Source organism: Nanorana parkeri, unplaced genomic scaffold, assembly GCF_000935625.1.
Source record: "Nanorana parkeri isolate BGI_ZX_2015 unplaced genomic scaffold, ASM93562v1 scaffold19, whole genome shotgun sequence".
In the NCBI taxonomy this organism is placed as follows: Eukaryota; Metazoa; Chordata; class Amphibia; order Anura; family Dicroglossidae; genus Nanorana; species Nanorana parkeri.
In genome coordinates, this window is record NW_017306287.1 from 935,507 (window position 1) to 988,037 (window position 52,531).

The 52,531-nt window shown below is 45.2% G+C and overlaps 3 protein-coding genes across 4 annotated transcripts; 1 reads left to right on the forward strand and 2 right to left on the reverse strand.

Annotated features, from left to right (window-relative positions):
* Positions 1-2,367: 2,367 nt before the first annotated feature.
* Positions 2,368-5,208, reverse strand: PGP (phosphoglycolate phosphatase). The gene is given in 3 exon segments (XM_018561745.1): positions 2,368-2,849; positions 4,879-5,080; positions 5,083-5,208. Coding segments are annotated over 3 exon segments (654 nt in total). The 3' UTR covers positions 2,368-2,523.
* A 922-nt stretch (positions 5,209-6,130) lies between these two features.
* Positions 6,131-25,002, forward strand: E4F1 (E4F transcription factor 1). Its single transcript, XM_018561678.1, has 13 exons — positions 6,131-6,352; positions 11,999-12,144; positions 12,330-12,426; positions 13,190-13,392; positions 13,477-13,597; positions 15,247-15,399; positions 16,271-16,407; positions 18,490-18,592; positions 19,950-20,167; positions 20,914-21,112; positions 22,897-23,036; positions 23,725-23,805; positions 24,565-25,002. Exons 1-13 carry the CDS (start codon positions 6,247-6,249, stop codon positions 24,949-24,951), a joined length of 2,091 nt encoding a protein of 696 aa, XP_018417180.1. The 5' UTR covers positions 6,131-6,246; the 3' UTR covers positions 24,952-25,002.
* An 11,910-nt stretch (positions 25,003-36,912) lies between these two features.
* On the reverse strand, positions 36,913-46,771 carry ZDHHC4 (zinc finger DHHC-type containing 4). Of its 2 annotated transcripts, none has more exons than XM_018561724.1 (7): positions 46,761-46,771; positions 45,362-45,491; positions 44,564-44,625; positions 43,453-43,631; positions 40,820-40,945; positions 38,599-38,843; positions 36,913-37,179 (listed from the first exon to the last, which is right to left on the reverse strand). In XM_018561724.1, the coding sequence occupies exons 2-7, from the start codon at positions 45,482-45,484 to the stop codon at positions 36,934-36,936; spliced, it is 981 nt and encodes a 326-aa protein (XP_018417226.1). In that variant the 5' UTR covers positions 45,485-45,491; positions 46,761-46,771; the 3' UTR covers positions 36,913-36,933. The 2 variants fall into 2 exon arrangements, with proteins under 2 accessions (XP_018417226.1, XP_018417217.1); XM_018561715.1 differs by having other exon boundaries at positions 38,599-38,840; positions 40,817-40,945.
* Between the last annotated feature and the right edge of the window lie 5,760 nt (positions 46,772-52,531).

Below are 52,531 nucleotides of genomic sequence, written 5' to 3' on the forward strand. Positions count from 1 at the left end.
TGTCCGGTTATGTCTCGGTGCAAAAATAACAAAGTTATACTTACCCGAAGCTCCAAGCCGGCTTCTTCTAAGGGCCCCGTTCACACCAGACAGTGCATTCCGGCCCGAACGTACTGGATCGCATTGCGGCCAGCTCACAATGTTGTGGGGCGGTCCATTGAAGTGAGTGGCACCATAGCCACGCCCTCCGGTCGCACGGAAGCGCAAAGCACATCAATGATTGTGGTCTGGTCAGAATAAAATGCTGCAAGCACTTTTTTTTCTGACTGGACCAGAACAGGCACACACAACAAAGTGAGCCGGCCGACATGAGATCCAGTGCGTTCTGGCCAGAATTGGGCTGGAACGAACTGACTGATGAGAATGGAAAACTTCCAACGTCTCTCCCCCTCCTCTGCAGTGGTCCAAGGTCCTGTAAATTGTCACATAGACAGTGCACAGACATGAGGAAGATGCCAATGCTGCAGGGAGGTGGAGACAGGCTGGAGGGCGCACTGTGACAGCTAGGCACTTCAGATGAGGATAACTGACACAACTGAGCACTTAACCCTTGCAGTGCTCCCTCCAGCCTCTCCTCCTAAGCTGCAACAATGGTATCTCCCTCAGGGTCCTCACATCCTATACACAGTAGATAGAATGTGATGACTCGCAGGGAAGACAGGCTCCAGGGACCGGTCTAAGAGCCAGCCGGCTCCGAGCACAGGTAAAAATGTTATTTTTGCACCTAGACAAAAACAAACACTTAATCCTTGCAGTGCGAGGTCTCCCCCTCCACTACCGTGGTCTAAGGTCCTGTGATCCATTACATTCTATATACAGGACGTGAGGACTCAGAGGGAGTTTGCTCAGAGTTCTGCTTTAAGCATCAATATAGAACATGATAAAACCTTTATAATGCCCTTCCATAGCGAGACAAGCAGCTTCTCACCCAACCCGTCTCAGCTATGCAGAGCGTGCTGCGTACAAAAGATGCTTACAGTTTGTATGCTATGGACATTCTGAACTACAATTGTGTGTCCACTGTGGGGTGTGGTAGCCGCATGCCTCTCCCCATGAGGGCAGGTAAGTTACCCAACACCCCCACATGGGCACTGAGTACAAGGCCGAGACCCCTCTTCTTGAAGTACTTTCCCGCTGCAAGGAGCACAGACTGAAGTCAGTACTCGGCCTTTTGGCTAAGATCAAGTGTAGTATCTGTTATCAGTTTCCGTTGGGGAAAAGAACCGTCTTTTCAGGGGGATGGTTACTTAGTACTCGCTGGAGTGAAGGTTCGTGCTGGGCTGCTTCCTGTGAGAGGGGGGACAGCCTGGTATACGGCCTCCTGATGGAGCAGGTGCTTGCTTGGTCTGGAGCGGCAGAGGCCCGTGGTGCTGTGCCCTCTGGAGGTGGCAGAGAATTACACTGGGTGTGGAACCCCAGCACTAATTCACTGACACAAGGTCACGGCACCTATTGCATTTTCTGCACAACGCCTCTTAGACAGGCCTTCTGACTAGTCTGGGGCAATATTTTTGCACTCCGGCCCCTAAGGCCTGTCAGCGTGGTGCACTGGCACTTTAGATTTATTTAAGCACTACATGCACGATTGGCATGCTTTTTTTGATTGAAATTTGACCCACAGATGCTGAGGGTGCGGGTACCTTCGGGGCCCATTCCTGACATAGGGAGGAGATTCGGTGCCCTCATATAGGGTTCTCTGTCTCCTCCCACCTGTGGGGGTCTCTCTTCGGAAGATCCCCCCAACCTAGTACTGTGAGGGACCTGTTTCGGCAGGTATCACGGGCTTTCAAAAAACAAAAAAAACTGAAGTCAGTACTGTTGAGATACATACACTCGGCCCTCTTGGGGTAAGGCAGGGATGTCTAAACTGCGGCCCTCCAGCTGTGGAACTACAAATCCCATGAGGCTTTGCAAGATTCTCAAAGCCACAGACATGACTCCCGGAGAGAGATGCATCATCGGATTTGTTTCACCACAGCTGGAGAGCCAGAGTTTGGACATCCCTGGGGTTAGGGGTCGTTTGTAAACAAAAACCACACACGGCACAGACTTGGGAGATATTTTAGGATAGGTTTGTCCTGTGCTCAAAATACACATCTGGAGACGTCCAGTTTTATAAATGTGTATGCAGATCTTGCATGCAATGCCTGTACTGCATTACAGTACATAAGTGCTCAGCAGTATATGATTATTGGATATTCCCAACATAAGAAAAATAATTTAAGATAATACAGAACCGTTTCTGTATAAATTACTATATTCCATAATAAAATAGGTTATATATTTAGTTTCCGCCTATCCTGCCTCTAGCCTATCATCTGTACAAGAGGTTAGCTTTTAATGGTAACTCTTCCTAAAACCATTCAATCGGACCCTGGGACAAGCCCTGTGTTTGTATTGCCCACAATCCAGAGAACGATTGAACTGGGGGACGGGCAGTGCAGGTCAGAAACCCCATTCGTTGCATAAATTAGATAAAATTTGGTTATTTTTGTGTCTCCGCTTCTCCTGTGCAAAATCACGTCAATGAGCATTCTCAGTCAGTGCCGGTAGCAGGTCAGCGACCGAGTCTACATAGAAGTCGGGGACCATGGAGAGCGAGCCGTTGTTTTGGTAGGCCTTCGCATCTTCCAGACTGGAGAAGCCTGTGAGGGTCAGGAGTGTGCGGATGCCACATGTAGAACCCATCTGAATGTCCGTGTCCAGGCGATCTCCCACCATGACAGTCCTGGAGGGATCCAGGCCACATTCTTTCACCACGCAGTCGTAGAGGAACGAGCTGGGCTTTCCAATAATGTGGGCTTTGCGATGAGCGGCAATCTCCACCGCTCTTACCAGACAACCGGTTCCTAAAAAGACGACACAAGAAAAATCACACAAAAGGCTCTTGAAGCAGAAATGAAGACTAAACTTGTACTTTTGCATAGCGTAAAAGGAGGATTATAAACCCTGTTGGCGTCTTTTTCCCCTCTGTATTCCTTTGGGGGAAATTTTCCTTTACTTCCTGTCCAATCGCTACAACAGGAAGTGAGAGGGAATCCCTCCAAAGAGGGAAATCCCTGGTGGTCAGTATCCACTTTGGAAGATTTCTCACCTATTCCTGTACTGGTGACAAAGCAAATTTGGGATTATCTTTCAGTGATAACGATGCAATGTCCATAATCTTTCTAATCAAACAAAAATTAACTTTCATACCCCAATAAGCAGGGCTTGAAAATTCACATCCTCTCGTCTGTGACGAGAGGATGCCGGAGCCGGATGAGTAGCTTCACGGCCGGTGGAATTAAACAGCCGGCCAGGAGCTTCTTGAATGGCGGTTTACATTCAAGCGACTGGGCGTCTGGAGACGCCCGATCGCTTGTATTTGCTGCAGTTTTACCCCCTCCTCCCCCGCTGTCTCTGCCGTTGCTGGTCCCAAGATCCGCTGTGCCCGGTGTGGCTGCTCTGTCACAGGAGATCAATACACGATCTCTCTCTGACCTACTCTCCGTCCCTGAATGCAGGAAGTGATGCATATTAAATCACTTCCGAGACGGGCTGCATCTTAATGGGAAAGGTGCAGCATTCCTGGGAGGGAAAATGGTAGAAAGACTGGAGGAGCTTTTAAACTAGAAAGTGGGGGGGAATACTGTCACTCTCCAGCTTCAGAAGCTGGTGAAGTAGATCTCTGCTTCATCAGCTTCTCTGGGGGTCCTTAGGTGACATTAGGAGTCTTGGAGACCCCTGATGTCTCCATAAAGAGGACCTGTCATGTAAATTGGCTATCACATAGGGAGCTTCTTAGCCCCCCATGTGATAGCAATAAAGTTAAGTATTACAATTTGTGTTTTTTTTTTTAAAGTTCCCCACCCTCGACATACACACGCAAATATGCGTTGGGTGCACCCACGTGCGAAAACGACGATTGTGCCTCTGGGAGTCTTGCCTGTAACTGCCAGTCTTGCAATGCCTCATGGGACCTGTAGTTCCACAACAGCTGGAGTACCGAAGTTGCCCACCCCTGATCTAGCAGCACTAGAATATCCCTAAGGGTATCATAATCTTACTTTCCAATGCAGTAATTTTTTTACGGTTTTAATCTTTGTGCCTTTTATAAAGCATAGGACGCTTAGGATTTGGAAAAGTGCATTTAAAAAAAAAACAAACAAAAAAAAAACTTTTATGAGATCACTTTATAAAGTAATTGAGTAATGACATATTGCCCACACGATTAGTCCACAGACCCCGGCCCTGCATGCTAGAAGTACAAATTGCATCCTCTGCAACCTGCCTATTGTTCAAACGGATACCAACTGTGTTGCAAATGAGGACGTTTGGTAACATGGCGTTGGCTAATGCCTAGCTACTGAACAAATAAGACTCGTGTGACCCATTACCTCTGAGGGAAGGCTGTGAGGACAGAAATAAAACCACTTCCCCTGTCATAGTGACTTTGCAGAGCTGACCTTTCCTGATTATGACTTGGCAGTCACCAGCTTCCTTGCGCTGGAATCACCTTGTATAGTCATGTGCTGGGTCCTCCACACACCCAAAGCACATGAGATCACCTACAATGAAATTCTGGGAGACAACTGTACTGTGTATTCTCCATGTCAGCCAATAGTACAATGCCAGACAGGACTTCTGCCTTGCAGCAGTGGGGGGGTTAATGGGTCATTATCTGCATGGAGTTTGCATGATCTCCCTCTGCTTGTGGGTTTCCTCTGGGTACTCCAACCACATGGCCGCCACAGGGGTGCTGACGACCTGTCAGCACCTGTGACCTCCTTCTACAACCTATGGCCGGTATACAGGTACCTATGACCATAGAGATGACCTCCACCCATGGGCCCAGCATGTTATCCCCGGCCAACCGTAGCAATGAAGAGGCCTATGTACCCGGGATGGTTCGGCCCCCCTCCAGGGGAAGCCTGGTGTCCGTGTTGGTGGCGATGAACAGGCAGTCGGGGTCCTGCAGGTAACGGAGAGCCCGGGTCAGCTTCATGTAATTGAAGTGCTCGTCGAACCCGACTACCACGGCCTTGACCTCGGGGTCCGGGCTCAGTGCCGCCCAGTCCTTCATCCCGCCGGTACCAGCTCCGGGGCCCCCGGGACTGCCTCGTCTCCCCGCCACAGCACGCCGTCGCAGTCGAAGAGCACGGTGTCCACCGAGGCAAGGAAGCTGCGGGAGAGGTCCCCACTCAGGCGGCTGCACTTGGAGGCGGCCATCATTCCAGTGAGGACAGCGTGTCCTCGTGCGCCTTCTTTCCCGCACGCCCATTGGATGCGGGACGTCTGACAGCCGTAGCTGATTGGTTCAGGCGTGACACTAGCGTGCTCTGCTGTAGATGGGCCGAGCTAACTTGATAGGTTGCCCTTGGCAACCGGCTGTAAGTGAAGAAACATGGGCGCGGCCATTATTGATATTGGCCTCTCTCTTAGTAGTCTCTCATCTGAGGCTGAAATAAGCATAAAGCCAGTGAACTCTGAACTTCCATCCCGAGTGCTTGTTCCAGGACAGTGATTACTAGAGAAAGTAAGAATTAAGATGACAACCCTTAGGACCCATGCGCATGGGATACAAGACCTCTGACCAATCACACAGCACAAGGAGAGAGAGCGCAGCAGTGGCTGGTCTTTATTACAGGAGGATCCTGCACAGATGCAAATTGCAGAAAATGATTCATGATAAATTACTGCATCTGGAATAAATACATAAAGCACAACAAGATTCAAGAATCCACATGGCTCTTGTATTTAGACCAGGTGGGGGGCAAACTCCGGCCCTCCAGCTGTGGTGAGACTACAAATCCCTTGATGCATCTGCCTCTAGGAGTCATGCCTGTGGCTGTGAGAATCTTGCAATGCCTCATGGGATTTGTAGTTTCACAGCAACTAGAGGGCTGGAGTTTGCCCACCTCTGATTTAGACAATATCAGCTTATCACAGAGTTAAGCTGAAATGTTTTGGTCCTTGGAGTTCAGCTAGCAGCTTTCATCAGAGAACGTTCCACTGAGCAAAGGAGCAGCACCTTGTACACACAGAAAGTGACTTCTGCCATCTATAGGCTCTTCTGCCCATATCAAAAATGGCCGCCACGTCTTCCAGGGCGTCTCCTGCGTGCCACCGCTCACCTCACTCTACGGGCAGCCGTTCGCCCCCGTTGTTATGACGACACGGTCGTAAAAACCGCCATTTTGCGCTGTGCCTCAGCCGCTGTGCGCTCGTTTCGTTACGACAGAGGAGGAGAAGTGAGCCCTGGCTGGGATGAGCTCGGAGCCGGGGGTGGGGGAGACGGAGGAGGCAGCTCCCAGCAGTCCGCTCAGCCTAGCCGAGCCCGCGGCGGCCCTCATCTGCCACTACAGGGAGGAAGGTGAGCGTGGCCCTGACACCCGGGCACGGGGGACCTTATTGAAGCTGCACATGTGGGCGGCGCGCCCAGTGTTGTGTGTTTGTTATGACAGCTCTCCATCACCAACTTCACTTTATTATTATTATCACTTTTTTTTTTTAACCTTAAATTCGTAGCCGCAAATTTCATCAAAATCATTTTTATAAAATAAACTTTATTATTTGTAATAATACCAGCATCAGCTGATATATAGGAGGCATTGCACTCCATATATTAAAGGGTACATTCACTGTGAATGGGTACATTTTCACTGGGAAAATGGAATTGCCCGCTCAGATCTGGCCTCCCCTCTCTCCCCAAACCACCCCCCGTGCGCTCCCTACTTTTGGCGATCGCTCTTCCCCCGCCGGTATGGGTGTACTATCCGTACGCTATGCTGATCCATAGCGCAGGGATTTGGAATTTTGCTCGCCAATTGCAAGCACTCATTGGTCATCGTGGTCACCTGACCGTGCGGACCAATAAGAAGCGCTTCTCGTTGCTCAACACAAAGCATGACAGCAATGCACGTTCCCGCTACACTCAAGCTGAATGGGGCCTTAGAGTTGGCAGCCGGTGTACTGCCGAGTTTTCCAACTTGTTACGTCCTTTGGAGATTTCGACAAACTGACGTTAGTGCGCATGCGCCAGCCATGGCATTTTTACCATCCTCGTCGACCTCTCCAATTGCCTTTGGGTGCCCGCGCAGGCGCACTGACGCAAACTGGAGAACTTGATATTGCACTTGAGTGGCGGCGCAGGTGCACTGATGGCAGTTGGAGATCTCGACAAGTTGGACATTTCGATAGAACACAGGTAGGACAGGCTCATGATCACTGTGGCAGGCGATCACCTGAGCGGGAGGGGTTGTGGTGGTGCCATTCAAGTCAATGGCACGTCAACCACGCCTCCTGCCTGCACCAGAACGCATGGCAGAGCAGTGCCACGGGCGACAATTCCTTTTCCACGTTCTTACTTTGGTCATTAATTCCCCAAATCCTTTTCTCTTTGTGGAACTTTGTGTTCATGGCTTTCTTCCTGTTCATACATTGTTCCCAGTGTCTTAGATTGCTGCCCAGGGATTCTCGGCCGATGCATTGTACCTGAGGGGCGGCCTTGGCCAGACTAATAGAAGAAATTAGACTTTTGGGGTGTGTGCGGTTTTACAACAACAAAGCATAATGACCTCGGAACCTGCGAAGAGCCAAATATTCCACACGTAGATTCCAACGTTGTAAAATTCCCCCCCCTCCAGTGATATATTTTATGCCAGGCTTTGGAGAAAATGGAAATGATTTTCCTCTATGCCAGATGAGGCGTGGCAATGGGTGGCAGTGATTCCCGGCATTGTGGGTGTAGATGGGGACAACGTCCCCATTGAGGTTTCCTCTCTGTAGTCACTCTTGGCAGATTGCATACAGAGCCGCCCCCTGAGGGTCATTATGTATTCCAGTCCTCACAATGCTTGTTTACCAACCTGGGATTGAAATAATATTCTTTACTAGCACATAGTGTGATCGCTGGGCATGGTCTTGCTAAACGCTGGGGGTGACAAATCTATTACGGAATTCAGGAGCAAGTCTAACCAATCCAGGAGCCGGCAGGATTTTTTTTTTTTTTAGGAGTCGGCTCTATTGATAAGAATTAGAAAAAAAAACTCAAACGTTGGGCGCCAGCTGTCATTTGAGGAGCATCGGCGACCTGGCTCCTGGGATTGTCCAACCTTGCGCTAAACTATTGTCTGAATGGCCAATGATTACAGTCCTAGGATCATTCAGCTAAGTTAAAGAAGAACTCCAGACAAAACTTTTATTAACCCATAAAGTGGGGCTACCCCTGCCCCCCCACCTGCTTTGTTTTGTCTAGGTAGTGATAAAAAAAAAGTTGTACTCACCCGAAGCTGGCTTGCTCCTAGACCTGTCCCTGGAGCCTCTCTTCCCCCTCCTCTGCAACGGTCTAAGGTCATGTAAATCATCCTGTTCTGTACACAGTGTATAGATGTGAGGAGGCCGAGGAACATTCCAGTGCTGTAGCGCAGGCTTCAGTGATTGGAGAAGTAAGGCGCCAGCTCAGCAGTTCGGGTGAATTTTTTTTTTTCTAGAATCTAGACAAAAACTAGCAGTTAACCCTTGCCTGCGGGAAGGGGGGATGTTTCGGGGGCACCTGTAAGGGTTATTAGAGGTTTTGCCCGGAGTTCTTTTTTAACGTTTAATTCTGGGGAAAACAAAAAACTCCACTTGCAGATGGGCTGCCTCAGCACTGCAAGGGTTCAATGCTCATTTAGGTGTAGGGTACCTGGGAAAAGCTCTATACTTGTCTGATCCTTGCTCAAGGAGGCTCCCTCCAGGCTATGAGACGTACCCCCAGCCCCCCAATAAGAGTATAAAGGATGTAGGTTTTGAATGCTATCTTTCTGCTGTAATATTTCCTAATAAGGGCATGATTGTTGGAATGATCATTACATTATGTACAATTACATTAGTATATGTAATGTTGTTTGATTCAGAGGATAGATATAAGAATGCATTAAACTTGGTTAGATTTTCTTTTATAGAAGGGTGGAACATTCCTTCTCCCAAACGCTCTTCTGCTGGTCAGTTAGGTAGGCTATACGCACATCAAATTTCAGCTGGTTCTTGATGAGCTGTCCGATATTTGATGCGTGGGTGCCACTCTCAGCACCCTTCCAACAGGCATCCCTCAATCAGCTGATTGCAGGAGCATATTGGTAAATTCTCGGCCAAACAACAATCTATCACATCATGCTTCTGAGAGCTGATTGGGGAATCTTCTGCTGTTTCAGGTATTCTGATGCTGGCCGCTGTCAGAATACCTGAACAGAGCCTACAGTTGATTGGCTGCTAGCTCTGTTTGGCTATTTTGACAGCGGCCACCATCCAAATATCCGAAACAGCAGAAGATTCCTCAATCAGCTCTCGGAAGCATGATGTGATAGTTTATTTGTTCATCTGGCAGGTTGAACAAAGAAAATGTATGTATACCTGACTTTAGGCTGGTCAAGTTCTTCTCTGTACTGGGGTTGTGTGGCACTACTGATCTCACTAAAGCGTAACAGTACCTTGTTTTTACAATCTTATTTTATGTACTAATGTCTCTGGATGATATTGGACAAATATAAAAGAAATCTATTTCCCCTTGCACAGGAAGACCGGTTTATCTGCACCCTGTGCTGGCAACCTTTCCTGTCAGTGGTATGAAGAATAGATCCAGGTGCTGCCTGCTGATAACACCCTCCTTACAGACCAGTCAGGGGATTCATTATTCTTCTCGCCATCTACTGATAAGCTCAATCACAACCTCCCTTTGTGTGTAGTGCTAGACTGACAGCTCCATTGAGACCGGGGCTGGGGAATTGTACAGCTCCCACCCTGACAGATGTACAATAAAAATGAGCTTTCCTCTTATAATGGAAAGCAATGAACCCGGAGAATCCGTTGGCATAAGATTGCTGTGCCCTGGCTTGGCTCACAACCCTTCTGTTAATTGGAGGCAGCACATACCATCGGCTTGTCACATTAGGAGTGAGTTGTGTTATTATTATTATACAGGATTTATATAGTGCCAACAGTTTGCGCAGCGCTTTACAACATAGGGAAGATATAATTACAATACAATTCAAGAATAAATGGTAAGGAGGACCCTGCCCGTGAGGGTTTACAATCTAGAAGGAGGGGCAAGTGATAAATGAGGAGGTAGCTGTGTGGGGATGAATTGTTTGAGAACGTGATGGTTGAGCGGTTAGTTTGAGGTGGGATAAGCTTCCCTGAAGAGATGAGTCTTAAAGGATCGTCTAAAGGCAGTCATAGTGGGAGATAGACGGACAGGTTGGGGTAAAGAGTTCCAGAGGATGGGGGAGACTCTAGTGAAGTCCTGGAGGTGAACATGGGAGGAGTTGACGAGGGAGCTGGAAAGCAGGAGGCCTTGGGAAGAGCGGAGGGGACGGTTAGAGTGATACTTTGAGATGAGGTTGGAGATATAGCCGGGGGCAGAGTTGTGGATGGCTTTGTAAATGATTGTTATTATTTAGAATTGTATCCTTTGTGGTTTCATTGGTGAGGATTCTTTTCGGCGACTGCTATAGTTTTCCTAACATGAGAGCACAAGTCTTTGCTGACTTCATCCTGAAAATGCCCTTTGTTGCAATAAACAGTTACAACAAATACATGTTCACAACAGTTTGTGTTGTTGTACAAAGTATCGGTTATGGGAAAATTATTTGTGTTTATATACAATTTACTGTATGATCCAGTTCAGTCTACAAAGGCAAAACAAGAAACCCCAAATCGGGATCTGAAGTTAGTGACACTGTTGTGGCATTGGAAAGAAAATCAGGCAAAATGGCATCTGTGGGTGGCCCTGCTGGCACCACCCGGCTCAAAAAAAGAAATGTGTTCAATCTGCATTTGTTGAAGGAGCTAGGTGGTAATTTATCAGACGTGCAGGGATTGCATCCAATCAGCTGCAGGTGTTATTCATTTATTCTGACAGCTATGGGCACCAGCTGTCAGAATACTATAGCCGGCAGTGGAGATGACCTCATCCACGTTGTTTAGCATGCTGAGCGTTGTGGCAGGAGAGCGCTGCGAGTGGCCGGCACCGCTCAGCCTCCTGTCACAGATCAGAGAGCGGCGGAGACAGCCATCGCTGTCACAGGAGGCTGAGCTCACCGCTCGCTCAGCGTCCTGTGACGGCTGTCAGGATGAAGAGCGAGGTACAAACACTCAGTGATCAGTGATTGCTGAGTGTTTGTAAATAATTAAGGACAGAGAATGTTTACTGTATTCTAGAGCTGCAGCTAACGATTATTTTCAAAATCGATTAGTTAGCCGATTATTAAGTTCGATTAATCGGATAAACAATAAAATACATTTTAAAAAATGACTCCAGTGATGGACTACTAGTTTGTATTGAGATTGTAGTCCATCACAGGAGCAAGCTTGGAGCGATGGAAGTTAAAAAAAAAGTGTGGTGTGCAATATAGTGAAATGGAAAGTTTAAAATTATACAGCAATGAATGCAGAATGGCATCGGCTATAGAGGACTACAAATCCCAGCAATAGTACATTATACAGCGCAATGCAGAGTATCACCAGCTATAGAGGAGCACAACAAATCCCAGCAATAGTGTACATCACCTCCTGTCCATTCATGATTGTGGTTATAGTAAACATACTCTGTCCTCAAGTTATAAATAAACGGGAACACTCAGTATAGAGGATTCCTGTTCATTTATAACAGGGGATGCAGAAAAAGAGATTGAGCCCTCAATCTCTTTTTTTTTTTTTTCTATTTTAAAAGGGAAATATCAGGGGCCTGTTTAGACCCCTAATATTTCGCCGGAGCCCCTAGAAGTAAAGTAAAAAATAAAAATCTTTAATAAAAATGAATATAATGAATATAAAAAAAATGAAAAAGTTTATAAAAAATAACATGTTAACATTTTTTTGGAAAAAGTTAGAATAAAAAACATTTTTGGTTTTGAAATTTTCATTCCAGTGCGCCTCCTAGTATAGACCATATGTATGCATTGCTATTCAAATGTGCAGCCAGCAGATTGGTATAACGTGCCGCACTAAAAAGAATAAAACATCAGCTCCTTTGTTGCAGATGAAGACGACGTGCATAAATGTGGCCGCTGTCAAACGGAATTCACGAGCCTGGAAGAGTTTGTCCAGCACAAGGTACAAAAGGTGTGTCAGAAGGTGGTGGAGCCGTCCCTGGAGCCTTCCATACCAGTCCTCAGCACCCAGGAGGTACAAGTCTTCTCTTCTCCCCCACAGAAGTAGATTGAATACTGGCCAGATGACTGATAACCAGATTTTGTGTGTGTAGTAATTCTTAGAATTTTTTTTTTTGTTCAGTTTGGTATATGCGAGTAAGGATTACATTTTGATAGATTTTTCCTAATATTATCTCCTCTTATAATTCTGTGTCGCAGCAGGTGGTTCCTTGTGTGGAAGATCCGGTGAGCATTACCCATGTTGTTGTGGAGGCCTCATCGTTATCAGAGGAGATCATCACTGCAGACGGTGAAGGTAATGCTGAAGATCCTGCAAAATGCTCTCACCTTGTGATTCTTTCTAATAGTAAAATGTTTGTATGTGCCCATCCTATTGGCCTCATGGTGCTTGCCCTTCCTTGTGTGTTTTAAGTATGGATACACCAGTTTTACAGTACCGAGTACCGATTTATTTATATTTCGGTACTCGCCGATACTGGATACCGATGCCTGTACTTCCGGTAGCATAGAGCCGGCTTCCCCGGCAATCAGGGAGCCAGGCGGCGTGTCATTACCCACCGCCCGGCTTCTAGATTGCCCGGGAAGTTGACTCCATTCTGTTTGGCCGGCTCGATGCCAATTGGCCGGGAAGCCGGCTTCCCAGCCAATCGGCATTGAGGCCGGCCAAACAGATCTGACAATATGGTGACACGACCCCCACCCTGCAGACAAATCATTCCCCTCACATAGATCCTTTTAACAGCAGTCATTACCGTACCAGTCCCTCGGCCAGCTGGGCAGACACCGCTCTCCCGGATCTGCCCACTTCTTCTGTGTGTACAGCGCCCATGTGATCAGCCCTCAGCCTGCTACTGCGCATGTGCAGACTGCCCAGCGCTCTCATTCAGACATCCTGTGCATGCATCAGAGGAAATCTCCCTCTGACCAGAAGTTCCAGTATCTGGAAAGGTATCGGAGCATTTGGGCGAGTACGGGTACTCGCCCAAATACTCTGTATCGGCACCGATACTAGTATCGGTGCATCCCTAGTTTCAAGTGAGGTTTCTTCTGTTACCCAGCAGCCTCTGAAGAGTTAAAAGAAGCTATCCCCACCGAGGAGACTGTTGAGGATGAGCAGAGAAGCGATACCCAGGAATATGAATTGGATTGGCATGGTAGCTCGGAGGAGGCCCCTTCACAAGAGGAGACCCCGGTGATGAAAATGGTGGTGGACGAGAAAGGGCGTTATGTGTGCCAACTGTGTGAGAAGACATTTAAGACCGTACGTTGACATTCTGTAGCTCTGCTTGTCAGGATTGTGCATTGCGTACTTTACGTTTTGTTGACTTTAATCTTTTCTTCCTAGGCTAACATTCTGAAAGCACACATGCTCATCCACACCAATAGAAAAGACTTTGTTTGTAGAATGTGCGGAGACGCCTTCAGGACAAAGGGCTCTCTAATTAGACACCACCGACGGCACACAGGTAAGGGAGCACTTGTTCTAAATTGTATAAAGGGGCAGCATTAGCAAAAGGAAAATATCTCAACACCGTGATCTCTTTCTAGTATCCGCATGTCCGTTCAGTGTAGACTCTCTTTAGTGCAACTCTCTTCTTATTAGCCTCTTATTAATGCTCATAGTTTTGGGATGGGATGTCCAAGAAGCTCATGTAGGGTGCCCACACACACTTTTGACCATATAGTGTATTACTGTGCTTTCTAAAAGGTGTTTTCCTTTTAGAAAACACCTTTTAGAAAGCACAGCTAAGCAGCTGCTGTGGAGGCAACCCAGCGTGCGTGTTCCCGGCCGTGCCCGCAGTCACCGTGTGCATCCATAGATGCACACAGCCCTGCGGCAATCCAAGTCCCTCTTCTCCGTCCAACAGGTTGATTGGTGGCAGAAGGAACCTATGGGGGGGGGGAGGAGGACACAGAAAGGTACTGGGCATTTACCTTAATGCAGAGAATGCATTAGGGTAAAAAAATGCCCTGCCTTTAATACTAATTTAATGGGTTTTCTACAATATTGCTAAATTGAAAATTGTGGTAAATGAAGATAAAATGAACCCACTGACGTTTACTAGTGCTGAGAGGCTGTTCTTTGATTACCTGTATATTCCATTCTCTTTTCTGAGGATTTTGAATCTTTTTGTGGTTAGAAATCTGTAAATTAGAATAGTCTTTAATCAGATGCTTCCTGATTTTAGTTATTTCAGCAGTTGCTCATTTCAGAATGTTGTACTTTTATTTTAATTTAATCTGCGTTGCTTAAAGAAGAACTATGGGGATAAGGCTTTTCCCCATAGTTCTCCTTAGGATAACGGGAGGACACAAACTAGCGTCCTCCCGTCACCCTAGGCTCAGTATACCGCGAGCTGTAGCTCGCAGTATGCTGAGACGCCGCAGTACACCGCGAGCTGCTGCTCACGGTATACTGAGACGCCGCAGCTGAAGCGGATCCCGACAATTATGCCGGGATCCGCCCAGCATCGTGACTGACAGCTGGCTCGCCTATCTAGAGGCAGAGTCAGCTGTACCCACCGCTCCCCCGTCCGTTCCACCAGTCAGCGCTGGCGGAGGGGGGAATCCAGCCCCTCTGTCACGGCATAGAGCCGTGACAGGAACGAGAGGTGAGCGAACGCCGATATCTGTTCGCTCACCTCCCGATCTACTGAGCTACAACTATGAGGTGAGTGAAAAGCACTCACCTCATAGTTCTCCTTTAGAGCAAAGGCTTCCTGACCTAATCTAGCGCCCCCCACCCAGATGTGTACTTTGATCAGTCGGCCATACCTTCTGGTGTTCACAACCTGTTTGAAAAGTCTATGTGTAGCTGCAATTGCACGGTAGATCCTCAAACTCCTATGGGGCCACCTCTGGCCTCAGGATGCAGCTCCATAGAAATCTTTGGGGAGTTACTGTACAGAAGACTTTTTTAGAACTGGATGTACACAAACACTGGTGGCTGAGGCCGCTGGATACAGGTAAGTATACATTTGAGAGGGGATGTGGCAAAAGGGTTGCTGTATGGAGTCATATATGTTTGTCTGGGGTACGAGTTTACTGTTCAGCAGAGTAGAGAACTGTAGTTGTCGGGATATCTTCCTATTTGCATTGTTTACCTTTTTTGCAGATGAGCGACCGTACGTCTGCTCAAAGTGTGGCAAGAGTTTCAGAGAATCTGGGGCATTATCACGGCACATGAGGTCCCTCACTCCCTGCACTGAGAAGTTGATGATCAACATGGAGAAAACCTATATGAACAGCCGGGATGAGAACTCGTCGGGTAGGTACACAGAACACATCAGTGTGTATGTGGTTAGACTCTGGTGGAAGAAGGTTGAAGATGCTTCATATCGTTTAGTAGCTTGTTTGCAGTTCATAGTTCTATGCTATCCGTTAGACCAGGGTAGCCAAACTTTGTCCTTCCAGCTGTTGTGGAACTGCAAGTCCCATAAAGCATCGCAGGACTTTGAGAGCCACAGAGACTGATGCATGATGGTATTTGTGCTTTCCCTCACAGCTAGCGGGCCGAGTTTTTGGCTACCCCTGCATCGGGCGCTTTATTTAAAGTACAGTGGCTTGTGAATAATAGGAAGAGACAGGGACGTCCCAAGGCCAGGTGTTATCCGGAGCGGATACCAGGTGACACCCCGGTCTGATGTCACTGTGCATGCGCGGCCATTTTTGTGATACCTGCAGGCGGCCATCTTGGTAATGGACACCGGAAGAGTGAGGAGGGGACGTTCACCCGGTGGGATAAGATATGCCGCCGTGTCCCCTCCTCTCTCCTGCAACTGTGGTGCTTTCGGTCCATGACCGAGTGCCCGACTTATCAGAGGGGGTGACACCAAAATGACCGTCAGTGGTGACTGTGACTGAAAATGACTGTTTACCCCTCCAATAGTGTCGCTGGGGTGCGGGCCGCACCCCCCTTGTTACGCCACTGGGCAGACATTTGCTGATGAGTCCTTAATGCGAACCTGTGTTTTGTGAATACAACTTGCTCGGGAAATTGAAAGATGTTTTTGTCTACGGGGGCTTGCAAATTCTGCAAACCATTTCTTCTCAGATCCCGGTGACTATGATCCAGTAGGGCATGGACCTAAATCAATATCCGTTTCTTACCAAGTTTCCAATACTTATGCTTTATCCAGACCTTGCTTCTACAGACACTTCTTCCCAGACCGGGACAGATGAGGTCAATGGCTCTCCAGTGGTGCGATTTATGGCAGATGAGAAGGGCAATCTACTGCACGAGGTCCAGGTGCAAGCAGTGGCCGTCAAACCTCGGGTGAGTATGGCATTCGCAGCAAGGTGCCGGTTCTAATCCTTGTAAAATTGCACAAAGATTCAGCAAGTTTAAATGTATGTTTGCAGATGAAAACAATGTCTGAATGGGGGAGATTTCTGTAGTGTAGACTAAGTGTGAACGCCAAACTAGAAAAAATGGTACCTGCATGAATCTATAACCAGCCTTTTTGGCAGGGAGCACATTGGGAAGGCTTACAACAATACAAAAACACAAAAAATCCCCAGCCTAAACCTGCCAGCCAGCCTGCAACCAAACAAATTGCCCTGTCAACAGTATGTGTTAAAATCAGAGGTTTTAGTTGCACAAACTTTTGGCCAAAAATATGTAGAAGCCACACCGCCGCGCCAAGGATCCTCTGCAAAGTGTGGTCCTAACTCTATGTATACGAGTCTCCAAGTGTGAGCATATTAATGCAGTCGATAATTTGCATGCAGGTGTCCCTGGAGGTAGCCAACTCCTCCTAATAAGGTGCTGGGACGCACTGGGGGCCCAGCAATCTAGAATGCAAGCTGGGCCCCCAGTGCGTCCCCACAACCAGCACCTTATTAGGAGGAGTTGGCTACCTCCAGGGACACCTGCATGCAAATTATCGACTGCATTAATATGCTCACACTTGGAGACTCGTATACATAGAGTTAGGACCACACTTTGCAGAGGTGACTTGGCGCGGCAGTGTGGCTTCTACATATTTTTGGCCAAAAGTTTGTGCAACTAAAACCTCTGATTTTTAACGCATACTGTTGACAGGGCAATTTGTTTGGTTGCAGGCTGGCTGGCAGGTGAAGCTGGGGATTTTTTGTGTTTTTGCATAAGTGTGAACGCCACCTTTTCTGTATACTGCAAACATATTTCATAGTAGAAGGCAAGTTTGTGAGATTTATGACCTTTTATAAATGGTCTCCACTGTCTATTGTTATAAAGGGGAAACTATTTTTAGAGCACCGAGAGTTTAAAAGTTCCCATTTTAGTGTAGCAGACTATTTAAAAGAGTATTTAAATACTAGAGAGCAACATGGGGGATATACTGGTAAATTACAAGGATGATGATCTTATCCTTCTCCCTTAAAATGCCAAATGTATGGTGACATTTTAATGTAGCATTCAGATGCCAGTCAGTCAAGTCTGAAAAACTGGCTAAGAGAAGAGATGGCATCCTAGCCAGTCCAGTTGGTGCTGCCCAGCCAATCCCATCTACGAACTACAGACTGTAATGGCTGAAGAAACTCAGAAGGTTGCAGCATTTAAAGAAGATCTAAGCCCTAACCAAATTTTTTTCCCCATCCTTTTGCAATTCAGTGCTGCTCATCTTCTCAAGCCTCTTTCAGCCACTTCCTGTCTGCATGCGCCCGCTCTATCAACTGCGCATCATTGCTCTGGACTGGCTTTCAGTGGTAGCTCATGCCTACGCTGTGTGTATTGGGACGGCTGTGTACTACTGTTGAAACCTAATGAACATGTTAAAGATTATATGAGATTTTAAAGCCCATTTCCACCTTTCGCAGAGGTATTTAAAAAAAAACAAACATATGTCAGCAATGCACACCAATTCTGCATGAAGCAGGCATATCATTTGATGAATATGAAAACAGAAACTTAAATTTTTGTTAGCTTTCCGCTTCATATTCACATGCAAATTTCTGCCTCTGTGCTGTGTAAGCAATGTGAAAATATCCCCCACCAGCCCCCCCCTTTCCCTGGACAGTGTATTGTGTGTAAAGGCAGAGCTAGTGTTTACTGATCACGTTACAATGAGTGACAGGGAGGGGGGCAGCTGATTACAGTCTAACACCCTGGTGGCTGACAATTTCCTGTGGAAAACATTTTGAATTTTGAGGCTTCAGGCCTAATAAAACTTTCATTAAAAAAATGAAGAAAGCCAGCAATGCGAGTCATGAAAATGTGCACGCCTATACATCATCACTGCACCTCTTCATTACCACAAATGGACTTTAAGGATTTGGTTTACATCTACTTCAGTCTTTGCTCTGCTCCTGGGATTTGTCGATCTCTGGTGTAGAGGACCTACATCATTACTGACTTCTAACTGTATCATTTTAATAGACAGAAATCATACTAGCCAACACGGAAGAATTGGTGTGTCCTCAGTGTGGTGAAATCTGCAAGACAAGCAACTCCTTGAAAGTGCACTTGAAGGGCCATGAAGGTAACATACCCTCCTGAGATGTCTCTCACATCTATCTAACTGTAATTTAAAGCTGAACTCGAGGAAGGTATAAGACACAACTGAATGCAGCTGTGTATTAATCCGTCTATATATAGATATCTATATATAAATAAATGTTATAATTAAAGTGTGTGCACGTACGTACCTGAATTTGAGGCGTCAGCCTCTTGCAATCCACTGTGTAGAGCAGCACTTAGACTAGGAAAGGGAGAAGCAGCGCAGTAAATCCAATCAGCTATACTGCAGTGCTCATGTGCACTGACAAGGAGCATGCTAATAGGACGGCACAGAAAAGCTCCTCAATCTCCTGCTTCTTCACTGGCCAGAGGAGGGACATTGCCTGTCATATAGGGCTGATCTGTGTTGCTAAGCTGTGTGTGTAAATCACATTACTGGATGGACAAATACAAATTCTTTGGCAGGTACTACTCCTCCCTTATGTATTTTTAAAAAAACAAACATATTTTCCCCAGTCATCTTCCAGGACAGCCATCGAGATATAGGCTCCGCCTGCCTGCAACAGGAAACACATCAACCACATTAAATAAATAGACTCCTCCTTCCATCCCAAGTCAGTTTTTTTGTGATAGGTTTGTTTTTTTAGGGAAGGTGTTTGACAAAATCTGCAGTCACATATTATTCTCTTTGCTCCAGCTTTCAGACATAACTGCAGAACGGTGGGGCTAGGTAGTGCAGCAAGCTCCATGGCAGTCTTTGGAGTAGTTTCCGAGGTTACATCTGTGGGGTGTGATAGGCTTGGCTTCGTCAGCATGTCCAGTGGTAGCCTGGCTTAAGATAAAATCTGGATGAGTGACAATGCTAGGTGAAATGTTAGAAGTTGTGTCTGAGCTAGGGATGTTCAAATACCAAGTACTGTACTCGGTACAAGTATAGATACTTTTCCAGCTCCTAGACTAGAGGAAAAATACAAAAGTTAGGAGGCAGCTGTCATTTTTAAGGAGCATACAGGGCTCCTGGTATATTTGCATCCCTATTTTATTGTATCATTTGATGTATATATTAGGGATGCATCGATACCATTTTTTCAAGTACTGACACTTGCCCAAGTACTGACAGATACGAGTACTGATACATTTTTGCTTATTGTCATGTGACAGTTTTTCTAAAACAATACAGACTAATGATTTCAGGACAGTGGTGGATTGCCAGAGCCAGGTCCCAGCTGCAACCAATGCAACCCCGGTAGTTCTCATGAAAATGCCAAGTATCGGCGCTGGTATCTGAACATCCCTAATTTTGATTGCTTTGAGCATTAGTCCTAGTGATCACAATGTTCCAAACAATGCTAAGATGTCATTATCAATTCTTTGGGCAGGTTGTAAACTGTACCGCTGCGATCAGTGCGGCCGGGAGTTCTTGAAGGCTCACCTGCTCAGGAAGCATCGGGAATCTCACGGCAATAACCGTAAATACAAGTGTGGCGAGTGCGGCAAGACGTACAAGACGGTCGCTCATGTCAAAGGTCACATGAGAGTGCACTCTGATGACAGGCCGTTCCCCTGCTCCAAGTGTGGGAAGAGGTATAAAACAAAGGTGAGTGTCGGGCCGAGTTAACGGTGCTTTTGCCAGAGCTGCTGTAAGCTGCACTGTGTGCTAGTTGGCTGTTACAAACAGGTTAGAGTGATTCCAGCAGCCATTTTGTCTGTGGGACTGGGAAATAGGCGGGTTGGACTTTGGGTGGAGAAGAAAATTAAAGCTGAACTCCAGCTGAATGGCTAATAGACAAAAGATATGCTGGAGCTGTTTTTCCTGCCACGTCATTTGTTTCTGTCCATCCAGTCCTGAGACTTGCAAAGCCCTGTCTGGCAGAGCAGGAGACCAGATTGTTCCTCTTCTGTAGTTCAGTAACACTTACAGCTCTTGTCCCTCTCCCAGCATGTTGGTGGACACCTAAGGTGAAGCAGCAAACTGATGAGCTCAGCTCTCCCACTCTGCTCTCTTCTCCTATCGGCACATGCGCACTGCAGCACAGTTGACTGGCTGCTTCTTTCTTTCTCTCCCAAGCTGGGCTCTGCTGTTTAGGGACTGCAAGAGGCTGATGCCAGGTCAAATTCAGGTACTTGTACTGCTTGCATTCCCAACGTACACAAATACATTTAATGGTATGTGAATGATAAACAGAGCCGCGTTATACCTGCCTGGAGTTCAGCTTTAAGTCTATATTAGATATTGAAGAATGTGTAGCTTATCTGTAACTAATGGGAAAGGATGAACCTTTTGAGTTTGGTTTTGTAGATGTCTGTTTTGCCTGACACGCCTCTCTCTCTCCTTTTATGAAGAATGCTCAGCAAGTTCATTACCGCACCCACTTCGCAGACAGGCCCTTTGTTTGCCCATACTGCCCTAACAGCTTCCGGGAGAAGGGTTCCCTGGTGCGGCACATAAGGCACCACACAGGAGAGAAGCCTTATAAGTGCCACAAGTGCGGCAGAGCGTTTGCAGAGCACGGAACACTAAATCGCCATATCAAAACCAAAGGTAAATTGGCTCATTGCTGACAGCAGCCTGGGCTGAGTGCGTCTCTACAGGACATCAATGCAGACGCAATTTTAAAGACGTGTGACCTCTGAAGTATAATTAATTGGTCTCTTTGGTGTATTTTATGACAGGCTCTAATATACAGCGGTACCTTGGTTCACAAACTTAATTCGTTCCACAATTCTGGTCGTGAACCGGATCAAACTTGATCATACCGCAATCTCGACTAGAGGAAGCCACGCCCACGTGTCAGAGCAGGGAAGATGGCTGCAGTTTTGTTCCTGACCCGATGCGGAGTTTGTGACTGGAAGCAAAATTTTGCCGAACTTCCTGTTCGCGAACCAAATTGTTTGCGAACAGAAGCGTTCGTGTACCGAGGTACCACCTGTACTTTTGCAAAAATTGTCTGATTTTCAGAGTTGTCTTTTTCCACAGTAAATTTTGGTCTTGTTTTAGCATAATCAGTGATGTTAGATGTAAGATTTTTAGATGGGTGGCTGCCTTCTAAACTCCCTCATGCCATCTCTACTGCTTCCCCCCTGCCTGATATTACCTAAGGAGGTGTAGAGCACATCTTCACAACCAATGATTTCAGTGCTGTAAAGGCAACTGTAATTCCATGCTTGAAAGATAAGAGGAGAGAAAAGTGCATTGATCTGGCACAATACTAGACTTCATTTAGTAGTAAAAGCAAGTGGTAAATGACTCCCATTCTACAAGGGATAGAGCGCTTGGTACACAGCCACACCATGCAGAGGGGGAGTGCTAACACCGGGGACCAACAGCTGGTAAATCAGTCCTCCATTTCTACCCTGGTTTGCTGACAGACTGGGGTAGATGACATCTGCATCCATGTCTGTTGCTTCTTTTCAATCCTGGAGCTCGTCGCAGACAGCGATGGGGGGATCAGGCTCTTGGCATGTCCCTGCCTACTCTTTACAAAAGGGCACTCCTGCCCAGCCCCTTATCTAGGACTGATTTAACCATAAGGACTTTACAAAGGAGAACTTATCTTTTTAATTTTTTTGCTTTAGTTCTGCTGTACTTTGATACCAAAATCATCCAACCTCTGAACTAACCCACAAGAACATCCCCACTCTGGCTGCTTGCTAACTCTGTACCGGGGCAGATTCTTGTGCAATGTTTTCTTCTCCTGAAGCAAAAATCCTCTTTGGCATCGACTGCGCTCTGACATCTCATAAACGTGTGTTGGGTAGGAAGGAGCTCCAGCATTCAGGATTGCCCTATCTATAGGGTATCTGTGCACAGCTTAGGCTTGCAAGAAGAGCATTTTTGCCCAAGGAGAAGAAAACATTGCACAGGATGATGTGTTGTTTATAGGGTAAATAGGAAGCTGGTGTGGAGGGGTGTTAGCGTAGGTTAGGTGAAGAGGGGTGGGGAAGGAGGTTCCGATCTTGTAGAAGTATGTAGAGGATGGAGTTGTTCATTTTGTCAAGTTTTCATAAATAAATGTATATATGAAAAAGCAAAGCTGTCCTTTTAAGAATAGGGAATGCTTGATGAACTTTGAGGTGAGTGTAGAGAAGCTGTGCGGTGACATAAAGCTTACAGCAAGTAGGAACTCCACAAAGTACACTGAAACCTTCCCTGAACACAGTGGTCATTCCTCTGATCCTCTAATATGGCTGCACTCTGGTACATCAGAAACCACAGGCTGAACGCCACTTACAACCTAATACTTTTCTCACCTTTAAAAAAAAAAAAAAATATTATTAACTTGTTTTATGCCATTGATATTGTCTGTTTTCTTTTTCCTACTTCAGGTGGTTGTGCAGCACATCTGCAAAACTTGGCGGGTTGCGGCAATACGTCCGTGGCTGAGGACATCCTCTGCGAGGAGCCCCACACAGTGCTGGTAGAGTTCTCTTCAGTGGTTGCTGACACTCAGGAATATATTATTGAGGTAACTTTTTCCTGTCATATAGGCCTGGGCACAGTGGCAGGCCATTTATGATGGTTGGGGAATTATTATTGGATGGCCTGTGATGGAGTTTAGCGTTTTCACAGATATGGAATATGCAGAAGCAGTAGCTAGGATTGCCCAATAGCTTTATAGCTAAAAAGCACCAGCTTCACTTTTTCGGTAGCGATAGATTTATGGGAAACTATGCATAATGCTACACTACTAAAGAAGGGTTCATTTTTAACTTTACTGTACAATGGCCATTATTGATTAAAGCCAATCTCACAGCTCTTGGAAGAACAATTGGTTATTCATCACTTTGAATGTCATTTGAAGAAGTTATTAGATGGGTATGCAGTGATTGATTGTTGAACAGAGGAGACAGTGGGGAAAGTGTGGATGTACTTGGGAACCAAGGTTCCCTTCCATCTATCGTAGGGGGAGGGAGTGACTGTTGTACAGAAAAGGCAGTGGGGAAAGTCTATGGATGTTCTAAAGAACCAGGGTTCCCTTTCATCCGTCATGGACAGGCAGTGATTGTTGAACAGAGGAGGCAGTGGGGAAGTGCGGATGTACTTGGGAACCAAGGTTATCTTCTGTCTGTCGGGTGGCAATGTAGCAAGGGTTTCCTTTTTTATTTTAAGGCCACACTAACTGCATTTCTGTCCTTTTGTTTTGATACACATAGGCATCCTCTGAAGATTTTGAGACCAGTGAAGCTGCTGAGCTACTGCAGAGCACAGGATCACATGAGGTGAGTAGTATGCACATTTTACATTGAAAATTATGAATGATTTAACCAACCAATTTATCGTTACCAGCCTAAGGGACATGGTTTCATTTGACTTTTTTTTTTTTCTTTCCTCTATCCTAAAGCACTTGTGCACACTTAAAGCTGAACTCCAGGCAGATATAAGAGACCAATGCAGCTCTGTATTCATTATTACACTAATGCATCATTAAATGTATTTGCCTTTACATACACAGTGTACAGTAAGTGTACTAATGACTTCCCCTCTATAGCAGAGCTCAGACTGGGAAAGAGAGGAGCCAATCAGTTGTGCTGCATATTTAGGAGGAGAGAGCAGAGTGACAGATGAGCTCATCAGTCTGCCTCTTCTCCTTTCACGGTCCAGTCACAGTCTAGGGGAGGGACAAGACCTGTAAGTGTTACTGAACTGCAGCAGAGGAAAGCAAGGTCTCCTGCCCTGCCAGATAGGACTGTGCTGTTTGGTAGAACTGTGCAAATCTCCTAACTAAATGCAGAGAAATGCAAATCCTTTTTGGCAGATCTAACCGCTTCCCTATATGTATTTAGCTGTGTGCCTGATGTGGAATGCTTTTCCAGAGAGGGTGTTGATGGTACAATTCCTAAAAGTATTTTAATAGGGGCTGGATTTTTTTCTTCCAGTATGTACCATCTACAGTTAAAATGAAGTATATTATAAGTCTTCAATGTGGGGATTTGTTCTAAAATGTGCCATACTTACCCGGGGCAGTAACTTTGCCATCCTTTTGGAGCTTGTACACGTGTAAACTTGAAGTTAAGATAGTGAACACGGCCAGTCCTGGCCACCAGATCATCGTACAGAATGTAACACTGGATGACAGCACTGAGCCCTGTATAGAGGAGATCCCCACTACAGACACTATCACCATAGCCACCCCTGAATCTCTTACTGAGCAAGTAGCCCTGACCCTGGCCTCGGTTGTTGGAGACGGGACAGTAATAACCAGCGAGGTCACTGCTGGGGAGGAAATGGTGGTGCCGGAGGAAGTGGTAATACCTGAGGAGGTGGCGGTGCCAGAGGAAGTGGTGACACAAGAGGATGTGGAAATGGAGGAAGACATAGGAGAATTTGTTATTACCACAATACAGGAAGAGGAAGTGGAGGTTCAGACTGTGATTGTGTAGCTGCTTTGAATGCCGCAAAGAAACTGGAAGCAAAATACTGTTGACTTGTCTGGTGTGACCAGCAAGGGATAGTATACAACTTCAGCCACTAGATGGTGCTGTGACTGAGAATGTCCGGCATGATTTAGAGACTACAGGGTTCTTCCTCTCTCCTCTAAACTACTGGTGCAGGACTGCGACTGTGAACTATCTCAGGCTGGCAAAAACAGCGTGGAATGTTAGAATGGTAGTTGTGCCTTGGAACTTTGCTTCTGAATTGCCTCTTGTACATAGACTCTGGAATCTCATGAATCAGCCTCTTCTACTGATAACTACTGTTGTGGGTAGCTGCACCCCTGTCTTTCTCACATTGAGAAGTCTGCAGCTTTTTAAGCATGAAAGAGGGCTCCAATTGGCTGCGCCTTCATGGGTTTTTGGTCGATCCCCTTAGCACAGCAACCACTGGAGAGGTTCTTTTTGCTATGCGTGAAAGCTCTATTTGTACTGTGGCCACCATTAAACAAGAACTCCAGGTAAAAGAAGCAGTTGGATTTGGTTTGGGAACTGAGCTTGTTATAGCGTGGAGCTGAGTGGTAAATCTTTGCACCTCTTAAGCAGCGGTCTGGTCAACCAGCCAGTAAAGTTAACCAGATTTGGCCTACAGTGCTTAAGAGATAACAGTGGTGCAGGTATTTTATGCTGCCTTCATGTACCTGTACTGGATTGTTAAATGACAAGAGGGTCGGGCTTTTTTTAAAAGATGACAAAACCTGGGTATAGTCTTGGTCTGGGATCCATTCTGGGTACAGTCTGGAGTGTCGGATACAAAGGGTGCAACAGGGAAACCAGTTACTTTGAATACTAAAATAGGTACTTAAAGGCACTGCAAGGTATCTGCACGTTGTCACTGTTACCTTTTTAGGCCAGAATGAATGATGTACAGCAGCGGGTGTCACTGACCAACTTTCACAGTATGTATCCATCAAGTCAGATAATCTAATATCACACTAGTAATTTAATTTTGTAGAATAGTCAATCCTACTCTGTACAGAAGAGTAATATTTCAATCCTTGTGTTCCCCTAAGGCCCCCTTCACACCAGCTGATCAGGAGGGGATCCGTGCATAGATGCATAGATCCCCTCCTGATCGCAGTGGTACTGTTAAGATGTCACCGCTGTGACATCCGTGTATGTTCAGTTTTTGAAACCATGTTGGTTTATGGGGAATAGGATGTAAACGGGCATGTCCGTTTATATCGGATTCCATCCTGTCCGGCATGATCAGGTTCATAAAAATGGACCACTGTTCCATTTGTCCTGCCAGACCTGGCCGGAGTTGGGGGGGGGGGGGGGGTGTGTAACTGGGTGTAAACAAGACGCCCATCCATTTACACTTAGACTAGCATTGGGTATCCGATTGGGTCCACCTGAGAAAACTGACAGGTGGACCCAATCGGATCGCCCGTGTGAAAGGGGCCTTGGGCTACATTCACATGGATCAGCTGAGGATTTCCTGCAGCAGGGATCCCAGATGTGTCTGTATAGATGATTAATCCCTGGATGCAGGCTCTGTCCTAGGGACATCGTCTATCCTGAGCTGCAGGTAATCATTTAAGAATGATTACATGCAGACTGCCACTGACCGATGTGGCCGCCCGCTGTCGGCCTGTCATTAACTTGATAGGGCACAGTAGCCTCATCTGTGCAGACACACCCTGGATTCCTACTGCAAGAATCCCCCCTAGCTGTAATCTAAAGCTCCATGTGAATAGGGACTAACAGTTTGGAATGAGGGCTAGCTCCACACAGACTCTGGGAAACATTATCTAAAAGACACAGACCGTAATAACAAGGACAAGGGACAGTTGGAACCACTGCCGGCTTTGTCCCTGTTCACAATTCTCCTTTTTCTAAGTCAAGTGAGAGTTATTTTTCCCAAGGGTTACAGCAATAAATCCTACAGAGGCTCTAACCCTTTTTTTTTCCAATGCAAGTTGAACGTTTTGGTGGTAGATGGCCTGTAACATAAGGCCAACATAATAACAGCAATCATCTACTGTACACAGGTAACCATTACAATACCCTTATTTATTTCCTGTATTTTTATACATTCACATGGGTTCCTCTGCCCCAAAGGAGTTCATAATCTTTATTACCAAAGCACAAATAGAGATGACATTTCTAATTCTTTTAGGGTTTTATTTTAATATAAAGTAATATAGTATATAGCAAGATGCTAATTCCTGATTGCCGCTCAAATTTCTAAAAGTTTATTAAAACCTCTAACCCCGGTGTTCATTATAACTCCATATACATTTTAGGATTAAAGAATGGCTATCATGAGCCAAATATAAAGGCACCATTACGGAGTTCTGCTCTCCTCTTGAAAAGGCTACAGGTTTTCTAAAATGTTCTCATGCTGATCCTGCTGCTTCCATATTTTAGGTTGGTGATCCGAAACAAGTATGCCGATTAGGACACCTTTTTGTTATCTTCATACTTGTAATGACTTAGAGCAGCGTTTCTCAACCTTTTTCTTTTTAAAGTATGCAAAATCTTAAGGCACCCCAGTCTAAAATGTAATAAAGATAAATGTGAAAAACATGGTGTGGCCCCACCAAAATCTATATCCTATCCTCAGATCTGGTATAGATTTTAAGGGGGACCCTATTGAAAAAAAAAAATCACTAAGGTCCCCCCTTTAAACCACGAGCCCCCATTTACATCAGGTGGCCCTTCACAATAGAACCTCCTTTTCACATTAGAGTTCTCCCTTCATATCAGAAGCCCCTTTCCGGTCAGAATCCTACTATCGCATCAGGAACTGCAGCTGTGGCAACATGGCTAAAGGTGCCCATACACTTTACAACCCTACAACAAGGGTTGTAAAGTAATTTAAAAAACGTACGATCTGCCCATCTTGGACAGGCAGATCCTACCTGAGGGGCGGGCTTCCGATGACTGCAATGCTGAACGGACAGCGGGCGCACACCGGCCCGTTCGGCAGTGATCTCTTGATCATGTTAAAAACCAGCCGAAAATCGTACGATTCCCGGCTGGTTTTCCAACATGCTCGATATACAAAAGTCGTGCGACCGTACATTAGAAACGGTTGCACGCCTTCCATACACTGCACGATTCTCGTACGAGAATCGTGCAGTGTATGGGCACCTTTACAATGGAGCAGGCCTGGATGCAGGCGAACTACTGGCCTATTCTGAATGGATCCCACCCTCCCTAGATTATTGTAATTTATATCCATGGTGCTGGTGAAAACTGAGAGTCCCCTGAGGAAGCCGGGAGACACCCCAGGGTGCCACGGCACCCTGATTTAGAAAGGCTGGCTTAGTATTGAACGCCAGGGGGTTAGCATTTTCAGAACAAGGTCACCAGTGGGTTGCTGCAAGTATTCCATGCAGGAGATCCTGTTCTCTTCAGCACTCAGTACTTCCTTCTCCAGGATCTATGGCAATGATCACGCTGTGTCAGCAGGTTCCCCATAAGACATTCTCTAGCACACTTGTTAAAGCTGAATGAGGAAGGACTTGCTATAGACCCTTTATTGTGAAGAGATCTCTGCACCGGACAAATAAGATTTACTTCTCAGCTACTTTGTATTTCCCTTCTTCTAGGTGTGGGGCTGGAGATTGCTGGCCATGCTCTGGTGTCCTTATCTGATGAATGTTCTCTCTGGTGTTTGAGAACTCAGAGGTCTCATTTTGCCTTACTGTTGGCATTTGTTGCATACACCTTGAAGTAACCTTTTTATGGGCGGAATATTTAAGAGAATGTAGCAAATTATTTAAAGGACTACTCCAGGAATTCCTAATCAAGGGTAGGAGTTGCAGTTATCTTTGTGCCCCCAATGCAGAGATTTTCACCTTTTTGTCTTCAGATACACATGTGTGGGCTTGGGTTTTGAATATAGACTGCTTATAGGCTGATAAATGCAAGGTGACACATAGGAGCACTCAAGGACAGGGCCAGGAAACGTCAACAATCTCTAGATCTGAGGCTTTGAGGGAAGTGTAATCATTTCATCACGCTGATCCACGCATAGAAAGTCCTCAGGCTGCCTTTTATGTACCAGTCCATCCTCTGTTCTAGTACTGAGCCCCTCCAGCCATTCTGCCCGGGGTGAGATCACTGCTTTCTACTAAATAGGTAAGTGACTTCAAGCCCTAGAATGATTCAATTCATGAATTACCTCCAAAGTCTTCCAAATGATCCAGTTCATTAATCACCGTCTTCCCAGCTTGGCTTTACACTGCAACTGCTGGAAGACTGCCCTTGGTGCGTTTCTATGTTGACAACCCTTCTCTAGTCAAACGTTGCTGGTTGTCAGCTTGACTCGCTGGCTTCTGAGACAGCCCATGCCTATAGGAGATGACTTTGATGGAACATGTGAGGATAGAAATATGGCAGTGGCCTTTTGGATTAAATGGTGTAGGGGCTGTGTCTGTCTTCTTGATCCTCGTCTCTGTATCTAATACATTATGTGGCCCTATAGCAGAACTAGGCAAAAAAAAAAAAAATCTTAACCCTTGCAGTGGAGCTATGCCAGCATTGCAAGGGTTAAGTGCTCATTTTGCTTAGGGAGCTAAAATACCATATACTCACCAAAACCGCAGTCCCAACGGGCTCCTATTCCTGTCCTTTCAGCTTCTCTCCCCCTTCCACTTCAGCGGTCTAAGGCCCTGGTGAGTTATCGCATTCAGTACAGTGTATAGGACGGGAGACCTATACTGGGGGACGTACTGTCGCTGCAGGGACCGGTCTAGGAGCCAGCCGGGCATGCAGTTCTGGTGAGTATATCTGTTATTTTAGCTCCTTTAGATAAAAGGAACATTTAAGCTTTGTAGTGTGGGGTAGCTCCACTGCAAGGGTTAAAGGAGAACTATGAGGTGAGTGCTTTTCACTCACCTCATAGTTCTAGCCGACCTGTGACAATGAGACAGTCACAGGTCGGCTCAGTAGATCGGGAGGTGAGCGAACACATAACCGCGTTCGCTCACCTCTCGATCCTGTCACGGCTCTCTGCCGTGACAGGGGGAGGGGCTGGATTCCCCTCTCCCCGCTCCGATCTGCCAGCGCTGACTGGCGGAACGGACGGGGGAGGGGGCGGGTACAGCTGGCTCTGCCTCTAGATAGGCAGAGCCAGCTGTCACTCACGCAGCTGGGCGGATCTCGGCGTCCATGTCGGGATCCGCTGCGGTGTCTCAGTATACCGCGAGCTGTAGCTCGCGGTATACTGAGCTTAGGGTAACGGGAGGACGCTAGTTTGTGTCCTCCCGTTACCCTAAGGAGAACTATGGGGAAAAACACTGACCCCATAGTTCTCTAAGATTTTATTTGCCTGGTGTTCTTCTTTAACTCCACGGAAGACAAAAACATTGAGCTCTCTTTGCTTTGATTATCTCCGCCTCAATGTGATTCAGTCTGAACACTGCTGGGTTCATCTTCTCTGCCGTCTCCATGTCTTCCCAGACATGCGTTACAAAACCTGTGCCCTCTGATGGCTGTATTCCTGCTCTGTTGTCCTTCATAAGAAAGCGAGCAGAACCGGGATCAACTCCCAGCCTTCCCGCAGTCTTAAGTTGCATGTTCTTCAGCTTTCCGGCAAACACAAAAAATAAAAGGGTTTGGCTGACGTTGGTCTTAAACAAACACCTGGCAGCCCATTGTCACCCTGAATGAAATATGAAGCTGAAACCAAATAAAACATCAGAAGATAAATGTAAAACACCTCACACGCCTGGTCCAGGCATTCTTAGAGGAGGTCACTGGGTCTTCTTGCAGGATCTTGGGAATGCTCAGCGATGGAGCTTCTTCAGCTTTGTCAGTATCCTGCAGTGAGGACCGGTGACCACAATGGCGCCTACATCAAGTAGCTGGAGTGTAAAGCTGGCCATACACTTATAGATGATCTGCAGGCTTTCTATGGTCAGATGGAAAAAGTGCAACAGATTCCTCCGTCTACGCTAAACTATGTGGATGGAGGAATCTGCCAATGGGCCAAGCTTCAGTATCTTGCTAGTCGGCCCAGCTGGCTCGTAAAATACCTGAACCAGCTACCTCCTCATGTATCACTTCCCCCTCCCTTTTAGAGTGTAAGCCCTCAGGGGCAGGGCCCTCCTTACCATCTTGTCTTGTATTGTGATTGTAATGTCTTCCTTATATTGTAAAGCGCTGCGCAAACTGTTGGCGCTATATAAATCCTGTATAATATACCAACAATCTGATTGGATGGTATTGTTCAGGTGTTTTGAGAGCCAGCGGGGCCGACTAGCAAGATACTGAAGCGTGGCCCAGCGGGAGATTCCTCCATCTACACTGACATGTGAATCTGTTGCACTTTATCCACCTGACCATAGAACATCTGCAGATCATCTATAGGGGGATGGCCAGCTTAAGGCAAATTTTTTTTTTTTTACATTTCCCTTCCAATTTTTTTGTGTTGTTGCTTTGTTTGAGAGGTGTGTAACTGCAACATAGGCAGACATTTCATTTTCAGAAAAGGTCTGCTTGGGGGTATTTCAAGTGAAGCTAAAGGAGGTGTCATTAGACACTTGTCTGCAGAGGTGTAGGCTTCTGGGCTATGATCCTAATCATGGCTTCACCACCTAGAGAATCATTGGCCTGAAACCACGATGCAGGGTAAAGTTCAGACGCCATACGCATGTCCTAGATCAGTGCCTAGAAGGGATTTGAGGCAGGTTTAGGGGTTCACCCCACAATCATGCACCTTTTAAAACAAGACTGTAATAGCCCCCACTTGTCTCTGTGCATCCCTTTTTATTTTAACCCGCATCTTACCTTCATGGCGTGTGGTCAGTCTTGTACTTTCTGTGACATGATGTTGCTTGTATTAACTTCCGAGGGCTAAGCCTTGTCCATGCTCATCATAGTGTTCAGCAGTATATTGCATTGCATGGACTAACACAGCACCGGGCTTTATGTATATGCAACCCTCATAACATGATCTGCAGTCAGGAATTCTCCACATGACACTGGGGACTCTTGTCTAGTACACGTAGTAAAATAAATCACCAGCACACCAAAGTAAAATCTTCCATGAGTGGTCATTTTATTGATGTACACATCTCATCAGGAAGCAAAGTTTCAGGGGCCACTCAGGGTCATGCCTGGTGAAGGGAGCCCGAGTGGCCCCGAAACGTTGTGATCAGATGTGTGTACATCAATAAAATGACCACTCGTAGAAGATTTTACTTCGGTGTGCTGGTGATATATTTTACTGCTTGGATTTGAAGTGGTGCCATCCACTACCCCTGCAGCACCCACTTCAAAAGGGACATACCAGTAAGGGGTGCGGTGGGGACCTCTTTTAATCTGTCTAGTACACAACATGGCCGATATTGTGTCACCCGATCGAGGAAATGTGAAAAGCGGGGGCCACCGGCTCCGTAACAGTTGTTTAATAAAATGACTTTTACAAAGTGACAGCCTGATGTTTTCTTTCCGCCAACGCTTAGTGTTTCATCAGATTGTAGTCTCTCTTTTACAAGCACTATATAAATGCTTTCACAAATACGCTTTTTAAAAGCATGTTCACCCAAAACTCATTTCAGTTCTAGATATCTGCGGTTTGTATCACCCAACAGCGATATCTATACATTTCTGAGATGTCGGTGCTCAAAACTTTGCCCCCCCTAGGTTTTAGCTTTACAGAACTGCCATGGTCATAAGGGCTGAAGGTGTAAACACAGGGGTTGGCAAACTCCGTCCCTCCAGTTGTGGGGCAACTACAAGTCCCATGAGGCATTGCAAGCCTGATACATGATGGCATTTGTAGTTTAATCACAGCTGGAGGGTCGGAGTTTGCCCAACACTGGTGTAGCAGAACATGACTGTCTCTCCATTGGGGTGTTCCAAAGTTTAAAGGCCCCCGTCATTTAAAAAAAAAAAAAATGAGGTATAAATATCACTGTCCCTGTACCGCTAGGCGCCACTTGAAGAGGAATAGTAACCTAAAAAGCAGACATTTGCCAGAGTATCTATCTCCTGAAACAACTCTGTCAGCACCCAGTGGTTCCTCTTGCTGAAGTCCACACTGGTTCTGTGTCATGTACCTACACGGAGGTCAGCAAATGGAACAACCAAGACCTGCAGAGGACACTGATTGAAACTACCAAAGTTTTTCAGGGGATGATTCCTCCTCAGCGGAGCAGTGTTTGACAGCTGGAGAGGTAAGTATTTAGTATGGAGATGCATTGCCCCTCATACTCGATAGAGTCAATGTCAGATTCCTTTGAAGCAGCATGTGGCTTCAGTGAACTGTCTGGAAGCATGTGCTAGAGCAGTGGTTCTCTCTTTTTTTCAGTCACTGCACCCTTAAACAGTATGCAGAATCTTGAGGCAACCCACTCTAAAATATAAGTGGGGGACACGACACAAAAAACACATGAAAAAGTGGGGTTCTATACTTTGCATTGAAGTACACTCTTCAAATCAAGAGCCTCCTTTTTCACAATTCTCCCTTTCACATGCAAAGCCCCCTTGATATCATAGCCCCCCTTTTCATATCAGAATTCAAAGTATTTGAGGCACCCCCTAAGGAAGCCAGAAAGCACCCCACCCCAGTGTGCCACCGCACCCTGGTTGAGAAAGGCAGCTCTAGAGGACAGGTCCCGCTTAGGAAAGGAGAAATGGCAAATAAATAATTTCCTAAAAGAAAGCCCCCCCTCCCCCCGGTATCCACAATGAGATCCTGACAACACAGGAAAACATATCTGGAAGTGTGGAAAGCAATTGCTGTGGTTTTTCTGTTGGTGAAGTAAAAGTGATGTGAATATATGCGATCCGGCTCAAGTGTAAGCATCCCCCATAGTCGAAATGATCTCCATAGTATTCTTGGCTTGGCAGTGCGCACAGTAGATGCGCGAATTGAAGCCCCACACCTTTTGGATGATTTGAATTGGAATTTACAGGTAAATAACATGCAAGATTATATGAGCATTTAGCATTTCGTAACCAATGATTGGTGAAATGAACGGTCAGGTGACAGGGTCTTGTTAAAGGAAAAAACTATAATGGCTTTCATTATTATTTTTATCAAATCTTTTTATTTTTACAAATAAACATAAAACGAGGTGTAACAGTACCACCTGCTGCTGAACTTTGGTACTGCAGTCAATGCATTGTCATGTTACATACACATTGGCTTATGGAACGCATGTTTCTTCTTGAAGGTTGCTCGGAGAGCCTCAAACATAAATACATGATAGCAGGAAAATACTAGACATGTGCACTGCCAAAAAATTTGTTTCGTTTTAAATTCGGATTTGTGTTATTTCGTTTTTCAGGATTCGGGTGTGAAAGTCAATTCGGAATTCGGATTCGGACGAAATTCGGTAGCGTTAGTACGAACGTTCGTTTCGTTTTCTGTTCTTATTAGTTTCTTATTTGTTTCGTTCGTTTGCAGCAAAAGTGACATTTGAGGGGGGAAAAAATATTTTTCTCCTCTAATGTCACTTTGCTCCAACGAACGAAACGAATAAACAAATAAGAACAGAAAACGAAACGAACGTTCGTGCGAACGCTACCGAATTTAGGAAATGGAAATTCGGATTCGTTTGCATTCGCTATGTCTGTAATTCGGAATTCGGATACATCCGAATGTCCGAATTTACGAAAATTCGTCCGAATTTCGATTCGGAACGAAACGAATCGCACATGTCTAGAAAATACTACAGAGCATAAAATTGTGGTGACAGCTTTGGGGCTGCTGATGTCACACTCAAGACAGTGGTGTCCGGCACCGGTCTGGCCTGTTTAATATCATATCAATAGATATAGGGAGAAAACAAAACAAGGCCATTTGACACCTAATCTCATCACCATTGATCATATTAAAGCTGTACGATGCAGGCTCTGTCTCCCCTGCCGCCATCTCCGCAACCACTGCTTCCAAGATATCCTCTTCAGGGCGGCCAATGATGACCATGCGCACAGGAATCACATTATCCCAGCATCTTACTGTTTATACAGGAAGTTAAAGCGGAACTTTACCCCCTTTGACTAAAATCACATCAGCATACAGCTCTTCATGCCGATATGACATTATCTCACATTCATTAGTTAAAAAAACATTTTCCTTTTACTTACATTTAGTGTTTTTCCACTTCCTGGTCCTCTTGGGCATTAGTGATGCAGCCTGTGCCCAAGCGTGGTATCCTGGGAAGGTTACGTCAGGGAAATTGCTGGGAAATCTCATCTGCAATCTCCTGAGGTCTCAGGGAAAGGCATTTTCCTCCCCTGAGATAATGTGCATGATCACATGTCCTAGTCACATGTGCCAGAGTTCCAGGAAGTAAAGGAAGATATGTTAATCTGCCCTTAGTAAACATGGCCACTGCCAGAAGACTGGGGAGGAAAAGAAAAGTAAGGAATGCAGAGAATACAAAGCCGGCAATTATCTAGAAGTATCTGTTTGTAGATTGTCATCACTAAACATTTCTAAAGGTGTGTTTGTTGTCATTTCAAAGATAAGGGTAAAGTTCCTCTTTAACAATTTCTAGGGGAAAGAGGAAGACGTGTTTTTTGCACGTCCCTTCTGCCAAAAATCCCAACCTCCTAGCAAGTATTTATTTGTTCGCTTTCACAGCATTGGGACAGGGTCTCTTAAATGTTTGCCAATGTTGAATTCCACGGGCCGCAGTCTTATGTTTTGTCACCTTAACGGGAAGATTGCCTGTCAGCACAGGAAGTGATGAGAAATGTCCCCAATTGGTAGATACAGAGATAGCACTGGCACACACTTGGAAACTCAAGTATCAATAATCCATTGATATGTTTTATCTTGTGAAAAAAATGTCACGTGTATATAGCTGTAAGTTCACCAATGTACTTTGTCACTGTGAGTCGCTCTGATGAAGGATCCCTGTGAGGACCCGAAACGTTAGCACCGTATGACAGCATGTGACATTTCACAAAATAAAACATATCAATGGATCATTGATACTTGAATTTCCAAGTGTGTGCCGGTGATATCTCTGTATCTACTGTTAGTAATTGCACGGCGCCATCCGTGCGGTCACCTCGAGCACCACAGATACCTATATGCTGTAAGACCATAGGAGTGCGCCTGGTACTTGGAACCTACTGTGATTTCTCCATTTTGGACACAAGCGCCATCTTTATTACAGGGAGGAAGAGATTACTTCTGACAATGTTTTTATTGCTGTCTACGCTTTCCTGAATGCACCATGGTGATATATGTACATTAAAAGTATCATTGCAACTTTTTTGGGCATGATTTGGTACGATCATTTGAATGAGCTGCTTCAAAGCAACACATGTTGACATGTTCATGCAGTGCAATGGTGTGAACATGGCCTTAGTATCTGTATTTGGGTCTCTTGTAAGTCCTTGTACAGCAGCACTCAGGGTGGGAGAGGAAGTGTTAGTGCGCTGAGCCCACCTGATCTCTGCTCCTCCAGTAGTTGGCACTCACCTCTGTCCCCTCCGCTTTGGCTTGTGGACTGTCACTTGGCGTCCCGACATCTAATGCATCATCTAATGCATATGGGCCCTGCATTAGTCATTATGACGTCAGTGGTCCTGACTGACCAGAGTGCAGTGGGGGGAAAAGGCTGCAGGTGCCGGTCTTGGAACCTGCACAGGTGGGGATCAGGAAAGTAAAAGTCCTTTGAAAATGATTAGTTAACCCTTGCAGTGCAGGGGCAGCCCCACGGCAAGAAGAGTTTTTTTAGAGATTGATGTATACACTGAGAGCTCTCATCAGAGTATAAAGATGGGTGCCATGCAAATTAAAAGGAATTATGAATCTTGGGAATGTTATTATGCTCCATACAATGTCCCGATTTTGTGTGAAGGACGGGTATGTCCCAAAATACACTAGGAACTAAAACCGTCAGTGTGGCATTCATCTGAATGCTAGTTCATAACTGGCATCCTGCATGAGACGTGTGACAGGTGCACTTTAAAACCCACAATCCATGTCCAGTCACTCCCAGCACAGTCTCATCTCTTCTTTTTACCACTGGTACAAGGCTGGAAAACTTCCCTCAGGTTACCCACAATGCCTCTGGAGTAAGTCCTAGCAGACGTTGATGAAGAGCTGAGCCTCCGGGCTTTGTACCACTCGTTGCTGGTCTGGTTGGTGGTGCAGAGGTAACACACAAAGCAGGAGTAACCACCTAGTAGGAGAACGAGGATGAGCAGGAATCCCAGAGAGAAGACAATCCGCGGAAAGGTCAGGAAGAGGTGCTGGGGACATACAAAAGGTAACAGCAATGTGTGGAGGGTTAGAGTACGAGACCTCACTCTGCCCAAAGACAAATTCCAATCTAGCATTAGAAAAATATCTATATTCTGTGTGACTTCATTGTGGTCATGTGACACACAGGGCCCGCTTCCTCCTGTCTTCTGGTGGTGGGTGTCCCTGAATGCAGCTGAATGGTGCTCATGTAATTCTGTGGCACTATTCTCTGCAGAATTCTTCTATAAGCCCAAGTAATGTGATGTGGTACCCCACAGGGGGCGTGTCCTTGGCACCTTGGGATCACAGGAAGTGAATTGATTTGGGTGTCATTCCACGAATAGGCTTGGCACTGGACCACAAATCAGGGAGTCTGCAGGAGACAGCACTGGGGGGGAAGGTGAGTATTGTATCAAAAGCTACCTTTTGTATATTTTAAAAAGTGCCTTGCATTTGTTGTTTTAGAAAAATAAAGTTGAATTTGGGCTTTAAAGAGAACCTGTGAGAACATACTGTAGGAAAGTCACTGGTCTTCAATCAGTAGTTGGCAATAAATGCAGCTTTATTGCATGCAACATAAAAGTCTCCTTTAAACAAACAATTTCCAGCAGAACTCAAAAGCAACACAAATAAAAAGGCCTACTCCACCTTAGGAGGCTAACTAAACAGTAGTGTCCCTCACTATGTCCTACTGGAGCAGCTAGTCCAGCTTCCAGTATAAAATAACAAAACCACAGTCCAATACATACAGTTGTTCTGGCAGACCTTATTCCCCAGATATGCAGACACTCTCCTGTTTGTGTCCATCCAGTGCAGCCTGGATCTTGCTCTGAGCTCTCACTCCCTCCCAGTCACTATCAGGTGCAGGCTAATTAATAGAGAGAGAGGAGGTTTACCTGTTGGCCAGGCTTAACCCTTTCCTAGCCAGGGAAAGCTGCCCTTTTCAACCTCTCACTGACATACACAGAATCGTGTACCCTGTCACAATACATATCTGCGCTGCTGTTGCTCACGGGTTAATAAAGACACAGGGCCTTTGGCTATCATCCTAATACTACATAATGAATAATTCCTATGGATCAAGTATATACAAGACAGAATTTCACTGGCTGCATGCTTGTTCCCGGTTAATGACTCACAAAAGGTAGTGTGGTCAAGATTGAGATGACACATACTGTATCACATCTTGTTCATATTCAATATAATATTAACCAATTACACTGCAAAGCAATCTTTGCAAACCATCTATGGTGAGACCGTCACTGTGACAATAAATGAGGGAATCTCTCTAATGATGCCCTTGAGCAGAAAAGATCCGACAGTTCTAATCCTTCTCAAGCTTTTCCCCAAAAACATTTGGCTGGACATACACATGAATGGCTTTGCAGTCTTCAGATTTGAATCCGATCATAACTCATGAAACTTACCTGAATGATGAAAGCGATGCCAACCAACTCTTCATGGCCTTCCAGGTCCTTATAGGATGCATGCATCATATGTGACAACAGCACCACCTGCAGGAGGAATACTGCAATGACTCCCACCATTGACAGCACTGTGAAGGACAGACTCACGAGGTAGAGAAAGAAGTATCTTATGTTCCGGGCTCCGATACAGTTGTTTACCCATACGCAGTGATGATCAAATCGCTGCACGCAGATGCCGCATATCCCTATAGGAAGATTACCATACGTGAAGTTCAAGGCTTCTTTCACAACAAAGCAGGGTACACAGCAATGCAATGAGCTAGAACAGGGGTGGACAACCTCGGCACTTCACTGTTTTGGATCTACAAGTCCTATGAGGCATTGAGAGACTCTGACAGTCATAGGCATGATAGGATTTGTTCAAGCTCGCCTACCTCTGAGCTAAAATCACCATCAAACCAAAAGCTTCTTTTTGGTCAGAGTATGAAATGGCTACACCCCTCAGGTTGGTCTGTTTTTTTCTTTTGCAGTGTCCCTTTGGGGAAATTTTCCTCCACTTCCTGTACCAGAGACTCAACAGGATGTGAGAGGAACTCTTTCCAAAATGAGGGGAAAAATGGTTGTCACCGGACAGCTGTTCCCATTGGAAGATTCCCTCTCTAATCTTGTTTCAGTGACAACTATTTTGAATTTTGCATAATTTCCTGTCCTGTGAAAATGACCACCAGGACAGGGAGAGAGGATGAATCTAACTATCGGGGTTACAGACCGCAATAAAAACCCAAAAAGGAGTTTTAACACTTCCCCGTTCCATACAACACAAAAAAGGGCTTTGGATACAGTTTAAAAAAAAAAATCCATATTTGATTGATGCCCCTTTATGTAGTCAAGTGGAGGGATGCAGACTCTCAGACACCAATATCTGTGTGATTGGTCATATTACTTAATCAAATGGACTCCAACTAGGGGTTCTACGAGAGAATCTCTGTACTTGATTTTCGGGTTGCAATACCAGATTTTCACCAGCAGGGGGCACTGCAAGTAGAATTTTGAGAATACCCAGGAGCAGCATAAGAAAGGTGCTACACTGTGCTGCAACATGGAGGGATCCCAAACCTAACTGGCATCACCAGCTTTTCTGGAATTCCCCTTTTAAAGAAAGACCTTTCTTGAGAGATACATATAAGCTGCCATTGCTGTTTTCCAATTCAGCAAATGCTATTTGCCTGGCTGTCATGCCAATGGTCTTGCTTTAACATTTTGAATCCTCAACCCAGAACAAGCATGCTGATAAGAACTTCTGACTTTGACTTTCTATATCTGCATACTTGCTCCAGGTCAGTGACTCAGTAAGAACTGAGGCCAGAGGGTCAATATAACAGCCAAGAAACATTTTCAGAAGGTGGTCAGATAATCAGCCTCCATACTTCTGTTTGGAAAGGTTAGAGTAGTGTATGCTTGCGGGTATAATAAATATATGGAGCAAAAATTTCACCAGTCAGCATGACCGGACTATAGCCTTGCAATTTATATTAAAAAAGTTTGGGGACAGATAGAGCTTTCTTTTGGAGGTATATAATCACCACGGGGGTATTTTTTTTACTATATAATTTAAAAAGTACCATAAATGTAAAAAAAAACAAAAAAGTTTCCCTACATTATGTTATAAAACATTTATTCTTACCCATATTTTTAGTAAAACATAAAAGTCAGGGTCACGTCGGGTAAATAGACACCAAACATGTCAAGCCTTAAATTGCGTGCGCCCGCAAAAAAAAACAAAACAAAAAAAATCGCAAAAAACGACCATAGGTGACGATTAAAACGCTTTTACTGTTCATCAGTTTAGTGTTATCAGTGATTAAAGGAGAACTATGGGGTTAGGGATTTTCCCCATAGTTCTCCTTAGGGTAACGGATTTGCTTTGCTTTTAAAAAGCCCATAAAAGGTACTGCACATCAAATTTGGAATTATTTGCAAATATATATGTCAAGCTCTAGTTTCCCGGGGTTTCCAGTCCTGGAGTGTGTACCTTTAAAAGAAGTCAGCAGGAACTCCCATACTCCCTTCTTCTGGGGATAGTTTTGATGTCTATTGGTACTTGTTCTGAGCAGAGATCAGCGTTTCTGGCCTCTGGCTGATATGAGTTACTGACCGCTATCACCTTGTCTGCAAATGTTTTTTCTTCCAATTCTTTGTTCTCTACATAAAAGGTTCTCACCACAGTGCTTTGATCTTGCTGGCTTCATCAGGAGACACGTCTGACATTTTCTTCCTTGATGGAACATGACGCCGTCATACTGGTACATCCGAGTGCAACATTGCTCGTTATCTGTGGTCACTGTCCCTAAAACACAGAAAAAGGATTCATTCGATCTTACATCACCTCACTGCAGAACAAGGCTTTGCCTGCAGTCCCATAGCCTGTTAATACCTCTTACTGCAATGCAGCAACTCCCAGTGACCAATCACATTTCACTTCAGTGTAGTCTGACCAGTACAAGATGGATGTAGAATGACTGGTAGAAGTACTTCTCTTAGCTCCTTATGCGTTCTTACTATATAAACCGATAGGGAACCTCTCCAGCTTTGGAACTCGGGCAAAAGTGTTCTTAACCCTTGCAGTGGGCCTACCCCCACACTGCAAGCGTTAAGGGCTTGTTTTTGTCTAGGGTGTTAAATAAGAAAGTTATACTCACCCGATGCTCAGAGCTGGCTCGCTTTTAGACTGGTCCTTGGAGCCTCACTCCCCCTCCGCTGCATTGGTCTAAGGATCCTTGAGTCATCATGTTCTATACACATTGTATAGGATGTGAGGACGCTGGGGGACATACCATTGATGCAGTGGAGAAGGAAACACACTTCAGGTGCTAGAGTAGTAGCAGGAGGCTCCGTGGTGCGGGCGAGTATAACTTTTATTTAGCACCTAGACAAAAACGAGCACTTAACCCTTACAGTGCAGAGGTAGCCCCACTGTAAGGGTTAACAACACTTTTGCCTGGAGTTCTGCTTTAAAAGGCTTTTGGAACAACTACACGCAGTTTAATTCACTTATGTATTTGTTATATTAAAAAAAAAAAAACATATGTGGTTTACATACAGCTTGTATAGACAAACTTCATACATGTCTTTATATTTGCTTACTGTAATCTCTTGCACAATAAAACGCAGACAGAGATAGGAAGAGCCAGTGCTGTCAGCTAAGACTATATTGCATTGTACAGTCATCAGTTTAACATGGTAAACAAGCTTACAGGAGGAAAAGCACAGAAAAGAACTCAAAGGCCTGTGAGTTCTTCACCTGATCTGAAGGCAAGAACAAAGAGGTGACACCGCTGCAATTCCTAGATGGAAGAAAGAAGGAGGTGTCCCCCACCTGGCTATGCAAGGCTGGCTGAACAGAACTACACTTTTGGCAGGTGAAACAGTTCACATATATAGATTTCAATAATACATTCAACTATGTGTGGTCACTTCTCCTCAGCATGCAACTCCTGGGCAGGCCTGAACCAAAAATAAAAGCAGCATGTTCATAATGCAACAGGAACTTTTTGTATTTGTTCTATGAGAGCTGTTGTGTCCATCAGTAGGATGCATTGGAAGAGGTGGGTGCAAACACCAATGTATTCCGGGTATTGGGTCCTGGCTTGATTATTGGCTTCTCCCCATCAGAGATAAAACTGATAATGGGTTATATTGTAGGTGAAATTCAGACACCTACATTACACATTTACACAGAAATCAATAAAACCCATTTCACCACGAAATATGCGTTTGGTTTCAGCAGCTCTTCACTTTAAGATAATATCCGGTTTCATTTAAGTCGGAATTCTTTAATTGTGTTTCGTATATGTTACATAATTAATAGCCACTATAGACCAGAACGGGTAATTAATATAATTGCAGATTCACTAAAACGCTCGTCTCTAATCTGTCCACCTCTCTGCAGCATGAATCCAATGGTGTGAAAGCCAAAGCCGAGCTAATAGATCTGAATTATTGTGCTGTCAGTGCTGTGGCTGTATAGCCAAGGAAGAGGGACTGTTTCCTGTGTCACCTACCTGCTTGTTGAACAAGGTTGTAGCAGCCGTTTAGGAAACCTGCACTGAGAATATACATATACTATCATTGCTGAGTTCTCCTTTTGAAAATCTTCCTTTCCAGGCCGTTATGTTGACCTGGAACAAGTATGAAGATCGGAGTTCTGACTTCTATCAGAATTCATTAACTTCAAACTTATTCAAGATCAGACAACCAAGACATACTACACTATATGGCCAAACGGATGTGAACACCCTTCCAAAAGGATTTAGCTCAGATCTTTCCAGTGAAAGGTACTGGTAATATTACAGCATACAAACACATTTTGGAGAACTGTGCACTTCCAACATTGTGGCAACAATTTGGGGAAGGTCATTTTCTGTTCCACCATGACTGTACCCCTGTGTACAAAGCCATCTCCATATAAATATGGTTTGATGATTTTGGTGTGGGGGAACTTGAGTGGCCTGTATAGAGCCCTAACCTCAATGAATTTCAACAGATTGTAAGCCAGGACTTCTTAATCAACATCAGTAGCTGACCTCACAAATGCTTTTATGGCTGAATGAGCACGCATTCCACAGACAAGACTCCAAAAATCTTGTGGAAAGCATTCCCAGAAAAGTGTCATGACTGCATCGTGGGACAAATCCATACTAAAGCTTGTGGTTTTAGAATGGGATGTCCAACAATCTCATATTGCTGTGATAGCCAGATGTCCACAAACCTTTGGCAGTGTAGATGGCAGCCACTTTATATATAATATGCCCCTTGCTTTACAAACTGTAGCAGAATGGAAGTGTGCTTTCTTACCTGGGTCAGATGTGCAGCATTTGTAAAATAAATAAAGATTCACAGTGATTAAAGCATAGGGCAGGTAGACAAACATCCAGTGCAGTTCCATCTCTAGGCTGTAGTCCACCACCTCCCAGGTGTATTCTGCAAACACTGCTGCATCCAGAACCAAGTGCAGGACCACAAAAGCTGCACTCCTACAAAGCAAAGTAACAGAAGTCTCATCAAAAGCAACCCTACATGGAGATATTAAAAGGCAACCAGTGAGCATAGAAATATGGGAGCTGCCATTGCTAACCGGGGCTGTCATTATAATCCTGGCATATCTAGCTATTGAGTCCCTGACCTAGAACAAGCATGCAGGACATGAGTTTAGAAATGTTTAGACTTCACTACTTGTATAGTTGTTAAAGGCCATCGCTAGCCAAACCTATTGATTCCAGTTTGCATAGTGGGCGTGAGGAGTGTTAGAACCTGTCAGACAACTCAGCCCTCCTTACCATCTTGTCTTGAATTGTATTGTAATTGTGATGTCTTCCTTATATTGTAAAGCGCTGCGCAAACTGTTGGCGCTATATACATACTATGTAGTAATAATAATACTGAGCGAGCTTTAAATTAAAAACTTATAAAGAACTAAAATCGAGGATTAACCAACTCTCCAGACTGTTCTCCTACCATAAACCTAAACCATGATGAAGAGGGGTTTGCGTATGACCCCCGAAACACATAGACTGTCACCTTTTCACAGACTACTTTATTGTAATAGAAGAAAATGATCATATCTGTACCAATTCCTACGGCTTGGTGCTCTCATCCTTTCTCTCCAGACAAGGTTTTTTTTTTTATCTATGTCTGTGTCACAACTGGAGAGATTTCCCCTCACTTCCTGTCTGGGTGACAGGTTATCTCTGGAACAGGAAGTGAGGGACAATATTCCCAGTAAGGAAACAGCCGACTCTAAAAACCTAACAGAAGTTCTAACCAAATCTGAAGAAATAGTCTTGCTTGGAGTTTCACTTTAACATGCACAACTTCACCTGCACATCTCCACGGCTTGTGATGCAAGTATGAAAAATAGGAGAGAAAAGTGGCAATGCCTGTAAGTGTGCAATCTCATATAACATACCTTGTATAGAAGCAGCCGGTGAAATGACTATGCAGCCAAGTTGGTAATACATAGGAGAGCGCCTGCAAATATAAAGGGGTTCAGCTTCACATATGGAGGTAAATGAATGTTTCCAGCTTGGTGTTACCCATCACAAATTGAAGGATCTGGATGTTCAGAACTGAAGGATCAGACACTGGTGGACTTCATGATAACCTGGCATTCAGATCATCTCTTCATGCATGCCAGGTTACCATGAAATCATATGACACCATACACTGCTGTAGTAAGCTGATTATTAAAATGTTACTTTGGCCATATAGTATGCAAATTTCAGGCTGGTTCCTGAGGAACTGACCGAAATTCGCACAGTGGGTCCCACTGCCGACACCCTTTCGCCCAGCATCCCTTGATCAGCTGATTGAAGGAGTCGGTAAGAAAATCTTCGAACGAACAGAGCCGGCAGTAGCCAATGCGCTCTTGGCTCTGTTCGGGTATCCTGATAGCGAATGTCCGAATACAAAAGAAACAGCAGGGGTTTCCCCGATCAATGCTCGTAAGCGATGATGGAGGAATCTGTTCTATTATTTTTTTGTTCAACCTGCAGGTTGAACAATAAAAATAAACCAGTGTAAGGCCAGCTTAAGGTGTAAGGATTATTCATCCAATGCAGTATATAGAAATCAAGGAACAAACAAGACTGGATGCTGCCAGCGGCACGGAGCGATGTTCTGTCATATGTCGATAGATTAAGTTCCTTGTATACAATATTGTTCTCCGACACTGTCCTTAGGTTGCTATGGAAATAAAAAATCTCACCTCTTCAGCTCTGTAGAACACGCCGTCCAGCCGGCCCCTCGATCCTCCAGACAAGCAGCAGTAAATAGAGACACAGAGAACAAGGACGGACACATAGATGAGGAAAAGCCACAGGAAGTCCATTCTGAGACTGGGAGAAAACACAGACATAAGATTAGGTGTATGCCTCCGTACCATGCTAGATAATTCATAGCTCTGCTTATATTTTAGAAACTGAAGGAGTAAACGTTTCTGTAAAGGTCACAAAAATGAACAGCATGCGTTTCGACATTCTCAAATCTGCTGGAATGGCTGAAGCATGGGTATACAGTACAGGGACAGTCTGCCATATGGGCAGGCAACCTCAGCTGTAGTGAAACTACAAATTCCATTATACTTCTGCCTCGGGGAGTCATGCCTGAGGCTGTCAGAGTATTGCAATGCCTCATGGAACTTTTAGTTCCACCACAGCTGGGGTGCTGAGGTTGCCTACCCTTGGACTACCAGCTAAACCTCACTACTCTGGACCGGCTTCGTGAAAGTGACCACAGCAAACCATGCCTGTGCAATGTATATCCACACGGCCACTCACTTACATAGATTCCAGCTGTCCTGGGACAGTCCTGAACCTAGATCCTCTGTCCCAAGATCACAGCATCACCCTTATTTGAGTTAATGAGCCTGCACAGTAACTCAAAAAAGGGTATTAAATGAGGGGATCATGGCTAAGGATAGGCTTGGGCGTGTTCGCAGCTCCACGCGCCGAGCCCACCAGGAAGCTGACAGCACGCAGCGCCAATCACAGGTACTGAGACATTTTCCCGGTCCGCAGCTGCAGAGATCGGGAAATGTCTCAGTGCCTGTGATTGGCGCTGTCAGCTTCCTGGCGGGCTCGGCATGTGGAGCTGCGACCACGCCCGAGCCAATCCTTAATCATGGGCACAAGTGGGCGGTTTGCACATAATTATGGGCAGGACCAAAAAGTTGGAGTGATCTATATAGCACCACCCAGAAGTTTTGCATGTGACGTGTGGGCATTGTCTGGCTGGGCACTGGGACAAATATGTTGACAAGTATGCATGTACAGTCTACACTGGGAGAGAGTGACAAACCAGGAGCACAATCGGGAGACAGGGACAGAGTGTTGTCACCCCATAACAGGAAGTACCTGAAGGGCAAGATCACCAGTTTTCATTTTAATAAAAGCTGCAGGTTTGAAACGACTGAAAATAACGTTGACAATAAAAAAATAACACCTTTAAGCTGAGAATTTTGCAATCTGGTTTACACACTAAGACAAATATTCTTTCTTGCATACAGTAATTGCGACTGTGTCTCTTTAACACTAAAACTTACACAACGCCCGACAAATACAAACAGTTCTTTAAAAAAAAAAAAACAGAAGACATGAGTCACTTACACGAACTTATGTCAAACCACCTGTGTGTTTATTATACAGCGCCGGGTGCCGCCATCTTTCTACACCCGGAAGAGGAGAACTACTTCGGTATAGGTAATACACCCAGGAAGTGGAGAGGGGGGTCACGTGAAGTCCTGAAAAGGAGAGCGACGATCCAGGCTTTAGAAACGATCGCCGAAAGTGAGAATGATCAATGCTGCAGCCAGTAGCTATAGATGGGAGGACTATGGAGAAGGATGAGGCTACATGGGCTGCTCTCAGCAGGGTGTTATTTTACTGAGCCACATGTACAGTACTTTAATCCTTCCCCTTTCTTTTGCTGTTGATAAACCCACTGGTCTCCAACTATCCCTGATATGTCTTTGGAGATGTACCTGGTCCTTTTGTGCCATATTAATGGAAACCTGTGCTGAGGGCAATATGGAGACTGTCGTTGCTCTCCTCTCCTAAAAATGCAAATTTTCTGACTGACAGCCAGCCCTTTGGCTTTATTAGGTCGCTGACTCAGACCAAGGCCCTAGGGCAGGGGTGGCCAAACTTCCAGCTGTGGTGGAACTACAAATCCCATGAGGCATTGCAGGATTCTCACAGCCACAGGCATGACTCTCAGAGACAGATGCATCATGGGATTTGTAGTTTGACCTCACTGGTTGCTAGGTCCTGGGCAGGACAAAGGCCAAAGTGTTTGCGGTTGCTAAGAGCTGGGCAGGGAGATGTGTAAGGGTTACGGTTGCCACCTGTCCAGGATTCACCCGGACAGTCCGGGTTTTGAATGCTGTGTCCGGGTTTTGAATGCTGTGTCCGGGTTTCATGGCAGCAGAAACCCGGATACAAGATGTCAGGCAGACAGGGACAACCAAAATTAAGATAGAAGCCACTGGCCCCCCACTGAAAATAGTCTCAACTGTGATATTTACATCTGTAACACCTGTCTCTTAGAAATCCTGAATGTCACTGGATGCCATGAGCTGGGCCATAGGTGCAAATATATGTAGAAACACCCATGACTGTGTATGTCTTGTAGTTCCACAACAGCTGCTGTGCCGAGGTTGTCTACCCCTGATGTATGGTGGCCATTAGGCAGAGTATTTACTTTAAAAAGTTTGCCTCTAAGTGCAACTGAAGACAAAACCTTTTTTTTCTGTATTTTGGATAGAGTGCAGAGGGATTAGACCCCCTGTCCAGTTTTGGTTGCTGTCTGTGTCCTCGTTAGGGAGATTCACCCTCTCTAAGTGTCCTGGTGACCATTATCACTAAAAGAAAATCCCACATTTTGGGTTGCCATCAGAAGAGAAACAGATGGGACATCTTCCAGTGGTGGCCACCAGGGATATCCCTCTCTCTGGAGGGATGGGATTGGTGACCACCAGGGATTTCCCTCTCTCTGGAGGGATGGGAGTGGTGACCACCAGGGGTTTTCCTTTCTTTGGAGGGATGGGAGTGGTGACCACCAGGGATTTCCCTCTCTATGGAGGGATGGGAGTGGTGACCACCAGGGATTCCCCTCTCTATGGAGGGATGGGAGTGGTGACCACCAGGGATTTCACTCTCTATGGAGGGATGGGAGTGGTGACCACCAGGGATTTCCCTTTCTTTAGAGGGATGGAAGTGGTGACCACCAGGGACTTCCCTCTCTTTGGAGGGATGGGAGTGGTGACCACCAGACAGAAAGTGAAGGGAAAGCTCCCTAATGGCACACAGAGGGTAAAACAAAAAAGCTGGCAGGGGTTATAACCTCCCTTACTCTATCCAAAACTGAAAAAGTTGTGTCTTCAGTTCTACTTTAGTTATAAAGGAAAGTCCAGGCTAGGGCCATTCTGCTACTGATAGCTCTTTCATATGAGGCGTAGTGGATTAGTTTTAGTGTCTTCCTGGTCAGCGCTATTAAATTCCCGTCTTAATGAGCAGTGACACTTGGTGTTGTATGTGAGTGTCAGGACATCTGAGTCTGTTATCTAAGAGTGACATCTCCATCCTCTCATGTTACCTGAGCTGCAGACGGCCACAAGAATACACGTGATAACGGAGCGGAGGGAGCAATTCAATGTGTCTTTAGGAAAGGCTCCGACCGCAACAAAACGTTTCAACAACTATTGTCCCGCCGAGATGCATATGAGGATCTCTTGGAGCCAGCGACAAAACATGGCTACTTTATACATGGTCAATTAACCCCGATTTCCACCCCGCTCTCTGCAAAATGAGTCTAATTACTTTGCAGCCTGAAGAGGGACTCAGGGCAAAGTCATATGAGGACACGACATACCAGACAGACCCCCAGATATTAATGTCAAAAACTAAAAATAAATCTGTATTTCTATTTTGGATTTCCATAAGTTCTATCCCGCTCCTAATAACCAGATCCATCTAGAAGATTGTAAACTTACTGATTGAAGATGCCCACAGTATGGACTTCCTCAATGCACTGACACCATTTCACTGACTTCCTGGTGTCTCTCACAGAGCCTGCCTTCTGCACTACAACTCAACATCTGAACAATGTAACATTATCATTGCTTGCTGGAAGCAATGCATGATGGGATATATATTCTTCCCTCCATTGATTGAAGCTGAAAGCGACAAGGATTTTGTCACTTCCAGTTTCCGAGCTGTCATTCATTCCCCAGCCGCTGTGGCCAGGGATGAAACTGATCAACCACAATCTGCGCTTGGTCGGCTTCATTCGAGTAAAAATAATTTTTTTTTTAGAAATGGCCTAAGAGAGGCAACATATATAAAACAATTAAAAAAGGCCGCACACATGCAACTCTGAATATTACTCCACTAAACAGTCAAACAAAGAAACATTGGAGCCACAGTCCCAATAATGTCCAAGACAGTGGACTATAATAGTAGATAGTGGACTATAATAGTAGATAGGGGATATATAGTGTGCTATAATAGTAGATAGTGGACTATAATAGTAGATAGGGGATAGATAGTGGACTATAATATTAGAAAGGGGATAGATGGTGGACTATAAAAGAAGATAGGGGATAGATAGTGGACTATAATAGTAGATAGAGGATAGATAGTGGACAATAATAGTAGATAGGGGATAGATAGTGGGCTATAATATTAGAAAGGGGATAGATGGTGGACTATAAAAGTAAATAGGGGATAGATGGTGGACTATAAAAGTAAATAGGGGATAGATGGTGGACTATAAAAGTAAATAGGGGATAGATGGTGGACTATAAAAGTAAATAGGGGATAGATGGTGGACTATAAAAGTAAATAGGGGATAGATGGTGTACTATAAAAGAAGATAGGGGATAGATAGTGGACTATAATAGTAGATAGAGGATAGATAGTGGACAATAATAGTAGATAGGGGATAGATAGTGGGCTATAATAGTAGATAGGGGATATATAGTGGACTATAATAGTAGATAGGGGATATATAGTGGGCTATAATAGTAGATAGGGGATAAATGGTGGACTATAAAAGTAGATAGGGGATAGATGGTGGACTATAATAGTAGATAGGAGATAGATGGTGGACTATAATAGTAGATAGTGGATAGATTGTGGGCTATAATAGTAGACAGTGGACTATAATAGTAGATAGGGGATAGATGGTGGACTATAATAGTAGATAGGGGATAGATGGTGGACTATAAACGTAGACAGGGGATATATAGTGGACTATAATAGTAGATAGGGGATAGATAGTGGGCTATAATAGTAGATAGGGGATATATAGTGGACTATAATAGTAGATAGGGGATAGATAGTGGGCTATAATAGTAGATAGGGGATATATAGTGGACTATAATAGTAGATAGGGGATAGCTAGTGGAGTATAATAGTAGATAGGGAGCTGATGATGGTAGGATTATAGTAAGTACCTATTTCCTATGGTCCTCAGCTCTATCTAGTGGCCATAATGTGGTATTTTCTTGATCCACTCTATTCTTTATGAATAAATAACATTCAACCTGGACGGAAAATAGCCTGACAACACTAGATTTTACCCCATCTGCACAGAACAAATGTACATGCAAATTCACAGGACGAATAGCTCTGGGAATTGTTTATAAATACATTCCAAAGCGATAGAAAATCCAAAAACCAGTTGTCACCAGAGGGTAAATCTCCATTTCCATGAGTGTAATCTATGAGGGAAATTGCCTTCACGTTGTAGGGATTTCCTGCCACTTCTGGTTATGTCTCTGGGACAGGAAGTGGAGAGAAGTCTCTACCACAGGGCAAAATCAGAAATACATAAATAAATAATAGGGAGTTAACACTTATCTCTTCTATCCAAGATGAAAAAATACACTTTTGGCTATACATGCACTTTAATGCATTTAGCTTCACAGCCCTGGAGCCAGCATGAGGGCAACTCTCCCAGGATTCATTATAATTGGTGGCTAGAGGCACTTGCAGGGCTGTAACTGCAGATCACAGGGCCCCATAGCAAAAGAAAATATGGGGGCCCCCCTTATGATCTCTCGTCTCTCTCTGAGCTGTGGGTAATGATGCCAAGATACCAAAGACTCCTCCTTGCCTCTAAAGTCATCTCTACACTGTAGACTTTACAGGGGAATAGAGTTGTCGTCAACTGCAACCACTCCAACCCTTAGGCTGCGTTCACACCTGAGCGGTTTTTTTATGCTCGTTTTTCTCATGATTTTTCGCTCAGTGAAACGTGCGTTTCACTGGCGGTATGATTTCTTCCCCCTTTATTTTCTCTATTTAAAAAGAAAAAAAAAATGTTTTTTTGTTTCACTTTTAAACTTCCCGCCGGCTCTGCCCCCCTGTGGCGCGACCGCTCGCAAGGGATGGAACCCGGAAGTCGGCAGCTGCCGAAGACAGCGGGGATCGCGGACAAGGTAAGAACTGTACGCTGTATTCCCGAGTGTGGCTCGGGGTTACCGCTTTGTGAACCCTGATCCACACTCGGGAATACCAATGGAAACGCGCGGCAAAACGCCCCAAAGAAGCTCCTGTACTTCTTTGGAGCGTAGGAAGTTTTGCAGCGCGTTCCTACGCACTGTAAAATGCCCAGGTGGGAACCATTGGTTTTCACATGTTGAGTGTTTTACAGCGTGTAGGAACGCGCTGTAAAACGCCCAGGTGGGAACCATGCCCATAGGCAATCATTGGTTTTCACATGTTGAGCGTTTTACAGCGTGTAGGAACGCGCTGTAAAACACCCAGGTGTGAACCAGGCCTAAATGATACAGTATTGTATTATCTTCACATGTTTAATTTTCCTCAACAACCTAATGGGGTCTGCTTCCACCACCAGATCCCATGGCACTCGCCTAGTCTGCTATGGCTATAGATACAGCAATGGGCTCTTGAGCTCTGCAGATCATCATTGCTTTGTTGAGGGCTTATAAGAAAAATGATACCTAAAATCTGCCTCCAATGTCCAGTGCTCATGAAGAGTTGACCTGTATGGCGGATGAAGTTCCTGTAATCTTCCACTGTTTAGTGGTCTTTAACTGTATCTCCTGGCAAGGCTCGCCATGCTGTCAGCAACATATCACTCAAGGTTCCGTCCTAATAAATGGCTGATTAGGTTTCAAAGCAACCAGAGCACTTGTTATAGAAACTCCCTACCCTCTGCTGCTGCTGTGTAACTGATCTACAAACACTGAGCGGATGCGGCAGTGCCCTGTCTATCCCTCCTCTGCTTTCCCAGCTCCTGGAGCTCTGTAGGTGAGTAATGCGGGTCGGCAAGGGGGAGAGATCACTCTGTGTGCAGTTTTACTTATTGTGGATTATGCATTTCATTGCAATGCATCTACGTAAGAATGCAC

Excerpts from the sequence above, each read along its gene's own strand:
- E4F1 (XM_018561678.1), top strand. The coding sequence starts at position 6,247 with ATGAGCTCGGAGCCGGGGGTGGGGGAGACGGAGGAGGCAGCTCCCAGC. Across the intron at positions 15,400-16,270 it reads CCGGGATGAGAACTCGTCGG|ACCTTGCTTCTACAGACACT; the intron begins GTAGGTACACAG and ends TGCTTTATCCAG. Across the intron at positions 23,037-23,724 it reads CTCAGGAATATATTATTGAG|GCATCCTCTGAAGATTTTGA; the intron begins GTAACTTTTTCC and ends TGATACACATAG.
- ZDHHC4 (XM_018561724.1), bottom strand. The coding sequence starts at position 45,484 with ATGGACTTCCTGTGGCTTTTCCTCATCTATGTGTCCGTCCTTGTTCTC. Across the intron at positions 38,844-40,819 it reads AGCAAGATCAAAGCACTGTG|GGATATGCGGCATCTGCGTG; the intron begins GTGAGAACCTTT and ends ATCTTCCTATAG. Across the intron at positions 37,180-38,598 it reads GCATCGCTTTCATCATTCAG|CACCTCTTCCTGACCTTTCC; the intron begins GTAAGTTTCATG and ends GTATGTCCCCAG.